Source organism: Taurulus bubalis (assembly GCF_910589615.1).
Source record: "Taurulus bubalis genome assembly, chromosome: 9".
Lineage (NCBI taxonomy): Eukaryota > Metazoa > Chordata > Actinopteri > Perciformes > Cottidae > Taurulus > Taurulus bubalis.
The window spans coordinates 10,001,443-10,073,531 of NC_136597.1; the positions used below are offsets into that span (position 1 = coordinate 10,001,443).

A 72,089-nucleotide genomic window follows, 5' to 3' on the forward strand; every position below is an offset into this window, starting at 1 on the left:
GAAACAGGTGTTAGCACTTATCACAGCTGATTAGACCTGTTTCCTGTTGGGGATGCTGCGAAAGCGTGTTGAGAGTTTGAAGTCTGAAGTCACCAAAACTCCATTTGCTTCAATCATAAACAGTGTTACTTGAAAACTGTAATTAATTACTCATTAATCGCTTCTTCATCTTTGGGGTTTGGAACGTTGGTCGGAAACAAACAAGCGATTCTGGGGGAGCTGTCCCTTTAACATATTAATCCCCCAAAAAGGTATTGATACATCAATCCTCTGGGATGATAATAAGTATTAGTTGTAGCTGTAATTATTGCATTTTTTTAAACATTTAAATAACCAGTTTGTGATGATCAGGAAATGTCTCCTGGCGGATTTAAATGCATTCCTCTTGTAATGATTGTGTATGGCAAGACCGCAGGAGCCCATTATTCCTTGCTTTACGGCCCTGCTTGTGTGAAGTCAGTGGCATCAGTGTTTTGTTACAGTGAAACTGGAAAAGTAACTTTAGGGATGTTTCCAAAAAAAACGTTTGCCTTGGCAGCCCGTCTCTGCGAGGCATTAATGAAGAGACACCCCTTTGGAGGCATTCCCCCACCCTGCGTGGCCCAGCTATGGCAAGAATGTGGGGTGACTCTCACTTCTGCATGACCGGGCAGCCCTCTGTCTCCCCTGCGTCCACTGCTCAGGCTGCTGGAGGCTGCGAGACATGATGGTGAGAGGAGTGGCACACTTCAGCCAAAACTTCCCGGAGTGACGCGCCCGGACGCCGCTCCTCCCCGTTCACACCGAGAAGAGAAAGTTCCCCCCTTCTGACTTCTCATCATTCAGATGTAGCGAGAGTTTGACGCAGTGTCTTTTCAAGCGAGGAAGAAAGTTTGGTCATGAAATCACTCAACTGCTAGTAAAGTAGCTTTCGGTCTTTTTGTGTGTGTTCTCAACGCGTTGCATCATGAAGCCTGTGCTGCTCTGCAGCGTCTCTCTGTGGACTCTTCTGGTCCTCAGCGCCGGACTGGAGGTAAGACAGCATTCAGACATCTATATTTTAAGCAGAATTGAATCCGGCAGTGAGCAAATCATGGCAACGGGACGCTTTGTTTGGACGATGAAGGTCAGTTGGATCACGCAGGTGTGCCTGCACCTGTTGCACAGGTCGCTGCTGCGCTGCGCTTTATTCAGTCAGGAGCCGGTGCGGCACAGCTTAGGACTTATGAGCAAAGTTTATGTACAAAATATTCCAACAGATACTAAATCATTTCATCTGAAGAATGTTTGACGGCAGACGAGAATGCCATGGCTCACTAAACGAAGAATAATGGTCCTTTGAGGGTTTTAATTGCATTCAAATTTATGTCCCCAAGTAATTAATAGGCCGACCATCAGTTGGAGAGGTTCAACAATGGTGGGCTTTGTGCTGGAAGACGCAAGTCTGACGATGTTGGATCCATTTGTGAGAAATTAAAACTATTTTTTCTTTTGTAAGGATTAAGTTCTCAAATGAGTTTCTTTATATTTGGAATATCTTTGTTGGCCAGTTATTTATTCTGTGCATTCCTGCATATTCCTGCAAGGTAGTTGCATCCATACAGTGTGAAGTGTGTTGAGATGTGCCCCCCTGATCAAAGCTTATGTTATTAGGCTGAGACGTCCAGCACAGACCCACCTGTCCTTGTCCCGCTGGTCTTTCTGGACAGAGCGGTTGAGAATGGTATGTGAGGAGAGGTCAGGAAAGGAATGAGGTGCAGTGAGCTGAGTGTCCCTGGCACTCCTGCAGCCACAACTCACACCATCATACCAAACCACAACCTGATGGAATCTAATACAGCACACTGAGACGTGTGTTGTGACATCTGGTCATTGGGATGACAGTATTGATAACTATAGACAAGTTATAACAAAAGGTAATTTTAATAAACAGAATTTAGGACTGGTGCTGCCAAATAGCTGATTACAATATTTCAAACCACAAATAACGAAGCACTTGTTTTTGCTGGCGCCAAAGTGCATTACAGCATGACACTCTTTTTAGGGATGCTCACATCCAATTTTTTGTTTCCTAATGCAATCACTTTTATACCTTTAAAACATGTTGACCTCTATAGTGAACACAGGACAGATTTTGATATTGACAATAAGCTGTTTTTAATGTGTCACATCACAGCCAATACCCAATTCACTAAATAAGAACAGTATCAGCACGAAAATCAATGTGGGGACTCGGATTGGTGAAAGTTATTTTATAAATAGTCTGGATAGATTTTCTTGTGGCATTAACAATGGAGACTGTCCTTACAAGAAAAAAGATTTAAAAAAAAAACACTTTTTGCTGGAGAAATGCAAGCGGCCTTCAATGGTCATGACTCTCTCTCTAAAGCAGAAGTGGTGTGATGTGTTTTTGCCGCAAGACAAACATTACTGTCATGACTGTCTCGGGCACGGAGACCACACTTTGAGTAACTCAATATTTGCCACACCTAAAGGGACAGTTCACACCAAAATCAAAAATGCATATTTTTCCCTCTTAACTGTAGTGCCATTTATCAATGTAATTAATTGACATATCTTGTTGTGAACTGGGTCACGATTTCTGCAAAGAGACATTGCTGTCGAGTTTTTTATAAACATTTTTTTGCCAGTTTGCAACAACAAGGGAAGGCCCATCAGTCCCATCACATTGGAAAGAAGGCGTGATGCAGCTGATATCTCTATAACTAGGTAACTCACACCAAAACCATCTAGAATTGTATAGATCTACAGGAAAGAGGAAATAATATGTATTTTTGATTTTGGAGCGAATTGTCCCTTTAACCAGAGCTGCATCACAGAGGCAAATTAAATTCTTCATTCATTAATGTAGTAAAATCTGACACAAATAATAATTAACTTTCTGTCAGCAGATATGGGGGTCAATGTCAAATTTAGTAGAAAAAGCTATTAAGAATCCCTGATTCAGGATTTATTTTTGTCTAATTGATTCTTAAATTTAGTAATTACTTGTCTTATGGTGAAACCCTCACCTGCCATGATAACTGGTTTAAATGAGGAAGTGAATGTGCAATGGCTCATCGACGTAATCAACTTCAAGGATGAGTTGGGCAGACATGAACACAGGTTACACGGTACACAGGCAAATGTGAACCAGCCACCGCCACAGTTGGTTTTAATACTTTAAAGAGTGAGGCGGGGCTACAGACTCTGGTGTTGGTTTATATAAGATAACTTTAACCGCACCCTTCAGTATTAAAGATCATTTTCAATGTGTTATAACACATTGAAAATGATCTTTATCAGTATGACAACACACTTTCAGGGGTGATTGATCAATGTTGTAAGAAGAAAAATGTAACCTAAATTTATCTATAACCTTGTTTATTTAGCCTTGGTAATTAGTTAAACGTTCAGATGGTTCTCAAAGGCGAGTGTTTGTTTTAAAGGCACACGTGAGAATGGGACATTGTACAGTTTCTTGATTCTTTAAATTATGACCAAGATAAAGGTTTTTTTCACTGCAGATCTCTTTAAAATTACACAATTCACATCGAAATGTTGAATTTTCATGGATGTTCCTAGCTGTGTGTGATCTTGAGAGGTGTGATGGTAATGCACTGGGTGTTTTAAATACTCATACACATTTGGTATAAATACAAGGCCAGTGTGCACCTTTTCCATTAAGAAGATGATAATGTTTCAGAAGAATCTCTTGACTGGAGCTTGTGAATTTGCACTGCATCCAATCCACCCAAAATACAAGAGAGACGCATATAGATCATATTCAGTTTTACTAAAAGCATTTAAGCTGCATACTTTGTAATTTGCAAATATATATAAAACTACCAGGATACAGTTTTATTTCACTAACACAACACATATCCCACTGAAGCCATAACAAACCCATTCATGTTACATCACTGAAGAGGTAATGGCCTGGTTGAGGGAAGAGGGCATGCAAAATGGCGAACTGAAAACTGAACAGTAAATCATTTGCCCGCTAGAAAGGATGGCACCGCAGTATTGAGTTGAAGTGATTTATAATTTTCTTACTGAACACAAAACAAACACCCCTAATAGTTCTATGACATTTTATATCATATCAAAACGCTCCATTACAATTTACAGAGGTAAAAAAGGTGAGAAGGTTATGTTGATAGAGAAAACCTGCCACATGTTGTTTTATCTACATGTCTAGGGATCATACAAAGAAGGCCAATTCCTTTTTAGATGCTTTAGAAACAAGGGGTCTTAGAAATCTTCATTTGAATATCTAACAGCCAAATCAAATAGTACAGGATATTCTTTATAATGCATGTAATATGTAACTTGTTCATTTACAGGGCTTGTAGAAAGGCAATAAAGTAGGCCATGAATATGAGATATGAGTTTACAGATATTTACAATCCCTCCTCGGCATAGTGGAGGTTAGTTTATGGCTTTCTGCTGGTTACACCTACAGTCTACGTATGTTAAAGAGATGCTTCACAGGCGGGCAATTTAAACTTGATTCAACATATTACTAACGCGACCTCTTCTGCCGGCCAAACGTAAATAACACTGCCCCATATTTCATGTCCCCACGTTATACACAAAACATACACACATAACGTTACAGACATTGCCCCTTGAAGAGGCTGTGTAAAAATGGTTTATACTGGCTTGTACGTCGACTTAATCACCATATTGGACCAGTGTTTAGAGTGATAGACAATATTCAACATCACACGTGGAAAGGCTGGCCTGTGTTAAACAAATACAATTTCGGTCTTAAGTCACGCCCTCCCGCCACACATCGTATTTCTCACGCTGAAAAAAAACTAAGGCTATTTAATGTGCCGCAGCGCGCAAACATGACCTGGTCGTGCTGCCCTCACCATGGAGGAATCAAGCACGTCTCTCCCGAATCCCCTGCCAATCAAAAAAAAGAAATGGGCTACACGAATAGCCAATCAGAAAAAACTTATCTGTTGTATCTGGGTGAAATGTAATCCAGCAACCAATGAAAATAAAGCTAATAATAATATAGGGGGGAGGGGGACTGGTCTGTGGGCATGCGGCATGGGCGGGGGCGCGGCCGGGGGGGTTTGGATATGTCACTCTTACCTGTCTTAAAAACTTGAGAGCCCTGACAATTCAAGTAGCTAAACGGCAGAGCTGCCGGGTCCACGAGAGCGCTGGCGTATTGCAGCTACTGCATGTCGCCGTAATAGAAGGGTTGCGTAGCATTGACTGTGTGTGTAATGCTTTGTGTAATGTAGCTAACAAAGCTAACGTTGGTAGCTAGTTGAACACATTGAATTCCTCTTTCGTTTCAAATAGGTCCATGCACATTACTGATAGCACTCGTTGCCTAGTAATAACACACTTATCTAATTAGGGAAACTTCAGGTCGACAAATAGTTCGAAAATCTCCAACTTTGGCCCAATGTTTCCCATCATGCACTGGGCCATGCAGTCGGTGGGAAGCTACCAACTACTGATTGGGCCTTGAAAGACAATTGCACGGCTCTGAAATGCAGGTCCGTCAAATACCTGTATGATAAAAAATTATTACAACAAAATGTAATCTATGTTCCCAGCTCTCTGATTAAATATATACAGTATTAATACAATTGTTAAGTATTAGTCTCAGGTTTAATCTAAAAACATGTTGTGTGGTTGATAATAATAAAGCTTATTTATACAACAAATATCAAAACAAGGAGTAATGTATTTCACAGGCTGACATAAAAAGAACAAAGGATAGCATACAATGCAGGTACACGTAAATGTATATTTATAAACACATATGAATGAATCCGAACATGGACTGACAGGGAGTAACTGTTTATCCACATCAGTTTCTGGATTGTTCATAGCATTAGAGCAGGGATTCCCAAAGGTGCGCGAGCTGCCTCTAGGGGGTGCGCGAAAGGAAAAATGTAATGGTGGTCTAATGGTGTAATAATTAATATTATAATATGGGAAGATCAAATGAAGCATTCTGATTGGTTGAGAGTAAGTCACGAGGTGTAGTTTATTCAGCCATAAAGTACTGTACAGCCTGTTTACATTTAGAGCGTTCCATATCAGTGCGCACTTAAAATAACAGGTAGATTTAAATTGCGCGACCGTTAGTTGTCATTTCAAGCTTGACAGTTACCAAACATGTTCGTGTAAACTTTGATATTGTAACGTCCGCAGTAACGACTCAGACGTTGGTTTCCTTAACTTGCAGGTGTATTGCTTGAGTGTTCATATTATTGCAACGGGGCTCTTTGCTAACAGTAACGTTAGCTCAAACGGAACAGCTAACAAGCTCACGTAGCATCACTCACACTAGCATAACGAACGACAACACACACGTCACTTCCTCCCTAAAATGAGATGAGGAGTTTGACCACAAAATCATGATAATTTCTAGTGAGAGATAATTACGTCGGTCATTTCCCGACACGAGGCAAGTTCTCTAAACATCATGGAGGAGAAAAATGACGGAGATAAGACGGACAGAAGCAGCGAGAGCACTTCTTTACATCACATCGGTGGCTGCGTGTCGTCCTCCACCCTGCTTCCGACCGACCTGGTCAGTAAATCTGACCAGGCAGTCCGTGTTATAGTCCCGTATGTGCGTCCCGGAACTATTTTCTCTGTCGCTGAAATGCAATACACAACGTATGGTGGCTACAACTATTTTGTGCTGAAAGGGAGCTTACTATTACTATTTATAAAGTCGCAGGTACCCGTATTATAAAAGCAATAAGGTACTCGAGGCAGTACTGTGTCTACAATAATGTACAGTTAAAGAGTTTGCCGGCCCTCCGCTGCGCGTCGGGCCTAACAACTCCCAGGCCTAACAACTGGATGAGTTGCCGATGACAACTTAATAATACATCACATGTAATGCCAGAGTAATGTCAGGGACAACAACATGTCTTTGCTCTCAAAAACAATACATGCATTTGGGTCACATTAGTATTATTCTCGGTAGTCTAGAATGTATCAGATGTTAAATTCAGTTTCGTCAGATTAAAGCAAGAAGTTCAATTTGGAAACAATCTGGCTAAAAGCACAAAGGAAGTTACAGTAGAAAAAGGGGAACTACTTTGTTTCCCTGAAAGGAATTATTTTGCATAGTGACATTTTTCATACAGAATATGTTAATAATCTTCTGAAGTAGACGTCACAGTTTATATATTAACCTCCTATCTGAAGTTTTATTTTGTCTGGATCTTGGTTTCAATTTTAGTTCCCCTTTAGCAAAATATCTTTATATTTTAAATTAGTATCTTTATGAAGCCTGGTTACAGAATAATGCTTGTCAGTCTCTTTCAAACAAATACAGGGAACTCCATCAACCAATAGGATCTCTGAAGAGGTTTAATTAGCCAAATAATTGAAAACACCAGTGCAGATTGATGATTTGATTAAATTAGTCCATTCAATTATATATTATAATTTGTATTTTGAATTATATATTTTTATAAGTGTTTCTTATTGAATAACATATAACACAACATTTAACAAAACTGGCACATTAACATCTTAATGTGTGATTCAGCTTTCAGTTCTGACTCCTTTAATGATTCTGTCCTTCCTCTCAGGCCCTTCCCGTTTGTCTTTTCCTTGTATTTAGGAGCTTGTTAGAACATTTGTCTGGCCATTTGAAAATCGATTTGAAATTGGATAAAAAATAAACCAAAAAAATACAGCATAGTTTGTTCGGTGCAGTCTAGAGAGAGTGCTTGCCGAGCCGCAGCTCGACACATCCGTGACCCAGGAAATGTACAACACTTTGCATGATTATGGAGCCTTTCTTTGTTCCCATACTGTACATGTTTGTCTCTATTTCTCTGTCTGTGGCCTCCTGACAGCACGCAGGAATGAAAGAATGGTGACGTTGCTATCAGTGAGAGACATCTTGAAAAAAGGAAATGTGACGTTTCTTACAAGAACTGTGCCGTCTGTGAGGCCTGATGAACACTCTCTGGCTAGCTGCTATGCTAATGCCTTGCGCTAAAATGTGGATGACGTGTGATGACTTCATGATGTCAACACAAGTATCCCTCTTCTCACTGTATCCTTAGAAAGCTTGCATCCCATTATTGATCGAAAAGGCAAAAGTCACAAGTCAGTCCTGCTTTGTGGAATGCTGCACCCGCCCACTCCCAACATCCCTCTAACCGCATCAGGACAGTCCAGTTTCAAATTAACAGCCCCAAACATGTTTCTGACTACCAGGGTTGCGGCTGGAAGCTTAGTGTGTACAAGATGATTTACAAAGAGTCACAGTTCCCCAGTCCATGTAAATGAGACACAGGCTCCTCTCTCGGGCTCAAAAGCCTTATTGTCAACAGATAGCTATCATTCTATCAGTGGCCTCTGAGCGAGTCACGGTCAGACGAGGCTGTTGTGGGGGTGGAAAAGTATTATATTTCTCTAGTTTGACTTGTCTCTCTATCACTCGGTCATACTGCCTCTCCAGATGGAGTGTGAGAATGCTTCAAGTACTTTTTATTAAAGCCCCATTAGTACAAATCGATCATATTAAAGATCTGTCATTTCCAGCTTTATTGCGACAAACGCAAAATGCACGTGTAACCACCACTTTGGTTGGATCCATTGCCATGAGATGTTGTACAGACATTCATGGTCCCCGCAGGATGTATTGTAATAATGAAACAACCCCCTAATGTTTCATATTGTGACACCAGCAGCTCGTCATTTTTATTTTATTGTAAAATTCCTCAACAACTATTTGACCAAATGCCCTGAAATAAGACACAGATATTCATGTTCCCCTCAGGTGTAAAGCAGTCATGCTGTCAAAGGTCAGTTTCCTTCACAAATTAAATGCAGTAATTACACCCTTGAATACAGCACAAAGAAGCCAGTCACTAAAAATACAAAAACCCACAGTATGCTTTCTCTGCTCTCCTTTCACTGCAGACGAGAACACATCACACCCCACGCTTCACTTTAACACGTTTCCAACATCACTCTGATCACACTTCTATGATCAGTGTGATGGGCCAGCCCTCCATGTCCAGAGCCTGTGGGTGTGGGTACGTCTGCATTTATGCACATCTTACTCCTGTTGCATGGCCAGCAGCATTAGGAGGAAGCGCTGAAGGCTAGTGCATTGTACTCAGATGGGTATCTGCAGCCAGCAGTTCTGCGCTCTGCACAGTGCTGGGAACAGTAAATACCACGTCACTCATTTCCATAGCCTCAGATGTGGCCTCTGTGATAGCAGCAGCAGGACTGCAGTGTGGGAGGCTGATACTGTACCTGGAGACAAACACACTCATAGCTAAAGCAGTCATGCGCAGGGAGTTTTTTGGAGGCAGTAGATATTTTTAGACATGGCTTTTGCATTATTTCTTTTTTATGATTCATGTTCATATAGTATACAACAGGAGGACGCTCATATCGTATTAGTCTTTTGGAGCTTTGTGCCATTTGTATTCTCACAGAAATGCTATTAATCTCAAATGCAATAGGTTGGATACAGAAAAAAAGTAAAACAGGAGATACCTAAAGGGATCATCTGCATGTAGAAAATAATAAATCAACAGTAGATCTATACATTAGGTATATACAACAACAACAACAACAAGTTATGTTCCTAGTAAATTTATTTTCTCATTAACTTACGTCTATAAATAGTAGTTGCTGTAGTCTGTCAGTACTGGAAGAAAACTAAACAAAAAAAAATGAATAAATAAAAAAATACCTCTGTAAGTCAGGGTTGCAACTCACATTATGGATAATAAGTCTGATCTCGAGTCCTCAGGTTTTCCCATGAAGTCTGTTTTAATATATACATTTATATATTGTTGTATCTACAGTGGGCAGTGATTGTTAGTAATAGTACATTTTAAAAGGCTGCAGTGAAGGTTCATTATAAAAGTTTGTTTCCTAAATATCCAGAAAGAAAAGAAAATTCAGAGATGGATGCAGTATTTTAAGTAGAGATGCACTGCTTATTTTAATAAACAACAATTCAGTGCATTTAGATCTATGTATTACTTGTTTTATTTTGTTAGTAAAGTTAAGAGAGCAATGTTTAAGTCAAGCCTGATGTTGCATAACACGTAGTATAATACAGCGTATTAATAAAACATGGGTATTGGATCAATACTCAGTATTGGTTGATACCCAAAGCCCAGGTATTGATATTGGTATTGATGAAGTCGGATCGTGACATTTTTTTGCATAGACTAGTCTCAGTAGTCTATATTTATGAAAGTACTGATCACGAGAAGTGAAGGTTTTTGTAATTGTTGTGAACTGACCAATTGAGAGAGAAACTGCAGCACATTTTCTTGTAGCCATGTAGCACAGGAAAGCACGAAGGTCATGGGTTCATCTGACGTTGACTGAATCAGTAAAACACTTTAATACATTACAGTGCCTCTGCCTGAATGAAATTCAAATTGTAAAACAAGAACATTATTCAGGGTAATTGCAAGTTGCAAAAAAAAACATTTTGATAATGGAAAACCGAATTATATATTGCACAGGAAGGAACAGTATAGTTTGTCAAGTGATGTTTTGGCAACAACAATGCTTCATTGTAAGTAAGACAAGTTGTGATGTATTAACCAATGTTGTGAGACAATGCTTGTCCTCCTTTGTGTGACCTGAATGAGATGGAGGCATAACGTACAGCATAATGCTTCACTTAAAAGTCCTTTATGTTGTTTAAATGTGTTATCAAGGGTCTCTGGGTGGGCTCAGGAAGTGACAGGAAGTTATGTTAAACCCAAAGAACAGAGTCAGTAAGCTACTGAAGCAATGCACTTTAATAGAGAACAAGCTGCCAATTTATTAGAGGTTGAAAAAGTGAGAATCTTTCCAGAAAAACCTCAACACATCATACTTGATGTTTGCGTCCAATGAACTTCTGCATTTTGAAGTGAAAAGCTGAATACACAGTCAAAGCTTATTTGTGTTTGAAATATTTTGCAAAGTCACTCTGTGATCTCAAATTACATTGTCTGACTCAAAATATGTTAAACGCTATGAGAAATGTTGGTTGTGAATATGCAATATGATTGATTGAATAGTATAGAGGGTGAATTGTTTCGTGGCCTTGCACACACACACACAGGTTTTTTCAATCACTCCCATGATTAGACGTCAGGTTGGAGTTGGGAGCTGTCAATCAAGCACATTGTGTACACGCCCAGTCTTGGGAAGAGGTCTAATCAGGTACCTTAAGTGAAAACACCTGTATGGATGTCCAATGAGGCTCGTTCGAGATGAGCCAGTCCAGATCGGTTAGATTTGTGATCAACGAAGAACTCACGAGATCGAGGCGGACGCAGTTTTTAGAGCCAGGCGCCGCAGACTGAATGACCCAGGGCTTGATGGGAAAAGTCTGGTAGTTACCAGCTCAAAGAGCCTCTTAGATTTGAAAACAAACACCACGTTTTGTAGAAAATCCAATTTTCTGTGTAATTGTAATACTTAACGCTAGATTGTTGGCTGTTAGGCTATTGGTGTTTAACAGGCAAACATAAAAAGAACAAAATATAGCATACAATACGAGATACATGCACATTTCCACATAAGTATTTACAAACACAATAAGAAATCCAAAAAAGGTCTGGAAACTACAAGTATTTACAAGCTTTATTTAACTAATTGTTTACAATTCAAGTATATTCCCAGGTGTTGTATCTTTTATTCAACAATCATGGGGGAAGAAAACACCGTCTGTCACGGCCAGGCTATCTGATGATGAAAAAAACAAAACATCTCTCTTACCGTTATCTGCAACAACAAAATTAAGTCGAGGACAAAAGATGTCGTCACACAAACGCTGCAAGAGGAGAAAAGAAAAAAATAAATAATATTGTGATAAGTCACTGGCACTGACATGCATGGGACAGATGAAAAACCCTCCTAGAAAAAAACAGAAAAGGTCTATTAGAAACAGCAATACAACAACAATACGCATCTGTCCATTTCTTCCTTGTGGCCCTTATTTTGTGTTGCTAATCATCAAGACATATGCACCCTTTTTTCACATAACATGATTTTACAGAAGCTACAGCTGCAGAGGAATCCACTCTCTCCACTCAGCAAGTCAACAAAGGCACCACCAGCAACTCCTCCACCACATTGTGCAACTTTGCGTAATTCAAGGAGCAGAAATGGTGCATTGTGCATTTTCTTTTTTCGTCCCAGACGTTTTTGTTCCAAATTATCAGATTATGAGGAGCTAAGGTTAAACAGGCTTATCCCTGAGCAAACAGCCTTTAAGGTGATTTCTTGATTGTTTTTGGGTCTGAGTGTTATTATGGAGGAAGGAACTGGGGCGTTATCAGCAGTAAAGGGAGACTGTGAGGAATGAAAGGGAATCAGAGAGTGGCAGGCTGGCTGCCTTGAGGGTTGATGTAATGTTTATACTGTGGTCAGTACAGCCATTTCCTCCTCCTCCCCATACAGACAGGCCCAGTCAAAGGGCACAGATACAGTACACAGGGCAAAAGGGTCGATGGCTGAGTCCCAGCCAAGTGTGTTTCACGATGAACATTAAGTAAAGCTCCTCAAGTGAGAGTCTAATGGAGTCTAAATGTGTCTCAAGGAGTCTAAAGGAGATCTTCGAAGAACAAATCGTGTATCTTGATATTTCCCACCAAATACCTCAATATTTATATTGTAGGTTTAACTATTGATGCTTTTAGAAAATATTTACACAATGAGATCTTTGATAAATAATCATAAGTAATGACGAAGTGGATGAAGGCAAATAATCACAGAAATTTCACGAAATTGCATCACCCTTTAAAACCAGGAAAGACAAAACGTATGCCATATTAAGATTTTACAATATGTAAAATCTAAAATGATATCTCAAATCACAATATCGGTTAATATTAATGTATTTCCCAGCGCGACAAAATTATTTCATCCTTTTTCTTTTAGTGGCTTCCATATCATGATAAGCTGATATTACTAGTTTTGCACACAGGCTATATCTAACACATAATAAAGGGTTTGAGATGAGAGACTAGAGCTTACAGTAGGGAGGGAGGATGTTCAGCTGCATGGAGATGAGTCCCAGTAGATGCATACAAATATGACGTCCATTATCTGAACTTCGGTATTTCGAGGGCAGAACTTCCCAAATGGGTCTTTGAGTTTGCGTTATTTCTGCTCTCTTGACTCATTGCCAAGGCATAATGGCTTGAGACGTTGTTTTGTTTATTTAGTCAGGAGGAAAATAAGTGATACTTAGGAAGAGCGCCAAGGGCAATAAAACATTTGGGAATCAAAGCTCAGAGAAATCACATCCCCAGAGGTCAGATTAACATGCATATTTGAATAAAAACATGAGATTGTCATACTTGGCTTTCACACACTGGTATGTGACCTTTACCATATTATGTGGAGCTTGAGGAGGTTTAGTTTGTCAGACAACAAGCAGTCTTGTATCCATTCCAGCAACAGCTGCTCTTAAGTTAAAACTTTGGCTTGTTGTGTATTTACCAAGTTTATGTATCCCACTACATTAAAGTGCTTTTCACCACACAAACTAGTTTTTAAATAGAGCTTACGATATATACACACCTACCAAACACCAAATGTATCTGTTGTCGAGGTGAAGAGTTCATCCTTGACCTCGGAAGCAACAGTTGATAGTATATGGGATTGAGTTACCAAAAGAAAAAACAGCAAGTCAGCAAGTTCCACTTGTCAACAACGAGATAGTAACTTTAATCAACCAATAAAAGAGATTTTACCAAAACGTAATAAAACACCCATGTTAAAAAAAAAATCATAATAACAATATAATTTGAAAATGTCTGACTTCTGTGCCTTTTTTTCATGTCATAGCAGGAAAAAAAAAAAAGTTTAACAAATAGCGTATCTGTAGTCATCATACGCTTCCTGTTACACCTGAATGGAATGCAGCCGTCACTAACATCGTGTAAGTTAAAATATCTGGCCTGAAAAAGGCCTGTTATTGCTTTATTAAGTGAATATGTTAGCAAACATTAAACATCCAGACAAGATGGAGACATATTACAATTAATTTGGAGTCATTCCTGACCACCTGTCCAATAATTTACTTTCTCTTTGCGTTGTTTTGGTCTCTACCAAGCCCTTAGAAAAGCATCGGGGTCATTAGCTGACATGTTTGACCTCCTAAATGCTGTCGCTAGCATTACATCCCACTAGCTAACATGGATTGTCCACTTTATATGCAGTTTGTTGCTGGACATTTAGTACATACACACACAGTGTGTTTATAAAAGCTTTAAACAAAGACCTCCGCTTGCTTTCATTGGAAATAGGCTTGAAGAGTGAGGAGAATGAGCCAAAGATGAAATCTGCAGGCCGTACCACCCACACTAAGCTTATGACCAGGACCAAAATAACAATCTATGGTTCATTAATGCAAGTGACCTCCGTCATTGCAGACACTCAACTATACCCTTTCATGTGTATCTTAAATTAAAAGTGTTGTGTTTTTTAAGTTGAATTATTTTAGCTGCAGCAATGAACTTTCTTTAACCTGTTTTAAAAGAGAGGAAAGACAAAAGAGAGTCATTAAGTTATCAGTCTTATTCTTTGTGTCAATATGAATCTGAGTGACTGAATACTGTTCTCCACAGCGGCGCTTATTTTAGCTCACACTATTTAAAAGTGTTGCAACTCTCCAAGTTGGCACAAGGTGACTCAACTGTAAATTTGGCAGATTTGTATAATTTTAGGTCACATTCCCCTCTAGTCACTCAATAACTTCATCCACGTTACTGCGAGGATGATGGAGTTTTGCGTTAGAATTGAACGAGTAGAAGAAGACAGATAAATTAATAAAAATGGCACAAAGAAGCAAACATACATAGTGTACTGTGTGTGCAAAAGCAATGCTCCCACTCAAACAACAGTTGGCACAAGGTCGTAACAGTAGGGTAGTAACAATAGTAACAGTAAATATTAGGAAAAAATTAAAGATTTGAAAGCACTTGTAAAGCACTTTTAACTTTGATAAGAGAAGTGCTAATGAATAAAGCTGTATTATATTATTATTTCATTTCTTAAACCTATTTTCTCATTAAATGCTGGATCTTGTTCTGAATTCAACACGGAATACAGTAATTTAATCTAAATCTCTTATATTGAACGTTTAGCTTTCGACCGTTTTGACTACCAGGTTATAGATATAAACACATTATAAGAATTTATTGTGAGTAAGAAATAACAATAAATAAAAACATAAATAAATACATTTGATGTGAGTTTAACTAATGTGGATATCTTTGAACTGTCTTTCTCAACACAAGCATCAATGTGGGGAATCTCTTATATCATAAAAAAACATCTTCTACGGTCGGAAAGTGTAAATGTGTCACTAAATTGCAGATAGCGAGAAACTGCCCCCATTTTCACTCTCTAACAGGGCGTTGGTGTGACGCCCATCACACTGACACCCTGCACACACCGCAGAAGTAGAGTCCGATATATTGACTTCCTCATACAGGCTCTTCCTCTTCTTAATATACGAAAGCCACCCAGTGTCACAGGACTTTTTCTCACTAACTGATCATTTTAAGTAATGGTTGGTTGGTTGTTTGCGTGTTCAAGAGGGCTTTCTAGAATCAAATACTGACTTTTGTAAAAAACACACACACACACACACTTGCATTTCATTCACATGTTTGTACTTTCACTGATGATGATGTGTCTCAACACACAGAGGATATTCAGTGATACTGACGTTCTCAGACATCGGCAGCCTTCAAGTAGATCCTCAAAGAGTACCGAAGCCTTGAACTCCTCTGCGTGGCATCACCGTACTTCAGAAAGAAGAATAGAGTCCCAGAGGAGTGAGAGGAAGGGAAGGGTCACTGTTGTGAATAGAAAAGGAAAAGTTAAGGAGAGGACGCCGGTCTCCAGGGACGGCTGGGTGAGAGGGGCCACGTTTTTAAACAGAATGAACCTTTTCGTTTTTGGTTTCCTGGTCTGAACTTTTTTGAGCTGCTAGACCTATTTTAATTCTATATCAAATTCACAATTATAATTTGCTTTCACTTGCATGATTGTAATTAAGTACAATATTGCCAAAGCATGTTGTATAAGATTTACAATGTAAGTTTAATTCTGATTATAAGGGGAAATATAATACAGCTGCTTACTATAGCTTATCAGATACACCGAACTAAAACTAAAGCTGTCTAACACAACGGCCTTGTACTTAATCGTACCTTCAGCATAGTTGTAGAGCACAAGTGAACATTCCATTAGTCAATATTATAGTGTTTAATGTAATATTTTAAAGAGTACAACCTGATTAGATCCCGTGTGATGCAGGGCTGCTGTTAAGTATACTCCGTCATTATCAGGAGTTAATGATTGACCCTGGCGTTTATCTTTCTGCTGGAGAGAACGATGCAGGTTTGAGCAATGATGCATGTGTTTAATGTTTAGCTGTGTGGTTAACTGAAAGGCAACATGTCAGGTAGCGACTCTGTGCTGGTTAAGTTTTGGCTAATAAGTAATGTGGAATCAGATATGTGTGTTTAGTCCTGATTTCAGGACAGATAACCACGGTAGAAATACAGAGTTGGAGTTGTGTGTACATGACGTTTTATGTCCAGGTATGTGATTGCATGATATTATTATTTTCTGTCGACATGTATTTGTAGTTGGTTTGGAGCATGAGACATTAGTTTTCCAGAAGAAGGAAGTACAGCAGTTTATCATTATCTGAGGCCACAGAATGATTACCGATGGTCGTGTATTACCAGGATCTAATGTCTTGCGTGTACAAGTTACAAGACTTTATCCTGCAATGATGAGCTTTTGTGTGGGGTTTTCTGCATCATTGGAGAAAAAAAGATGTCTTGATGAATAAACCAAAGCTCTTTTGTTCTCTTCAGAGTGATATGAACTTCATGTTAATTATTATTTATTAGAAGTTTAGATTTTCTAATTAATATTTTCACATGGTGGTTATTTTCCAAGCTGATTCCTGTATGTTTAGTTAAATTTGGGCCCACAAAATGAATCAATAATGTATTGCTAGATATCTATGTCTATATGATACTTTAGCTTGGGGATTTTAAGCATATTTGACCTTTCACAAATAATTTACCATTTGGTAATCAATGCTATGTCCTCAGAATATATTGAGGTTTGATACTCAGCTCTGAATCCACTGTAATTGAATTCCTGGGATTGTGGAAAGGGTTTTGAAACCTTCATTTTGGGTTCATATTCACCACATGGTGTTTCACTGCAGAGGCCATCTTATAAAAGACTGGGGTTTAAGAAACTGAGGACAAATCACCTGTTTAGCAGTACTGTCTGTGGTTGCTAAATGTATTGATATCCTGGGACATTGAGCAGGTGGTTGGGTTGCTAGGTGACGCGTAGAGGCTGTTTCAAATGCTATGCTGACCTCTGCTGGTGCAAAATCATTTAATTTTGTTTTCTCTGTCCTTAACTCCACAGATCTCTCAAGCAGAATGTGTCAGTAAGTACACATGAACTGTGTCTTTATTTTGTTGTCCCATATTTCTCTCTTTAAAGTAAAAAAACAAAAACATTAGTTCTTACATGAAGATGCATTGGGTATATAATAGAGGCTTGTTAATTAAAATCATTCCTGTCACTATGTCTTCTTCTTCTTCTTCTTCTTCTTCTTCTTCTTCTTCTTCTTCTTCTTCTTCTTCTTCTTCTTCTTCTTCTTCTTCATATCTCTTAGGGAGTGATTGTGAAGGCAATGAAACAGAAACCTTCACAACAACAACCACAACCGTCACATTTGGATACATAGCAAACTGCATCATCTCCATTGGGGACAAGGTCTTTGAAAATGGTTCGATCACTGGTTTGATTCCCGGATCAAGGTATCAAATCTTCTTTAAGTGTTTGAACTGCTGCAAAGAGGCCACCACGAGTAAGTCTGCTTTTTTGTTGTTGCTAAATAACTCATATTCCAGACTTCAAACCATGTCTACAAAAATTCCTTTTTATAATATATCAGATATAAAGATGATATTACTGTGCTACAGTAATGATAACTGAAAAACAAATTCCTTTTCCCACAAACTTCTCTCTCGCTCACAGAGCCACTTGCAGTCAGGAACCTCAATAGCACTAAAATCACGACATCCTCTATATCTCTGAAGTGGAATAAACCAGAGGGAAACAGCTCTTTCTATAGAGTACAGTGGACTGATGGAGACATTAATCAGACGACTGAAACATCTATGACGATCACTGGCCTGACTCCTGGGGTCAAGTTCAGCATAAGTGTCACCGCAGTGGCAGATGATGAGCTTACTGAAGGAGAGAGAGCCTCTGTCTTTTTGTACACAAGTAAGTACACGTTTAGTTTTGGCTAACGTTGTAAGAAGGCTGTTAAAACTCCTAATGCCAAACTCCATTTCAGAGGTGAGTTGACATTGTGGTTTTACTTTGTTGTGGAACTGTTGTGGACTTTGTGATGTATCAAAGTATTTTGCTGCCAATAGTTTTGTCTCATTAGGAATGAAATGTTGATTATTTAACCCTCCTCTTTGCTTTAGGACCTGGTGAAATTGGGGAACCCAGTGTGTCCACAAACACTTCCTCCATCTCTCTGAACTGGACCCCACCTCCGGGTGAGGTGTTCAAGTACAGGTTGGAGTGGCATAACGGTGGAGCGCTGATGACCGTTCACACCACCAGCACCTTTGCAGTGCTATCCGACCTAATCCCTGGCTCTAGATACACAATCTCAGTCACTGCTATCGCCGGAGACAATGAGACGAAAGGAAACCCTCACACAATCACCTCAGTCACAAGTAACGAAATGTTGATTATTTTGCATTCAACCTTTTTCATGTTCGTGGCTTTTTGGATGTGTAACTGTGCTCTTTTGTCATGAATCTCACTCAAGTGTAGGTGTTGTACTTGCCAAAGTCCATAGTGTTTGTAGTTGACTCTACATGTTTCTTTTTCTCCCTCATCTTGTACTTATCCTGCGCTCACAGAGCCTGAAGTAGTCAGCAATATCAGTTCCACTAAAATCACGACATCCTCTATATCTCTGAAGTGGAATAAACCAGAGGGAAACAGCTCTTTCTATAGAGTACAGTGGACTGATGGAAATTTAACTGGCAGTGACAATGTGACTCACACCAATATAACCATTACTAAACTGACTGCTGGTGTCCAATATGAAATAACTGTTACTGCAGTGACAGATGACGGCAGAACTGATGGGCAGAGTACCACTGTTTCTCATTACACAAGTAAGTCAGCATTTAAATGTGCTTCATAAAATAAGGTCATGAGAGTGTGCTGAAGACACCTGTTGGAGAAGACTGTCTGCAGGGATCACAAGCAGGATGAAACTCTGAGGTTTCTAGAAGAAAGGTTTAGTTGTAGAATGACGAGTCCTCTCAACAGAGGAGTCATTGACTGCTGGTTTGTGCGTCACAGTGATGCTGTTGTTGTACTGGACCATGGTGATGACAAGAGAGCTCACCTGTGAAGCAACGGTCTGGATTGTTTTGGTCCTGTTCACTTTTCACTATCAGGTTTGGACAGAAACTCTGTTGAGACAAGATTGAGGTCATGGATGCAGCAGTTGAAAGATGTTTCTCCACAATGGGGCTCGCCTCCTTTTCTGGGCTAGAGGCTCAGTGATCCAGAGAAGTCTTTATGTCAAACATCTGGACTCTGTTGTATCAAAGGTCAGATGAGGTGTTTTGGTCACATGGTAAAGATGATGCTGGCTGTCGGCGTTTTGAAGTGTGACAACACAAAGATGCTCGATGAACTTCCAGCTGCTTGGAAGCAGATTGAGAATGTTCCTGGTGCAACATGGGTCTCGTTGCACTGTTACTATTGTGACTTAAACTCAAAGAAAAGTTTATGGAGGAAATTATTTAAAAAACTCTTTATTTCATCATATAACACCTTTTAACTCACAGAGCCTGCTGTAGTCGGAAACCTCACTGTCGATCGAATCACAACTTCCTCCATATCTCTGAAGTGGACTAAACCAGAGGGAAACAGCTCTTTCTATAGAGTACAGTGGACTCATGGAACAACTAACAGGAGTGTCAGTGTCACTGAAACTAAAGTAAACGTCACTGATCTGACTGCTGGAGTGCTTTACAATGTGGCTGTCATAGCAGTGGCTGGAGATAACAAAACAGAAAGTGAAGTGTCTGAGATTGTTCACCATACAAGTAAGATGATGAATCACACTTTTGCTAATGGCAGTGTTTGTAGTCTGTTTGGTGTCTCATCCTTACTTCCTACACTATACACTATGGAGGGGGGGACAACAATTACATCACCAGAAAGAGGCTGATAAAACTAAAAATCACGTTTGATATAATACTTTTTACCCGTGTTTGGTGAGTTTTGTTGAACACGTCCCAGTTACACCAAGTGATACATGTTTTACTCATAGAGAATGGTCCCCTCCTCTCCTCCTCTTTGCTTTAGGACCTGGTGAAATTGGGGAACCCAGTGTGTCCACAAACACTTCCTCCATCTCTCTGAACTGGACCCCACCTCCGGGTGAGGTGTTCAAGTACAGGTTGGAGTGGCATAACGGTGGAGCGCTGATGACCGTTCACACCACCAGCACCTTTGCCGTGCTATCAGGCCTAATCCCTGGCTCTAGATACACAATCTCAGTCACTGCTATCGCCGGAGACAATGAGACGAAAGGAAACCCTCACACATTCACCTCAGTCACAAGTAACGAAATGTTGATTATTTTGCATTCAACCTTTTTCATGTTCGTGGCTTTTTGGATGTGTAACTGTGCTCTTTTGTCATGAATCTCACTCAAGTGTAGGTGTTGTACTTGCCAAAGTCCGTAGTGTTTGTAGTTGACTCTACATGTTTCTTTTTCTCCCTCATCTTGTACTTATCCCGCGCTCACAGAGCCTGAAGTAGTCAGCAATATCAGTTCCACTAAAATCACGACATCCTCTATATCTCTGAAGTGGAATAAACCAGAGGGAAACAGCTCTTTCTATAGAGTACAGTGGACTGATGGAAATTTAACTGGCAGTGACAATGTGACTCACACCAATATAACCATTACTAACCTGACTGCTGGTGTCCAGTATGAAATAACTGTTACTGCAGTGACAGATGACGGCAGAACTGATGGGCAGAGTACCACTGTTTCTCATTACACAAGTAAGTCAGCATTTAAATGTGCTTCATAAAATAAGGTCATGAGAGTGTGCTGAAGACACCTGTTGGAGAAGACTGTCTGCAGGGATCACAAGCAGGATGAAACTCTGAGGTTTCTAGAAGAAAGGTTTAGTTGTAGAATGACGAGTCCTCTCAACGGAGGAGTCATTGACTGCTGGTTTGTGCGTCACAGTGATGCTGTTGTTGTACTGGACCATGGTGATGACAAGAGAGCTCACCTGTGAAGCAACGGTCTGGATTGTTTTGGTCCTGTTCACTTTTCACTATCAGGTTTGGACAGAAACTCTGTTGAGACAACATTGAGGTCATGGATGCAGCGGTTGAAAGATGTTTTTCCACTATTCAATTCAATTCAGTTTATTTTGTATAATCCAAAATCACAAATTACAAATGTACCATCAAGAGAAACTGTACCATTAGATAATTGATTTCTGAGGCATTCTGGGCCAAGTAAAATAATAATCATAACTTCAGTTTTGTCTGAGTTTAACATCAGGAAGTTGCAGGTCATCCAGCTTTTTATGTCTTTAAGACATGCTTGATGTTTAGCGACCTGGTTGGTTTCATGTGGCTTGATCGACAGATATAATTGAGTATCATCGGCATAACAATGGGGCTCGCCTCATTTTCGGGGCTAGAGGCTGAGTGACCCAGAGAAGTCTTTATGTCAAACATCTGGACTCTGTTGTATCAAAGGTCAGATGAGGTGTTTTGGTCACATGGTAAAGATGATGCTGGCTGTCGCCGTTTTGAAGTGTGACAACACAAAGATGCTCGATTAACTTCCAGCAGCTTGGCAGCAGATTGAGAATGTTTCTGGTGCAAAGTTTTGTTAAATACGTCCCAATTACACCAAGTGATACATGTTTTACTCATAGAGAATGGTCCCCTCCTCTCCTCCTCTTTGCTTTAGGACCTGGTGAAATTGGGGAACCCAGTGTGTCCACAAACACTTCCTCCATCTCTCTGAACTGGACCCCACCTCCGGGTGAGGTGTTCAAGTACAGGTTGGAGTGGCATAACGGTGGAGCGCTGATGACCGTTCACACCACCAGCACCTTTGCCGTGCTATCAGGCCTAATCCCTGGCTCTAGATACACAATCTCAGTCACTGCTATCGCCGGAGACAATGAGACGAAAGGAAACCCTCACACATTCACCTCAGTCACAAGTAACGAAATGTTGATTATTTTGCATTCAACCTTTTTCATGTTCGTGGCTTTTTGGATGTGTAACTGTGCTCTTTTGTCATGAATCTCACTCAAGTGTAGGTGTTGTACTTGCCAAAGTCCGTAGTGTTTGTAGTTGACTCTACATGTTTCTTTTTCTCCCTCATCTTGTACTTATCCAGCGCTCACAGAGCCTGAAGTAGTCAGCAATATCAGTTCCACTAAAATCACGACATCCTCTATATCTCTGAAGTGGAATAAACCAGAGGGAAACAGCTCTTTCTATAGAGTACAGTGGACTGATGGAAATTTAACTGGCAGTGACAATGTGACTCACACCAATATAACCATTACTAAACTGACTGCTGGTGTCCAGTATGAAATAACTGTTACTGCAGTCACAGATGACGGCAGAACTGATGGGCAGAGTACCACTGTTTCTCATTACACAAGTAAGTCAGCATTTAAATGTGCTTCATAAAATAAGGTCATGAGAGTGTGCTGAAGACACCTGTTGGAGAAGACTGTCTGCAGGGATCACAAGCAGGATGAAACTCTGAGGTTTCTAGAAGAAAGGTTTAGTTGTAGAATGACGAGTCCTCTCAACGGAGGAGTCATTGACTGCTGGTTTGTGCGTCACAGTGATGCTGTTGTTGTACTGGACCATGGTGATGACAAGAGAGCTCACCTGTGAAGCAACGGTCTGGATTGTTTTGGTCCTGTTCACTTTTCACTATCAGGTTTGGACAGAAACTCTGTTGAGACAACATTGAGGTCATGGATGCAGCAGTTGAAAGATGTTTCTCCACAATGGGGCTCGCCTCCTTTTCTGGGCTAGAGGCTCAGTGATCCAGAGAAGTCTTTATGTCAAACATCTGGACTCTGTTGTATCAAAGGTCAGATGAGGTGTTTTGGTCACATGGTAAAGATGATGCTGGCTGTCGGCGTTTTGAAGTGTGACAACACAAAGATGCTCGATGAACTTCCAGCTGCTTGGAAGCAGATTGAGAATGTTCCTGGTGCAACATGGGTCTAGTTGCACTGTTACTATTGTGACTTAAACTCAAAGAAAAGTTTATGGAGGAAATTATTTAAAAAACTCTTTATTTCCTCATATAACACCTTTTAACTCACAGAGCCTGCTGTAGTCGGAAACCTCACTGTCGATCGAATCACAACTTCCTCCATATCTCTGAAGTGGACTAAACCAGAGGGAAACAGCTCTTTCTATAGAGTACAGTGGACTCATGGAACAACTAACAGGAGTGTCAGTGTCACTGAAACTAAAGTAAACGTCACTGATCTGACTGCTGGAGTGCTTTACAATGTGGCTGTCATAGCAGTGGCTGGAGATAACAAAACAGAAAGTGAAGTGTCTGAGATTGTTCACCATACAAGTAAGATGATGAATCACACTTTTGCTAATGGCAGTGTTTGTAGTCTGTTTGGTGTCTCATCCTTACTTCCTACACTATACACTATGGAGGGGGGGACAACAATTACATCACCAGAAAGAGGCTGATAAAACTAAAAATCACGTTTGATATAATACTTTTTACCCGTGTTTGGTGAGTTTTGTTGAACACGTCCCAGTTACACCAAGTGATACATGTTTTACTCATAGAGAATGGTCCCCTCCTCTCCTCCTCTTTGCTTTAGGACCTGGTGAAATTGGGGAACTCAGTGTGTCCACAAACACTTCCTCCATCTCTCTGAACTGGACCCCACCTCCGGGTGAGGTGTTCAAGTACAGGTTGGAGTGGCATAACGGTGGAGCGCTGATGACCGTTCACACCACCAGCACCTTTGCCGTGCTATCAGGCCTAATCCCTGGCTCTAGATACACAATCTCAGTCACTGCTATCGCCGGAGACAATGAGACGAAAGGAAACCCTCACACATTCACCTCAGTCACAAGTAACGAAATGTTGATTATTTTGCATTCAACCTTTTTCATGTTCGTGGCTTTTTGGATGTGTAACTGTGCTCTTTTGTTATGAATCTCACTCAAGTGTAGGTGTTGTACTTGCCAAAGTCCGTAGTGTTTGTAGTTGACTCTACATGTTTCTTTTTCTCCCTCATCTTGTACTTATCCCGCGCTCACAGAGCCTGAAGTAGTCAGCAATATCAGTTCCACTAAAATCACGACATCCTCTATATCTCTGAAGTGGAATAAACCAGAGGGAAACAGCTCTTTCTATAGAGTACAGTGGACTGATGGAAATTTAACTGGCAGTGACAATGTGACTCACACCAATATAACCATTACTAAACTGACTGCTGGTGTCCAGTATGAAATAACTGTTACTGCAGTGACAGATGACGGCAGAACTGATGGGCAGAGTACCACTGTTTCTCATTACACAAGTAAGTCAGCATTTAAATGTGCTTCATAAAATAAGGTCATGAGAGTGTGCTGAAGACACCTGTTGGAGAAGACTGTCTGCAGGGATCACAAGCAGGATGAAACTCTGAGGTTTCTAGAAGAAAAGTTTAGTTGTAGAATGACGAGTCCTCTCAACGGAGGAGTCATTGACTGCTGGTTTGTGCGTCACAGTGATGCTGTTGTTGTACTGGACCATGGTGATGACAAGAGAGCTCACCTGTGAAGCAACGGTCTGGATTGTTTTGGTCCTGTTCACTTTTCACTATCAGGTTTGGACAGAAACTCTGTTGAGACAACATTGAGGTCATGGATGCAGCAGTTGAAAGATGTTTCTCCACAATGGGGCTCGCCTCATTTTCTGGGCTAGAGGCTCAGTGATCCAGAGAAGTCTTTATGTCAAACATCTGGACTCTGTTGTATCAAAGGTCAGATGAGGTGTTTTGGTCACATGGTAAAGATGATGCTGGCTGTCGCCGTTTTGAAGTGTGACAACACAAAGATGCTCGATGAACTTCCAGCTGCTTGGAAGCAGATTGAGAATGTTCCTGGTGCAACATGGGTCTCGTTGCACTGTTACTATTGTGACTTAAACTCAAAGAAAAGTTTATGGAGGAAATTATTTAAAAAACTCTTTATTTCCTCATATAACACCTTTTAACTCACAGAGCCTGCTGTAGTCGAAAACCTCACTGTCGATGGAATCACAACTTCCTCCATATCTCTGAAGTGGACTAAACCAGAGGGAAACAGCTCTTTCTATAGAGTACAGTGGACTCATGGAACAACTAACAGGAGTGTCAGTGTCACTGAAACTAAAGTAAACGTCACTGATCTGACTGCTGGAGTGCTTTACAATGTGGCTGTCATAGCAGTGGCTGGAGATAACAAAACAGAAAGTGAAGTGTCTGAGATTGTTCACCATACAAGTAAGATGATGAATCACACTTTTGCTAATGGCAGTGTTTGTAGTCTGTTTGGTGTCTCATCCTTACTTCCTACACTATACACTATGGAGGGGGGGACAACAATTACATCACCAGAAAGAGGCTGATAAAACTAAAAATCACGTTTGATATAATACTTTTTACCCGTGTTTGGTGAGTTTTGTTGAACACGTCCCAGTTACACCAAGTGATACATGTTTTACTCATAGAGAATGGTCCCCTCCTCTCCTCCTCTTTGCTTTAGGACCTGGTGAAATTGGGGAACCCAGTGTGTCCACAAACACTTCCTCCATCTCTCTGAACTGGACCCCACCTCCGGGTGAGGTGTTCAAGTACAGGTTGGAGTGGCATAACGGTGGAGCGCTGATGACCGTTCACACCACCAGCACCTTTGCAGTGCTATCCAACCTAATCCCTGGCTCTAGATACACAATCTCAGTCACTGCTATCGCCGGAGACAATGAGACGAAAGGAAACCCTCACACAATCACCTCAGTCACAAGTAACGAAATGTTGATTATTTTGCATTCAACCTTTTTCATGTTCGTGGCTTTTTGGATGTGTAACTGTGCTCTTTTGTCATGAATCTCACTCAAGTGTAGGTGTTGTACTTGCCAAAGTCCGTAGTGTTTGTAGTTGACTCTACATGTTTCTTTTTCTCCCTCATCTTGTACTTATCCTGCGCTCACAGAGCCTGAAGTAGTCAGCAATATCAGTTCCACTAAAATCACGACATCCTCTATATCTCTGAAGTGGAATAAACCAGAGGGAAACAGCTCTTTCTATAGAGTACAGTGGACTGATGGAAATTTAACTGGCAGTGACAATGTGACTCACACCAATATAACCATTACTAAACTGACTGCTGGTGTCCAGTATGAAATAACTGTTACTGCAGTGACAGATGACGGCAGAACTGATGGGCAGAGTACCACTGTTTCTCATTACACAAGTAAGTCAGCATTTAAATGTGCTTCATAAAATAAGGTCATGAGAGTGTGCTGAAGACACCTGTTGGAGAAGACTGTCTGCAGGGATCACAAGCAGGATGAAACTCTGAGGTTTCTAGAAGAAAGGTTTAGTTGTAGAATGACGAGTCCTCTCAACGGAGGAGTCATTGACTGCTGGTTTGTGCGTCACAGTGATGCTGTTGTTGTACTGGACCATGGTGATGACAAGAGAGCTCACCTGTGAAGCAACGGTCTGGATTGTTTTGGTCCTGTTCACTTTTCACTATCAGGTTTGGACAGAAACTCTGTTGAGACAACATTGAGGTCATGGATGCAGCAGTTGAAAGATGTTTCTCCACAATGGGGCTCGCCTCCTTTTCTGGGCTAGAGGCTCAGTGATCCAGAGAAGTCTTTATGTCAAACATCTGGACTCTGTTGAATCAAAGGTCAGATGAGGTGTTTTGGTCACATGGTAAAGATGATGCTGGCTGTCGCCGTTTTGAAGTGTGACAACACAAAGATGCTCGATGAACTTCCAGCTGCTTGGAAGCAGATTGAGAATGTTCCTGGTGCAACATGGGTCTCGTTGCACTGTTACTATTGTGACTTAAACTCAAAGAAAAGTTTATGGAGGAAATTATTTAAAAAACTCTTTATTTCCTCATATAACACCTTTTAACTCACAGAGCCTGCTGTAGTCGAAAACCTCACTGTCGATGGAATCACAACTTCCTCCATATCTCTGAAGTGGACTAAACCAGAGGGAAACAGCTCTTTCTATAGAGTACAGTGGACTCATGGAACAACTAACAGGAGTGTCAGTGTCACTGAAACTAAAGTAAACGTCACTGATCTGACTGCTGGAGTGCTTTACAATGTGGCTGTCATAGCAGTGGCTGGAGATAACAAAACAGAAAGTGAAGTGTCTGAGATTGTTCACCATACAAGTAAGATGATGAATCACACTTTTGCTAATGGCAGTGTTTGTAGTCTGTTTGGTGTCTCATCCTTACTTCCTACACTATACACTATGGAGGGGGGGACAACAATTACATCACCAGAAAGAGGCTGATAAAACTAAAAATCACGTTTGATATAATACTTTTTACCCGTGTTTGGTGAGTTTTGTTGAACACGTCACAGTTACACCAAGTGATACATGTTTTACTCATAGAGAATGGTCCCCTCCTCTCCTCCTCTTTGCTTTAGGACCTGGTGAAATTGGGGAACTCAGTGTGTCCACAAACACTTCCTCCATCTCTCTGAACTGGACCCCACCTCCGGGTGAGGTGTTCAAGTACAGGTTGGAGTGGCATAACGGTGGAGCGCTGATGACCGTTCACACCACCAGCACCTTTGCCGTGCTATCAGGCCTAATCCCTGGCTCTAGATACACAATCTCAGTCACTGCTATCGCCGGAGACAATGAGACGAAAGGAAACCCTCACACATTCACCTCAGTCACAAGTAACAAAATGTTGATTATTTTGCATTCGACCTTTTTCATGTTCGTGGCTTTTTGGATGTGTAACTGTGCTCTTTTGTCATGAATCTCACTCAAGTGTAGGTGTTGTACTTGCCAAAGTCCGTAGTGTTTGTAGTTGACTCTACATGTTTCTTTTTCTCCCTCATCTTGTACTTATCCTGCGCTCACAGAGCCTGAAGTAGTCAGCAATATCAGTTCCACTAAAATCACGACATCCTCTATATCTCTGAAGTGGAATAAACCAGAGGGAAACAGCTCTTTCTATAGAGTACAGTGGACTGATGGAAATTTAACTGGCAGTGACAATGTGACTCACACCAATATAACCATTACTAACCTGACTGCTGGTGTCCAGTATGAAATAACTGTTACTGCAGTGACAGATGACGGCAGAACTGATGGGCAGAGTACCACTGTTTCTCATTACACAAGTAAGTCAGCATTTAAATGTGCTTCATAAAATAAGGTCATGAGAGTGTGCTGAAGACACCTGTTGGAGAAGACTGTCTGCAGGGATCACAAGCAGGATGAAACTCTGAGGTTTCTAGAAGAAAAGTTTAGTTGTAGAATGACGAGTCCTCTCAACGGAGGAGTCATTGACTGCTGGTTTGTGCGTCACAGTGATGCTGTTGTTGTACTGGACCATGGTGATGACAAGAGAGCTCACCTGTGAAGCAACGGTCTGGATTGTTTTGGTCCTGTTCACTTTTCACTATCAGGTTTGGACAGAAACTCTGTTAAGACAACATTGAGGTCATGGATGCAGCGGTTGAAAGATGTTTCTCCACAATGGGGCTTGCCTCATTTTCTGGGCTAGAGGCTCAGTGATCCAGAGAAGTCTTTATGTCAAACATCTGGACTCTGTTGTATCAAAGGTCAGATGAGGTGTTTTGGTCACATGGTAAAGATGATGCTGGCTGTCGCCGTTTTGAAGTGTGACAACACAAAGATGCTCGATGAACTTCCAGCTGCTTGGAAGCAGATTGAGAATGTTCCTGGTGCAACATGGGTCTCGTTGCACTGTTACTATTGTGACTTAAACTCAAAGAAAAGTTTATGGAGGAAATTATTTAAAAAACTCTTTATTTCCTCATATAACACCTTTTAACTCACAGAGCCTGCTGTAGTCGAAAACCTCACTGTCGATGGAATCACAACTTCCTCCATATCTCTGAAGTGGACTAAACCAGAGGGAAACAGCTCTTTCTATAGAGTACAGTGGACTCATGGAACAACTAACAGGAGTGTCAGTGTCACTGAAACTAAAGTAAACGTCACTGATCTGACTGCTGGAGTGCTTTACAATGTGGCTGTCATAGCAGTGGCTGGAGATAACAAAACAGAAAGTGAAGTGTCTGAGATTGTTCACCATACAAGTAAGATGATGAATCACACTTTTGCTAATGGCAGTGTTTGTAGTCTGTTTGGTGTCTCATCCTTACTTCCTACACTATACACTATGGAGGGGGGGACAACAATTACATCACCAGAAAGAGGCTGATAAAACTAAAAATCACGTTTGATATAATACTTTTTACCCGTGTTTGGTGAGTTTTGTTGAACACGTCCCAGTTACACCAAGTGATACATGTTTTACTCATAGAGAATGGTCCCCTCCTCTCCTCCTCTTTGCTTTAGGACCTGGTGAAATTGGGGAACCCAGTGTGTCCACAAACACTTCCTCCATCTCTCTGAACTGGACCCCACCTCCGGGTGAGGTGTTCAAGTACAGGTTGGAGTGGCATAACGGTGGAGCGCTGATGACCGTTCACACCACCAGCACCTTTGCAGTGCTATCCAACCTAATCCCTGGCTCTAGATACACAATCTCAGTCACTGCTATCGCCGGAGACAATGAGACGAAAGGAAACCCTCACACAATCACCTCAGTCACAAGTAACGAAATGTTGATTATTTTGCATTCAACCTTTTTCATGTTCGTGGCTTTTTGGATGTGTAACTGTGCTCTTTTGTCATGAATCTCACTCAAGTGTAGGTGTTGTACTTGCCAAAGTCCGTAGTGTTTGTAGTTGACTCTACATGTTTCTTTTTCTCCCTCATCTTGTACTTATCCTGCGCTCACAGAGCCTGAAGTAGTCAGCAATATCAGTTCCACTAAAATCACGACATCCTCTATATCTCTGAAGTGGAATAAACCAGAGGGAAACAGCTCTTTCTATAGAGTACAGTGGACTGATGGAAATTTAACTGGCAGTGACAATGTGACTCACACCAATATAACCATTACTAAACTGACTGCTGGTGTCCAGTATGAAATAACTGTTACTGCAGTGACAGATGACGGCAGAACTGATGGGCAGAGTACCACTGTTTCTCATTACACAAGTAAGTCAGCATTTAAATGTGCTTCATAAAATAAGGTCATGAGAGTGTGCTGAAGACACCTGTTGGAGAAGACTGTCTGCAGGGATCACAAGCAGGATGAAACTCTGAGGTTTCTAGAAGAAAGGTTTAGTTGTAGAATGACGAGTCCTCTCAACGGAGGAGTCATTGACTGCTGGTTTGTGCGTCACAGTGATGCTGTTGTTGTACTGGACCATGGTGATGACAAGAGAGCTCACCTGTGAAGCAACGGTCTGGATTGTTTTGGTCCTGTTCACTTTTCACTATCAGGTTTGGACAGAAACTCTGTTGAGACAACATTGAGGTCATGGATGCAGCAGTTGAAAGATGTTTCTCCACAATGGGGCTCGCCTCCTTTTCTGGGCTAGAGGCTCAGTGATCCAGAGAAGTCTTTATGTCAAACATCTGGACTCTGTTGAATCAAAGGTCAGATGAGGTGTTTTGGTCACATGGTAAAGATGATGCTGGCTGTCGCCGTTTTGAAGTGTGACAACACAAAGATGCTCGATGAACTTCCAGCTGCTTGGAAGCAGATTGAGAATGTTCCTGGTGCAACATGGGTCTCGTTGCACTGTTACTATTGTGACTTAAACTCAAAGAAAAGTTTATGGAGGAAATTATTTAAAAAACTCTTTATTTCATCATATAACACCTTTTAACTCACAGAGCCTGCTGTAGTCGAAAACCTCACTGTCGATGGAATCACAACTTCCTCCATATCTCTGAAGTGGACTAAACCAGAGGGAAACAGCTCTTTCTATAGAGTACAGTGGACTCATGGAACAACTAACAGGAGTGTCAGTGTCACTGAAACTAAAGTAAACGTCACTGATCTGACTGCTGGAGTGCTTTACAATGTGGCTGTCATAGCAGTGGCTGGAGATAACAAAACAGAAAGTGAAGTGTCTGAGATTGTTCACCATACAAGTAAGATGATGAATCACACTTTTGCTAATGGCAGTGTTTGTAGTCTGTTTGGTGTCTCATCCTTACTTCCTACACTATACACTATGGAGGGGGGGACAACAATTACATCACCAGAAAGAGGCTGATAAAACTAAAAATCACGTTTGATATAATACTTTTTACCCGTGTTTGGTGAGTTTTGTTGAACACGTCCCAGTTACACCAAGTGATACATGTTTTACTCATAGAGAATGGTCCCCTCCTCTCCTCCTCTTTGCTTTAGGACCTGGTGAAATTGGGGAACCCAGTGTGTCCACAAACACTTCCTCCATCTCTCTGAACTGGACCCCACCTCCGGGTGAGGTGTTCAAGTACAGGTTGGAGTGGCATAACGGTGGAGCGCTGATGACCGTTCACACCACCAGCACCTTTGCAGTGCTATCCAACCTAATCCCTGGCTCTAGATACACAATCTCAGTCACTGCTATCGCCGGAGACAATGAGACGAAAGGAAACCCTCACACAATCACCTCAGTCACAAGTAACGAAATGTTGATTATTTTGCATTCAACCTTTTTCATGTTCGTGGCTTTTTGGATGTGTAACTGTGCTCTTTTGTCATGAATCTCACTCAAGTGTAGGTGTTGTACTTGCCAAAGTCCGTAGTGTTTGTAGTTGACTCTACATGTTTCTTTTTCTCCCTCATCTTGTACTTATCCTGCGCTCACAGAGCCTGAAGTAGTCAGCAATATCAGTTCCACTAAAATCACGACATCCTCTATATCTCTGAAGTGGAATAAACCAGAGGGAAACAGCTCTTTCTATAGAGTACAGTGGACTGATGGAAATTTAACTGGCAGTGACAATGTGACTCACACCAATATAACCATTACTAAACTGACTGCTGGTGTCCAGTATGAAATAACTGTTACTGCAGTGACAGATGACGGCAGAACTGATGGGCAGAGTACCACTGTTTCTCATTACACAAGTAAGTCAGCATTTAAATGTGCTTCATAAAATAAGGTCATGAGAGTGTGCTGAAGACACCTGTTGGAGAAGACTGTCTGCAGGGATCACAAGCAGGATGAAACTCTGAGGTTTCTAGAAGAAAGGTTTAGTTGTAGAATGACGAGTCCTCTCAACGGAGGAGTCATTGACTGCTGGTTTGTGCGTCACAGTGATGCTGTTGTTGTACTGGACCATGGTGATGACAAGAGAGCTCACCTGTGAAGCAACGGTCTGGATTGTTTTGGTCCTGTTCACTTTTCACTATCAGGTTTGGACAGAAACTCTGTTGAGACAACATTGAGGTCATGGATGCAGCAGTTGAAAGATGTTTCTCCACAATGGGGCTCGCCTCCTTTTCTGGGCTAGAGGCTCAGTGATCCAGAGAAGTCTTTATGTCAAACATCTGGACTCTGTTGAATCAAAGGTCAGATGAGGTGTTTTGGTCACATGGTAAAGATGATGCTGGCTGTCGCCGTTTTGAAGTGTGACAACACAAAGATGCTCGATGAACTTCCAGCTGCTTGGAAGCAGATTGAGAATGTTCCTGGTGCAACATGGGTCTCGTTGCACTGTTACTATTGTGACTTAAACTCAAAGAAAAGTTTATGGAGGAAATTATTTAAAAAACTCTTTATTTCATCATATAACACCTTTTAACTCACAGAGCCTGCTGTAGTCGAAAACCTCACTGTCGATGGAATCACAACTTCCTCCATATCTCTGAAGTGGACTAAACCAGAGGGAAACAGCTCTTTCTATAGAGTACAGTGGACTCATGGAACAACTAACAGGAGTGTCAGTGTCACTGAAACTAAAGTAAACGTCACTGATCTGACTGCTGGAGTGCTTTACAATGTGGCTGTCATAGCAGTGGCTGGAGATAACAAAACAGAAAGTGAAGTGTCTGAGATTGTTCACCATACAAGTAAGATGATGAATCACACTTTTGCTAATGGCAGTGTTTGTAGTCTGTTTGGTGTCTCATCCTTACTTCCTACACTATACACTATGGAGGGGGGGACAACAATTACATCACCAGAAAGAGGCTGATAAAACTAAAAATCACGTTTGATATAATACTTTTTACCCGTGTTTGGTGAGTTTTGTTGAACACGTCCCAGTTACACCAAGTGATACATGTTTTACTCATAGAAAATGGTCCCCTCCTCTCCTCCTCTTTGCTTTAGGACCTGGTGAAATTGGGGAACTCAGTGTGTCCACAAACACTTCCTCCATCTCTCTGAACTGGACCCCACCTCCGGGTGAGGTGTTCAAGTGCAGGTTGGAGTGGCATAACGGTGGAGCGCTGATGACCGTTCACACCACCAGCACCTTTGCCGTGCTATCAGGCCTAATCCCTGGCTCTAGATACACAATCTCAGTCACTGCTATCGCCGGAGACAATGAGACGGAAGGAAACCCTCACACATTCACCTCAGTCACAAGTAATGAAATGTTGATTATTTTGCATTCGACCTTTTTCATGTTCGTGGCTTTTTGGATGTGTAACTGTGCTCTTTTGTCATGAATCTCACTCAAGTGTAGGTGTTGTACTTGCCAAAGTCCGTAGTGTTTGTAGTTGACTCTACATGTTTCTTTTTCTCCCTCATCTTGTACTTATCCTGCGCTCACAGAGCCTGAAGTAGTCAGCAATATCAGTTCCACTAAAATCACGACATCCTCTATATCTCTGAAGTGGAATAAACCAGAGGGAAACAGCTCTTTCTATAGAGTACAGTGGACTGATGGAAATTTAACTGGCAGTGACAATGTGACTCACACCAATATAACCATTACTAACCTGACTGCTGGTGTCCAGTATGAAATAACTGTTACTGCAGTCACAGATGACGGCAGAACTGATGGGCAGAGTACCACTGTTTCTCATTACACAAGTAAGTCAGCATTTAAATGTGCTTCATAAAATAAGGTCATGAGAGTGTGCTGAAGACACCTGTTGGAGAAGACTGTCTGCAGGGATCACAAGCAGGATGAAACTCTGAGGTTTCTAGAAGAAAAGTTTAGTTGTAGAATGACGAGTCCTCTCAACGGAGGAGTCATTGACTGCTGGTTTGTGCGTCACAGTGATGCTGTTGTTGTACTGGACCATGGTGATGACAAGAGAGCTCACCTGTGAAGCAACGGTCTGGATTGTTTTGGTCCTGTTCACTTTTCACTATCAGGTTTGGACAGAAACTCTGTTGAGACAACATTGAGGTCATGGATGCAGCAGTTGAAAGATGTTTCTCCACAATGGGGCTTGCCTCATTTTCTGGGCTAGAGGCTCAGTGATCCAGAGAAGTCTTTATGTCAAACATCTGGACTCTGTTGTATCAAAGGTCAGATGAGGTGTTTTGGTCACATGGTAAAGATGATGCTGGCTGTCGCCGTTTTGAAGTGTGACAACACAAAGATGCTCGATGAACTTCCAGCTGCTTGGAAGCAGATTGAGAATGTTCCTGGTGCAACATGGGTCTCGTTGCACTGTTACTATTGTGACTTAAACTCAAAGAAAAGTTTATGGAGGAAATTATTTAAAAAACTCTTTATTTCCTCATATAACACCTTTTAACTCACAGAGCCTGCTGTAGTCGGAAACCTCACTGTCGATGGAATCACAACTTCCTCCATATCTCTGAAGTGGACTAAACCAGAGGGAAACAGCTCTTTCTATAGAGTACAGTGGACTCATGGAACAACTAACAGGAGTGTCAGTGTCACTGAAACTAAAGTAAACGTCACTGATCTGACTGCTGGAGTGCTTTACAATGTGGCTGTCATAGCAGTGGCTGGAGATAACAAAACAGAAAGTGAAGTGTCTGAGATTGTTCACCATACAAGTAAGATGATGAATCACACTTTTGCTAATGGCAGTGTTTGTAGTCTGTTTGGTGTCTCATCCTTACTTCCTACACTATACACTATGGAGGGGGGGACAACAATTACATCACCAGAAAGAGGCTGATAAAACTAAAAATCACGTTTGATATAATACTTTTTACCCGTGTTTGGTGAGTTTTGTTGAACACGTCACAGTTACACCAAGTGATACATGTTTTACTCATAGAGAATGGTCCCCTCCTCTCCTCCTCTTTGCTTTAGGACCTGGTGAAATTGGGGAACCCAGTGTGTCCACAAACACTTCCTCCATCTCTCTGAACTGGACCCCACCTCCGGGTGAGGTGTTCAAGTACAGGTTGGAGTGGCATAACGGTGGAGCGCTGATGACCGTTCACACCACCAGCACCTTTGCCGTGCTATCAGGCCTAATCCCTGGCTCTAGATACACAATCTCAGTCACTGCTATCGCCGGAGACAATGAGATGAAAGGAAACCCTCACACATTCACCTCAGTCACAAGTAACAAAATGTTGATTATTTTGCATTCAACCTTTTTCATGTTCGTGGCTTTTTGGATGTGTAACTGTGCTCTTTTGTTATGAATCTCACTCAAGTGTAGGTGTTGTACTTGCCAAAGTCCGTAGTGTTTGTAGTTGACTCTACATGTTTCTTTTTCTCCCTCATCTTGTACTTATCCTGCGCTCACAGAGCCTGAAGTAGTCAGCAATATCAGTTCCACTAAAATCACGACATCCTCTATATCTCTGAAGTGGAATAAACCAGAGGGAAACAGCTCTTTCTATAGAGTACAGTGGACTGATGGAAATTTAACTGGCAGTGACAATGTGACTCACACCAATATAACCATTACTAAACTGACTGCTGGTGTCCAGTATGAAATAACTGTTACTGCAGTGACAGATGACGGCAGAACTGATGGGCAGAGTACCACTGTTTCTCATTACACAAGTAAGTCAGCATTTAAATGTGCTTCATAAAATAAGGTCATGAGAGTGTGCTGAAGACACCTGTTGGAGAAGACTGTCTGCAGGGATCACAAGCAGGATGAAACTCTGAGGTTTCTAGAAGAAAGGTTTAGTTGTAGAATGACGAGTCCTCTCAACAGAGGAGTCATTGACTGCTGGTTTGTGCGTCACAGTGATGCTGTTGTTGTACTGGACCATGGTGATGACAAGAGAGCTCACCTGTGAAGCAACGGTCTGGATTGTTTTGGTCCTGTTCACTTTTCACTATCAGGTTTGGACAGAAACTCTGTTGAGACAACATTGAGGTCATGGATGCAGCAGTTGAAAGATGTTTCTCCACAATGGGGCTCGCCTCATTTTCTGGGCTAGAGGCTCAGTGATCCAGAGAAGTCTTTATGTCAAACATCTGGACTCTGTTGAATCAAAGGTCAGATGAGGTGTTTTGGTCACATGGTAAAGATGATGCTGGCTGTCGGCGTTTTGAAGTGTGACAACACAAAGATGCTCGATGAACTTCCAGCTGCTTGGAAGCAGATTGAGAATGTTCCTGGTGCAACATGGGTCTCGTTGCACTGTTACTATTGTGACTTAAACTCAAAGAAAAGTTTATGGAGGAAATTATTTAAAAAACTCTTTATTTCCTCATATAACACCTTTTAACTCACAGAGCCTGCTGTAGTCGGAAACCTCACTGTTGATGGAATCACAACTTCCTCCATATCTCTGAAGTGGACTAAACCAGAGGGAAACAGCTCTTTCTATAGAGTACAGTGGACTCATGGAACAACTAACAGGAGTGTCAGTGTCACTGAAACTAAAGTAAACGTCACTGATCTGACTGCTGGAGTGCTTTACAATGTGGCTGTCATAGCAGTGGCTGGAGATAACAAAACAGAAAGTGAAGTGTCTGAGATTGTTCACCATACAAGTAAGATGATGAATCACACTTTTGCTAATGGCAGTGTTTGTAGTCTGTTTGGTGTCTCATCCTTACTTCCTACACTATACACTATGGAGGGGGGGACAACAATTACATCACCAGAAAGAGGCTGATAAAACTAAAAATCACGTTTGATACAATACTTTTTACCCATGTTTGGTGAGTTTTGTTGAACACGTCCCAGTTACACCAAGTGATACATGTTTTACTCATAGAGAATGGTCCCCTCCTCTCCTCCTCTTTGCTTTAGGACCTGGTGAAATTGGGGAACTCAGTGTGTCCACAAACACTTCCTCCATCTCTCTGAACTGGACCCCACCTCCGGGTGAGGTGTTCAAGTACAGGTTGGAGTGGCATAACGGTGGAGCGCTGATGACCGTTCACACCACCAGCACCTTTGCCGTGCTATCAGGCCTAATCCCTGGCTCTAGATACACAATCTCAGTCACTGCTATCGCCGGAGACAATGAGACGAAAGGAAACCCTCACACATTCACCTCAGTCACAAGTAAGTCAGGAGGTTTCCTAGTTCTACATTCCCATTGGTAAAGGTAGTGTAAGAAAATGCTGGAAAGCTGTAATCAACACGTTGTATTGTATGTATTCCCCTCATCTTGTGTTTTTATTTCATTCACAGAACCGTCTGTGGTCAGGAATCTCTCCATCAGTGATGTCACAACATCGTCCATGTTTCTGAACTGGACTGAACCTGATGGCAATGCTACCTCTTACACAGTTCAGTGGACCTTAAGAAATGACACCTTTAGTAACAACACCACTGAAACATCTTTTACCATCAACGATTTGGACCCTGGAGTCCAGTATAACATTACAGTGACTGCTGTAGCTGTATATTCCTCAAACAAAGGAGAAGGAATCTTAACAAGCTCTTTCACAAGTAGGTCAATTTTTAGATAATCTCTTTTTAATGAAGATTTAGGCAAGTGTGTACTTGAGATTCAACCCCCATTTGGTTTGTAACACACCATAATGAAGTTGTAAACAGAAATAAGGACACTTTTACGTGTTTATTAATATACCGTTAACTGTCCAGTATTTGTCAACAATTAAAACATATTCTGTAATGACTATATTATGAAGATTATATTATTATAACTTGTTTTTACAATTTTGTCATTATCATGTGTGATACACCAGCTTTCACTTGGGTGCTCACAAAAGGAGTTATAGTTGTTGACTTACACATTAATAAATAAGTTACATCTGCTTACAACTTTATTATTAAAGGTCATATGTTTATCTATTGTTTACTTTATCTATAAATGTTAAATAAGTGTTGCTGGGACATTTAACCCATCATTGCATTAGGTTTGTTTATAAAAGGCAGCCAAAACAAGAAGTTGTCAATCAATGTTGATGCACGTGGAGCTGCAACCATTAGTTGGTTAATTGATGAATTATTTGATCAACAGAAACTTAATTTGAAATTATTTTGATAATCAACTAATTGTTTTAAGTCATTCTGCAAACATTTGTAGTAAATTACGTTTTTTTAAATAAATGTATAATGCCAATGTTATTATGTGTATGTTCATGCCATTTAAAACACCATATTGTTAGAAATGTTTTCACAATGCAAAGACAAGGAACCAAACCCACCTTTGACTTCTTTCTTGTACAGGGCCTGAACAGCCTGAGGACATTATGGTTACAGCACAAGAAACCAATTACCTGAAAATCAGATGGAATTTGCCCAGTGGGAGGGCTGATCACTACGTGGTGAACATCTCAGATGATGGATATAGGGATTTGTATAGCAACACAACAGCAGTCACCACAGCCCTCTTCACTGATTTAAATCCTGGGAGACTATTTTTCATCACTGTGACCGCTGTAGCTGGGAGCTTCACTAATACGTCTAATCAGTCCTCATTTGCCACTGGTAAGTTTAATTTTACTTAACTTACTAGTTTTAGTTTAAGTTTAAGTTTATTTCCTGTTATTGATTAATGCTTTTGTTTTTATATCTGATATTAGTTAGTTTTTTAAAATGGTTTAAACCATTAAAACCAATCAGACATTTAAAAACAACAGAAACACAAGTAATGAGTGTGTGTCCACCTGGTATTCCTTTTAGAGCCCACACCTCCTGGTTCCATCATCATCAGTCAGAAGACAGACTCGCTTCATCTGAAGTGGGCGACTCCTGCTTTGATGGAGGGAGCTCCACACATCAGCTACATTATCACCTACCAGCCAGAGGGTGGCGAAGTACAAAATAGAAACACCTCGGTCAATTCCACAGAGCTGTCCCCTCTTTTGCCTGGAACTTCCTACAATATAACTGTAAAAACAGTTGGACCCCAAAATTTGAGGAGCAAAGCCGTTCATGCTTCTGCTTTCACCCGTAAGCACAACAGGGAGAAACTAAAGGACGTAACAGTGTCAGGAGTGATACAATTCATGTTGTAGTTCTTGCAATATTTGTATAACAGCCCTTTGTATTATCTTGCCAGCGCCTGAGAATATTATTGTATGACATATATTATAAATATATCAATAGTGACATAAATCCATTCTCATTTAATTATGTTTTAATTTGCATTACCCCTGATGGTCTTTTTTTGTAGTGCCCAACCCTGTGCTGAACCTTTCTGCCAGCCCCAAGTCCCCCACCTCAATACAAGTGCAATGGTCCGCCTCGCCGAAGGCCAAGTTGTATTATAAATACTTGGTTCGGACCTACAGTGCAGGAATACTGGTTAACACAATAAGCGTCAGCAATAACAGCACTGATGTAACCAAACTGGAGCCAGGAACTAGATACAACATCAGTGTCACGACGATAGCAGCGGAGGGAAGTGAATCCTCAGTGAAACAGACGTTCAGTTACACAAGTAAGGCCTCACATTTAAACATGAAATAATGGACAAAGCATCAATGGATTCTGTGCTATCAACAACATTGTATATACTCAAAACAATTAAGGATACCACAAACATGTACAATACCCTTTTTATATTGTGGTCTTTGGTCTTACACAACCCTTGTTTTTGCTACAGTGCCCAAACCAGTGTCCCACCTCAGTGTGGACGACGTGAAGACAACCTCCATCCGGCTGACGTGGCAAAGACAAGCTGATTATAAACCTTCCTACTCCTACCTGGTGATAGCTCTCCACGACGCCATGGTGGTTCAGAATAAATCAACTGAGATGGAAAATTACACTTTCTTCCATCTGACCCCTGGAAAATTATACACTTTTCAAGTGTTTGTCGTTGTAGAAGGGGTCAAGTCCGCTGTGAAAAGCACAGAAAGTTACACAAGTACGTCTTCAAAGCTTCTGAAATGTGTTTATGTTATATATATATAAAGGCTGAGTCAATGTCCATTGACCAATGCTGCAAGCTTATTTCCATATATTAGTTGAATGTGCAATCATTGGTCTAAAGTTAGTCAACTAAAGGTGTTTTCACGGACCAGACAGACAGAATATCTTTATTGTTGTATGGTGGTACTACTCTTTTCTTTAGCCATGGTATAGCCGCCTCTTTCAAACAGCACTCACTAGAGTGCCCATTTGTTTACCTTACTTTGCAGTTGTGCCACAGATAATAAAAGTGGAAAAAACACAGGTGTGAAAATATATATCAGGATTTCAACAACGGGAAGTGATTCTTTCTAATGTAATTTTGTTCAGTATACACTCAAATTTGTACAACTATACATCTAACTGTGTGACAATTATTCTGTTAACCTTGTGTTTTTCTTCAAGTTAATGAATGTGTTCAGCCAAGATTTTCTAAATGTACATTACATCAAATTAAAATCTGTTGTTTCAGAGCCTGAAGCAGTTTCTGACATCATGGCCATAGGAAGCACAACTACCATGACAGTTAGCTGGACATCAGTAGTGGGACAGGTGGTCTCCTACACTGTACTGCTGTACAGAGACAATCGCTTGGTGAGAAACAGCACAGACCTGAGCAACACGACTCTGAGCAAACAGTTTGTGGACCTGACACCAGGAGTGTGTTACTGTGTGGCAGTGGTCACCAAAAGTGGATATTTTGAGAGCACAAGCTCAAATGTCAAAAACGCAACTTGTAAGTTACATTGACATCGTGACTTATAAACCTACAATGTACTGTATATGCGCTGTATGTATTTTGACCTATATTTATTTTAGAAATGCCTGGGTATTGTAATCGAGCAACAGCAATCCTTCTCCTGTTCAGTTCCCAACCCTCCTGGCTCCATCATGGTGGAGTCTCAGACTGAGAAGTCTATCAACTTCATCTGGGCCTCTCCAGAGAACATGGACCATAATCAGTACAACTTCAGTGTGTCCAGCTTTCACGGTCACTCTGTGACCGGAAACAACTCGTTCCTGCTGGATAACCTCCAGTCTGGAAGCCTCTACAATATCTCTGTTGTTACTGTTGGCGTGTTGAGCTATGAGAGCACTGCCGTGGCGACAGAAAACTATACCAGTGAGTGTGATTAACAAGCATTTGATCATACCAGGGTTATTACTTGTATTATTTATTTTTTTACTGAAGTTTGCCTTTACCTTATTTATTTATCTTTTTATAAATATAAATACATTATTATTTTTGTGATATGGTGACAGTTACAGGTTCCAAAAATATATTTTGTATATGTTTGCAAGCGGAAGTATTTGCCAAAAAATATTAACAGTTTCTAACTAAAAATGCAAAATCTAAAATGTTGATACAATTCTTTATTATTTTTTCTTTTGATTATAACCTCCTGTAATCTTATTTTTATTTACAGTAATCTTTGTACACAAACAATCTGACAGATTCTGACATTAATAGTGAATATTTAACTGCTTTATGAGCCAGATGGGTTTTATCATATCAAGAACATTCAGAAGCAACCAGTGACATATTGAGTACATAATAACAAATTACTGACTTCCAAAGGCCTCCAAATGCTTATTTTTTTCGAGGGCTAACCGCTCTCTTGGACTATTTTGCGCAAATCTTAGACGTGAAACATATACCTGTTCTGCATATTTAATGTTTCCCTCTTTCTGATTTTACAGGACCATATTCTGTCAGAATGCTGAGACAGACCAAAATCACCACAAATGCAGTGACCTTGGAGTGGGAACAGCCCCAGAACAAATCTTACTACTCATATCTTGTGGAGACCACAAATGGCTCATCTTCTCCAGTCTCAAACACACACAAAGAAATCACTGGACTTCTCTCTGGAAGCAACTACAGCTTCACTGTCACCACACAGACACCAGATGGCACTCAGGCAGCTCCTGTGACAGTGTCCTACTTTACACGTACGTAGATATCCTAAGCAAGATACTGTCTCTACAACTTAAACAATACCAAAAATATCCCCAAAGTAAATAACAATTAAAGATAACACATTTAGTTCGTAATATTACTTCAGGTTTTAGCTGTATCTGTAAGAGGGCTGCATATTTGATAGATGATTGCTGGATGTTGATCCAAACACTTGCTGCTCTGTGTGCAGGTCCTTACAGTATTGGACAGTTGGAATCTGAAACCTTAAACACAACTGCTGTACGTCTGAATTGGACGAAACCACTGGAGTACAAGCCTGAATACACATATTGGGTTCAGACTACAGGCTGTGCCTACCAAAACAAAACTATTGAAGGAGAAGCGGCAGACATTTCTGAGCTCACCCCTGGGACCAACTGCAGCTTCTGTGTCTTTGTCCGGGCAGCGGATGGCATCGAGGGGAAAGCGAGCTGCACCTCTCAGTACACTAGTAAGACTATTAACTGTCATTTCTGTTTCTATTTTTAAAAGTGTCATTGTGGTTGATCAGCTTTAATCCATCCTCCTCTGCACATTAACAGAGCCTGAGGCAGTACAATCAAATATCTCCAGCCTGGGCTCCAATAGTTCAATCAAGGTGTCGTGGAACCAACCTCCTGGGAAAGTGGAGCGGTATAAGGTTTATCTTAACGGCACGTCCACCAGGGAGGTCTCGCTAAACTCTACCAGTACCGACTTTTGCTTTCACAACTTGTCCGCTGGAAGGCTCTACACTGCCGTGGTAAAAACATGTAGTGGACCCTTCAATGCGTCATCTGGTTTGATTGCTAATGCAACTTGTAAGTATGATCAATTTGCTCGATTTCCAGTAATTCACATCTAATCTGTCAAATAACAACTTGTTGCATATACTTTTGGATTTCCTATTCTCCAGTCATCCATTGTTTTTTATTCAATTCACTTGACTTTAAAGGTTGTGTGACATTTAGGATCCACAACAGTGAGATACTGTTTTTATTCATTAGATTCACTGTGTCGTCACGTGGCACTGAAGCTGATGGTGCTTTCAAGGACATAATAAACGTTGCTTCTCTAGCATCACACAGGTTACACAGGACAATAATACAAGAACAAATGTATATTTGTTCAGCTGTTATTGGCAAAATAAATAATATGACTATAAGTTAATATATGGTAATAATGTGACTGTTTCACAAATGAATAAGGTCGATCCTCAGCAACCATCAGCCAACTGTGTCAGAGCTTCAATCATTGGACGTAGATAGAAAACAAAGTTTCTCCCAAAAGTTAACGGAATATTTAGTGTTATGGTTCCCTAATCTCAAGCTTATTATCCATTTCTGCAGGATGATATTTTTACGGTAGTTAAGTGGAAATGGTATATGTTATGGTATGTTTTGGAAAATCTTTTGTAAACGTAATAGAAAACATGCAACGTTTTTAGCATGGCCCTTTATTTTGGTTACTATGGTGTTGAAGTTCAATTCCACCCCTCCAGACCCGAACCCTCCCGGGCCGATCGACGAGCGGACGAAGACAACCAGCTCCATTGACATCCGGTGGAAGGAAGCACTTCTGATGACGGGTGCAACGTTCCACTACCAGTTGACCGACCCATCATCCCAGGGAGAAGAAAACATCGTGACCACCAACACCAGTCATTCTTTTACCTCCCTGCTTTCTGGGACTTCCTATAACATCTCCGTAGTAACAGTGGGTGTGATGGGTTTTAAGAGCGACCCACAGACCTACATGTTCACTACAAGTAAGCGTTTTATTTATGTAACCAACATGCAAGCGCTGTCATGTTTCACCTTTACTGTCTGGTAACATTTACATCCCTCACATTTCTTTTAAACAATCAGGACCGTTGAGTGTGAAGTTTCTTTCGACTTCTACAGAAGAGGAGAGCATCACTGTCAAGTGGGATAAACCTGATGAATACAAGGAAGGCTATCATTACAATCTGACCTGGCAAAGCACAGATGGGCCCATTAGAAAAATATCAACAAACAAAACAGTGTATGATATATATAAGCTGGATCCTGGCAAACCATATAACATAAGTGTCACCACAGAGACCTCTGATGAAACCGAAGGTGCTCCAAGAAGGATTTCCAACTGCACAAGTATGGCCAAAACAGCTTGATGATTTAGTATAGACATGTTGCAATCTGATATTTTCAAATAATATTGTTCTGTAACTGAGCACGCATGAACATTTAGGAACAATGCTGTTGTTCCCTGTTGGAATTTTCCTGAAAATCATTTCTGTTTGATGCTGCAGATGCAAGCCCGGCGAAAAACTTGGATTGTAAAGGTCCAAACACACCAAACGCTCAAGTCATCCTGACCTGTAACATACCCAATGGCCAATACTCTGGCTTCAAGGTCACTGTAAAGGATGGCAAGATCAATATAACACACACCTGTAATCATACCGTGACCAACCTCCTTCACAACACTGAATACAATCTGACTGTGGAGACTCAGAGTTGTGGACAACCCAGCACCCCTAAGTATCTTCGCTGCAGGACAGGCATCACAAGTAGGACATTATGTTTCATGATCATTAGATTTACAAAACCTTTCTATGTAAATAATATGTATTTCAGTAAAAATGTTCTTCCCCCCCACAAAGATCCACCCATTCCAGGGAACAATGAGTCTCTTGTGGAGGTGATCAAGAGAGAATACAACAAGTTCACCATTCAGATCGACACCAGCCTGCTGGACGACATCAACGGGCCAATCACACATATCGGGGTGCTGGTGACAGATGATCTCCCTGGTAGGTTTCTTCTTCTATTTTTAATGTCAGTGAGTGTTGTAATTATAACGTAAACGATTAGTGCTGAGGTGACGATATGCTGTTCATTTGATTCATACGATAAAGACATTAGACTCATAACAAGAACCTTCCTGTTCTTCCAGGTAACAATTCTGACTCAAAGAAGTATGTTGGGAAAACTCATAAACAGTGGCAGGAAGAGCTTACTCAAGTATACATGGCAACCGTTGTAGAGAACCCCATCCAATCACGCAGTGGAGTGAGCCATCTGAACATAGAAATAGGAGACCAATCCAAATGGGAGGGCTACACTAATGGTGCTTTGGAGGCCAATGGGAAATACCAGTAAGAACACAAACAATATTGGAAATGAATTGGTGTGCAGAAGCAAATAACATGATCTAGTAACTTCTCGATGATAGAATTTTAAGATCTTCAGAGAGTAGGAAAAAATATTTAACGTGTAATAAATGTGTAAATCTCTAAACTGATATGTTCACTCCTGCAGCTTTGCTATTGTGTTGTTCACCAGTCTGGCTCTGCAAAACAACTTAGTGAATGGTCAACAGTCACTGATGAGTATAACCGACTTCTCTGGCGCTGTTCCACTCCCCCAAAACCCAGGTACCACATTCAGACCCTAAGGTTTTGCTATTTAATGCTCCCATAATGAGAGGAAACCCTAACTGGCTTCTGTCTCTGTCCTTCTGTCGCAATCTTTGTCAACATTTTAGCTGTCATTGGCATTGCTATTGGAGGAACTTTGGGAATTTTTTGCATTCTCATCATCATCCTCATTGGCTTCATTATCTACTGGAAAAGGTTTGTCATCGATAGAAAATGACTGCTGAGGCTGTGTCACGACTCAAATCTAAACTCTTTATTCATGGACTTTAGGTTATCCAACAAAGAATCGCCAGACATCCAGATTCATTCCATGAGGTTAGGTTTTAACTTGTACCATGTTATTATAAGTTTAAAGTAAATGGACGACAATTGTTTCTATAAAAGTTGGTCAACATTGCTTTTTCCTCTTTCTTTCTCCAGAGCTAAAGTGTAAGTATAATCATAAAGTATGATCAGATCTATCAAGTCTTACACATTTTGACACAAACAAAAACTCATGACAATGTTCGGACCTCTGGTGTCCATTTGAGCAGAAGTGTGGCTGTGCGGGTGGAGGAGTACGAGGCTTACTACAAGAAGCAGAAAGCAGACTCAAACTGTGGCTTTGCTGAAGAGTTTGAGGTAAAACATCAGCCTAATATTCAAAGGCTCCTGGTATATAATTTGGCCTTTTTATAGCAGGCAGTGGTTGCTTAAAAAAATATGTAATCGTCATGAGGAGCTAAATCAAAACAATGTCCAATGTATTAAAATATTGATTTAATCATCTAATGTGATAACTACACATTTTAGTGATTGTGCATCTTTACTAATATTAAATTGCTTTTTTTTGGTACTTCACATGCACCCGATTGTGCGCATAAAGTGAGTTGTCCAATCATCCATCACACGTTTTTCCTTTCTTCTAAAAAGGACCTGAAGGTTGTTGGTACGGCTCAGATGAAAACAAGCGCTCAGACATTGGAGAACAAACCCAAGAACCGCTACAACAATGTGCTTCCATGTGAGTGACTTTAACCAATCCACCTGCTGCTCTCAACTGTAACTCTCCACGCTTTAAACTACATCATTGCATATCACATTGTATCTACCATCATTATCCTGTTTTTCACTGGATCCCATTTCATCAAAATGATCACACATCAGTGCGGCCATACCTTCTTTTTTCATTTCACTTACCCTCTTTTCTCACCTCCTAGATGACTCTTCTAGGGTGAAACTCTCTATTATCCATGGGAGTCCATATGACGACTACATCAATGCTAACTACATGCCGGTGCGTACTGACACTCATTAAAACAGCTCTCTGCCTTCAGTCATTGCTTCAGTATCAATAAACTCCCTTCTAACGAAATAACTCATTCTTTTGCTTAACGCCTTAATGATATTTAAATTAATCCACCTCCTTCCAAGGTGTTTTTTTTTAAACCCTTAAGAACCTCCTAGAAAACTGAACCGGATGAATGTTTATGTTCTGTGTCTGGGTTGACCTTTTATTCGACAGGGTTACAACTGCAGGAAGGAGTATATCGCCGCTCAGGGTCCTTTGCTCACCTCAGTCAGCGATTTCTGGAGGATGATCTGGGAGAAGAACATCCAGACTCTGGTCATGCTGACGCGCTGTAACGAACAGGGACGGGTGAGTAGCAGCAGTGTTCGTCATCATGTTCCATGAACGCATCATTCATGTTAAAACAAGTGTGTACCAGTGAAGATGTTGTGTATTGTTGTTGCATTACATTATCATTTATGTATTAATGTAAAGCAGTAACATTCATTCATACACGTAAAAAGTTAAACCAGGTTAATAAGAAAGAAAATGATATCAAACGTATGATACATTTCCACATCTCACGCTGTGTATTACATTGTGTCTGGGTTGAAGCAAAGAATAGCCGCGTCACTGCATTAAATGTGTCTTTTAAAATACAACCTAAAACAAGCTGTACAGCTGATTGACAGAAATACCAAAGTACTACTGGTGTTTTCAAATGTTATATAGATTTCTATATTCTGAATATGAATTATGAGTACTTTGAGTCTGTTACAATGAAACAATTGTCTTTCTTTAACAGGTGAAATGTGAGAAGTACTGGGATTATGGCACCAAGTACTTTGAAAACATTACTGTGACAACAACCTCTGAAATACAACTTGAAGACTGGACCATCAGGGACTTTGACATTAAAAATGTAAGTGGTGAGATGCTACATATGCCAAAGAAAAAGTATTCTTAGGAGGGTAATTGTTAGTACTTATGTACACACTTAGTTTGGAATACTTGTCCGACAGCCAAACCAACTCTATGAGTTAACTAACAACACCCTACTGAACCCTTGTTAAAATTACAATGAGTGTGATGAAAAGAAACATTATATTAATAGGTGAATCCTTGCAACCAATAAATTGCAATGTAAAAAAGCAGTCTTACTTGTCAATAGTGAAAATGTCTTTCTCTGAATGATAGCCTGTCTGTAATTTAACGAAATCAGATACATTTTCAAGAGTCCGCACACGTTGATTTCTCAGTCGTAACTATTTTGAGTTTGTGTGCATGTTTGTCCTTCAGGTAAAAACAGCAGAAACCCGTTCAGTGCGTCACTTCCACTTCACAGCGTGGCCCGATCACGGAGTCCCACAAACCACAGAGCTCCTCATCAGCTTCAGACACCTGGTCAGAGAGCACATGGACCAATACTCCAGACACTCTCCGACAGTGGTCCACTGCAGGTCCGACACACACACACACACACACACACACACACACACACACACACACACACACACACACACACACACACACACACACAAGCACACACCTTTGCCTTCAATTGTATCTGACAGAATTGACAATAAGATTGATCTGCTATGCTGTCTGTCTCTCATCCCTTCCTTGTCTGCGTGTCTACGTTGTCCACACTCAGTGCCGGTGTTGGACGCACAGGAACCTTCATTGCCATCGACCGTTTGATCTTCCAGATTGAAAGGGAAAATGTTGTGGACTTGTACGGCATCGTCCACGACCTGCGCATGCACCGGCCCCTTATGGTGCAGACAGAGGTGGGACACAGTCACAGAGGTTTTTTGTTACAATCGTCACACTGCAAGTGTTCTGTGAAGAGTTCATGAAGCATGCTTCACCTCAGTGAACTTCTATATTTGTATCCCTGCAGGACCAGTATGTGTTCTTGAACCAGTGTGCCATGGACATCATCAGATCAAGAACTGGAACCAATGTGGATCTAATCTACCAAAACAGTGCTGCACTCTCTATTTACGAGAACATAGGTTTCCCCAAAAGCGGGTATCACAATGCATAGCCCCGAGAAAACACTCGGGTCTTCTGCTTCTCTCTTTACTCTTTGCAAAAAAATTAGCAGACATTTGCAAAAGGAACACTTTTAACTGATTGCGCTATATTTATTTTTTTATCCCTGTCACGCTTTCGTTAAGAATCTTGTAGCTTTCTGGATTCAAACCCATATTTTGTGGTATTTATTAGTTGAAAATGTTGAATGTTTGATAATGGAGGGAGCTGTATATGGAGATACAACAGGGGACATAATCACTGACCAATAATATTTGGATTATATGTAAATGTTGGTCAAATATAAGATACATTTCTCTCTCTCTCTCTCTCTTATAACTGCAAGTGTTTGTATTGCTTAGTTTTTATTTCAGCTTGTTTACTACTGTATATGAATTACTGCTGATTACATTTTCTGCTCAGGTAATATGTTGGATGCTGTATAAATATTATTACAGACACCTTTGATGAAGAAAAATGTGTAATTGTGAACCTTACGGTATGAATATGTGCCCTTTCAAATCCTGTATGCTTTAGTGCCAGTGGGTGGCACGCATTATTTTTGTCTTTAACTGAAAAAGACAAACAGGGACTGTTTTGTAGTTTTCTTGTGACAGAAACCTTTAGTTTCCGATATGAATTGAAATGTGCAATGTCTTTGAAAGACAGAGTTTTGTTTGTTTGTTGTAGAGAGTTTTGTATGTATATGCACTGTAGTGAATAATGCACTGGATGCATTTGTCTTTCTTTACACTGTCCACTTTTTTAACCATACAGATATTTTCGTATCGTTGATTACATTCTGGCCAGTGCTTTGTGAAACTGTTTTGCTAACCCTTTGCTATTCGCCAAACATTTGATTGTTTCAATTGTACTTTGATTATTTTCTTTTCTTTTGATTAAAGAGATGGATAGCAAAAAATGAAAGCTCAGGAACTTAAAACAATGAAAGCTGTTGTTTTTGTTTTGTTGATGTCCTTCTCTACATTGTACATTCCTCAAAGAAACAACATTGCTATGTCACTTCCTGCCACATATCTGGTCTAGCTGTGACATTGAAATCGCCAGAGAAGCTTTATTTTCAGCTTCTGAAGGGCCACATTTTCCATGAGGCAGGTACGCTTTTTTTTTTATTAAGATATTTGATGTGTGGTTAGCCTGTAGATATTTTAGAATCCATGTCCATTGAAAGCACTTAATGAAAACAAGCAATAGCAAATAGTCACAAAGTTGTATGCTGTTTTTGAAATGCCTCATGGGATGCTTGCTGGTACAATGCAAATAAATGTAAAGCCAGGATTTAATGATTGTCATCCTTCAATCTGTGAAACTAAGTGGGATTAAATATGTTGCTACATCTGAACCCACCATTGTGTACGGCTGTGCAGTGTGTTGTTTTTCGGTGTGTGAGGGAGTGCAGCACAAGCCTCTCATTTACTAGAACTAGCTGTTTACTCTCACCGAATGCAACCTTCTGAATCTAATGTGGATTTTTTTGTAAATTTGTAATTTTATTTCTTTTCTTGCTTTTAATTTGTAGTAAAACATGCGCTCTCAGGAAATTCTTAGCATCTTCAGTTAATCTTACAGGTTTAAAGTCATGTGTTCTTCCATGGATTTCCTCTGTTGGTGTTGAGTTTGTTCATAGGTATACATATTATATTATGAATATTAATTTAAAGCATCACGTTGGAACTCGAGCCAACAAACACAGTGGGTTTCTTATAAAGATTAAAGTGTTTAGCTCTGGGGGAAGTGCAGGGTGGGCCTGCTTCTGCTATACGCTGCCGGTCAGGAGCCGCTCAGAGCAGTGTGTGTATGTCAACTTACATAGTTCAGTGTGAGGAATATTAAACACATTAACTCTGTATTCTGTGTCTCTGTGCATAGTTGCAGGCAGTTTTCCTATAATTACATAATCATAATTACATTTTATGACAGTTTTCTGCTCAAATGAATCCCTCGGTCCCAAATATGTGTCAGGTTTTCTGCAGCTAATTACCCATAGTTGTAATCAGCTGGTACCGTTACATTTTACAGCCATTCTATACTGTAACTATTAAACTTAATAAGACCAATGTACCGTACCTATACATTTAGCAAATAATGCAAACTTTTTTTAACCCTTGATAAAATCAATTAATAACGCTTTTAAATGTAGTCCAATCTGATGCTGATGTCACTCAGAATATTGTATTCACTGTGTTGTGTACTATATTACAAGATACTATCATTACAACCAAACCCCTGCACAATCTTTGTGACAGCTACACAAGACACTGCACGGCTGATACCTTAGTTAGGAAAATAGTTTCTGAATTATTTCAGCCAAATGGAAAGACGGAAATATGCAAAGAAGCAAATAATATAATATGCTGCATGCTGCAGAGGAGGAGGAAGCGGGCACACCTCTGCATTATTCAGAGCAACTTTGAGGTTGTAAGGGTGCTAAGTGCACCCTCAAAGGATGAATAAGTAATGTGTTTCTGTTTCCTACTACATGAGGTAAAAGCTTTATACACAGAGACTTCAACATTTTCTAATTTTACAGCTCACATCAGGCCTACACTCGGGGAGGAGGGGAGTGCAGTATGGAGGGATTGTTTAGGGCGATCCTTTCTACACAGACACTCCTGGCATAGTGGTAATACAAGATTTTGTCAGCGTGTCAGCTCAATGAGCCTGATATTTCTAATATTTTCCTCACTCATCATCCTTATTTCCTGTCTCTCAGATCCACAAGTTGGATCTAAAAATAGATGTGGCATTTGAAAGCCTCTTTCTAGTTTACTATGCTGTGTGCTGCATTAAAAAGTATACAGAGAGCTGGAGCTGCTGTCAGAAATCCAACCTGCAAATAGAAAATCAAAATAGGACAAAAAAGAACAGGGTGATCCAAATTTAATGATGTGCTCAAAAGCGTATGAGCCAGTAAATCCACCATAATGGATTACACCAGGATATTTCCACTTTGATTGAGACGATAATATTTCTTTATTTTTTGCTGTCTTTAAAAACATAAAAAACAGCCACAAATGAGGAAGTGTGCCCATTTAAGAAGGACACACAACCACATCGCTATGCAGGTTTCTTGCATCGACCTTCTTCAAGTGTGACATTTACACTGTAGCAGCATTAAGACCGTCAGACTTGACACTGCACCTTGCAATGCTCAGACATTTCTCTGTGGAGCAGAGTAGAGCTGATAATATATGCACTGTGGTTCTTTTAGGCAGTGGTGGGAAGGGAAACTACTCAACTGTACTTATATACAACTTTGTGGTACTTATACTTATTTAAACATATAATTTTTCTCCAGCTTTAAACTTTCACATCACTACTTTTCAGACGTTGTCCTCTTATTCCAAAACGTGTATCAGGTATAGTTGGTATTTCTTTACACATTCTCCATAGGATCAAACACATGATGCATTGTTATATAGTAAACTAAGCAACTGTGTACAATACATATGCACTACAACAGCTAAATCTGCAACAGTAAAGTGTTAAGTTATGTTGATGCATCAGTAATAATATATATATATATATATATATATATATATATATATATATATATATATATATATATATATATATATATATATTTTAACATGCTTACTTTACTGACTTTCCATGTTTGTTGGGTTCTTTTTGATGATTTGGAAAATAAATGCTTATTATTACTTTATCTTGTCTGGTCTAACATGTGTTGTTGCATCCTTTGAGTGGGGCTATAACAATACGTATGACTTTTACTTTCTAATGGAGTACTTTCACGTCATGCTACATGTAATATAGATATACATCTTTATATGTTGCACCACTGTGAACTACACTGCCCAGTGCTTTCCTTCAGATGTATCTGTCCAGTTTGAGGGTTTAACGTGTTGACTTGACGTGAACTCGACAAGTTGTAATATCAACAATTGGGCTGAAATACTTCACACGTGATCGTGATAACGTTTGCCCTCGTGGGTCACACAGAATGACCTCATCCAGCAGGGTGCAGTGCGCGGCCGCCGCCACAGGGGTCGCCCCGGCTCCCCCCCGGAGCAGCAGGCGGGCAGCAGCAGCCAGATGAACCGCAGCAGCAGGATCCAGTCGGCTCCACGCTCTCCATGTTGAAACTTCTCCTCCAGCCGACTGCCACCGTCCGCCACAGCCCGCCTGCTGGTCCCCTCAGTCCAGCTCTCCCACACAGCCCCGTGCTATGACGCTGGATTGGGAAGGAAGCTCGGACACAACCGTATCGGCGGCACTCTGGTCGACACAGTAAGTGTAACGTTACATTTAGAGGCTCGCTGGCTCCACAACGCCGACGCGTCGAGAGAGAAACACTGAACTTGCTATTTTTAGCGGACGGGGCTTGCATTTCTCCAACTAACGTAACGCTGCGTTGTGTGTGTGTGTGTGTGTGTGTGTGTGTGTGTGTGCTAACTTACGCTAGCTAGCGGGGCTCACATAGCACAAGCTGGTAGATATGGGAGGATTTGCCTCTCTTTTTTTCGGGAATTCAAGTGTCATACCATCGCAATATTTGGAGGAATTCTCTCAGTGGCGATAGTAACGTTATCTGCGTCTGTGCGGCACGTCTCACGACCTAGCTGCGCGAAGTAGACCCTCACCGCGCCACGCTGGCTGGCGGACCGACCCGCGGCTGCTGCGTCCTGGCTGTCACTTGTTTGCATGGCAACCGTGAAACGTAGCCGCCGTCTCGGGTGTCAGAGGCACGTAGCCGCCGACCCGGTGGTCGGTGTTCACCGTGCCGGTGTCGCCTGCTTGGAGTGTCACGGTGAACTGGACCGATTATAAAAACAACAATGCATCACGTTAATTGTTGTCCCCGTACAACAACAGCGTGTGTCTGTGGCGGAGGGCATGGTCGTAGTATTTAACGCGCCCGTTACTTAAAGGCATCGCGATGCTTGGCCCCGTTGCATCGTCGAAATGGCGTGCAGGGACGCGACGTGACGACGTGATGCAGTGGAGGATGCTAAGAAAAGCGTTGCGAGGCTGGGAGACATTTAAATGTCAAATACCGGTATATTCAGACAGGCCAAGGGATCTCCATCACGGTGAAACTCCAGTTTCCGGTGTTTCCAAAGCTGTAATCTTTGACATGTTCTTTATGACTGTCAACAACCTTTTCTGCAGAGACCTTTCTCAATTAATATTGAGAGCTATATGCATTTTTTTATTGGAGTAGATTATATAACACTAAGCAAAAACAGCCTTAATGTTATGCATTACTAGAAATGAAGTGTTGTGATTAGGACTAGACTGATAAATTTGCCACTATTGTCTTATTGCAGACATATTGATACCAGCGAATGTGCCACAAGATAATTAACAAGAAATTACGGTACAGAAATACCTGAATATATTGAAGGGAAATCGTGTCATTACATCGCTTGCCTACCAGACAGTATTGAGGAATTCATTTTTCAACTTCAAAATGTTCCGCTCGGTACATATCGAAGTCACTACAAAAAAATAAACAAAGCTAATTTAAGGGATCAAAATGTTTTTTCATTGTATGTGTTGATGGAAAAAGCAACAACTATGAATTCATTTATCATTGTCAGATTTTTTAAACTCACAAATATTACCATCAGTGTCGGCCATACATCCAGTCTGGGTCGGACTATACTTGTAGTATTTGATGTCTTGGCGAGATGATGACTAAATGCCGAGATTTAACAATGCCACTTGGCCTCATCCATCTCTGTCTATTCCCGGTGCAGATAGAGATAGAAGAGCTCATCATCTTTAATTGTGTGGTATTATGTGGAGTTGGGCTTTGCTGAAGATGAGAATATCACAGAAGTGCACTTGAGTTAATAGTTTTGAAGGTTACTGGAATGTGCCACTCAAAATGAAAGAAATGCTCACAAGAAGGCTATCCAAGCACAAGAGGAAATGATTACCTGCGTGCTGGAAGTGACATGTTGGTGTGACGTTTGGGAAATTGCAGCTGTCTGAGAAACGACAGTTTAACAGTATGCCTCTTGTCCCCCACTTTCTATTGTTTGCAAAGCTCTGTCAAGCTTGTTGTGTCAGGGTTTCTGCGCTCTGTCTGTACTGTCAATTGACTCCAATTTGAGTTGGTCATATAGAACGATGAAGGCCTGATATGCAGTATTAGGGTTCTCTGTCAGACTCGCACCGGACAAACATTGATCTCATATTGAATGACCGTAATATGCCAGACTGCATAGTGGTGTCAATAGCAGGGATGGAAACATATTTGGCATTTGAAGGTCATTGGAATAGAAATAGGGCATGAGATCAATACCAACAGTCTGCTTCTATTTGCATACCTAGTTTTGATCAAGTCTATGTTGCTTTAAATACTCCATGTCTAATGTTCTTCATTAGATTGAGCCTTAATCCTCCATGACCAAGCAAATCAATGTTTATTGCATTTTTTCCTGAGTTTTTCCAACAGGCTAGATTTCATAGTGATGGGGGGAAGGAGGGGGTTGGTTTGGTACAGATCTCGCAACACCCAAAGTCTGGTCACACCATGTGACAGTCTACCTTGTGTAATCAGGTGGAGATATTTAATGGTGTTGGTCCCTAAGCCTATCAACTAGAGCTGTGACTTTGCTCTGCCGTGAATGACAAATTGGGAGAGAGTAGCATTGAATGACGAAAAGAGAAAAGGGCAGTGAGAATGTGAAGAGCTGTAACTGTGGGAGGTTAGTGCTATTTTTTTTTAAATCATTGCTTTTTCTAGCTGGAAAACACAGCAACTGATGTCCCAACTTCCACCATGTTGCACTGTGAAAAATACTCAATAAGTACCATGCCCAAATACATACTGTTGACAGACTCTATAGGAGAAGCCACCCACTGCTTGGGCTTTAAGATGCTAAGTGTAGTGTCACTGGTTTGTGTCCAGCTGGAGGCCTTGGTCACATGTCTTCTCTCCTCTCCCCCATTATTTCCACATTAATATCCACTTTAAGAATGCATACATAAAATGTATTGCCAAATCTGTCTTTGGAATCACAGTTTTGCAGTGCCAGGACTGTTCATTGGTTTAAATTACTATAGTTATTGGAATAATTGTATAATTCTTTTTTATCTTTTTTATTTCATTTGATCATATGCCAGTATAGAGAGACAGGAAATGCAGACATGTGAAACGGGTTCCTAAATGTCCGAATCAGTCTGGAACGTAATGTTTTAATATTTCATGTTACTCCCCTTAAACCAGTCAACCACCAAAACGCCCAACCAAATGGAGTATTACCTATTTATTAAACAAGTTGGAGAATCACTGCTTTCTTTTTAGCTCAGATTTTGTGTCAGAGCTGTAGTGAAATGTATTAATTAATGATTCAGATATTTGTTTTACTGACAAAATGTATTCACAGAGGTTGTTGACATTAAGCTGACTGTTCCGAGTAATTTAATCATGCAAATTCTTCTGCTTCCACAATATTCAACCTTGTGCTCTGCGTCTCCCCTTTTAGATGCAGTGCCGTGGCCACTGATAATATTTCATTTCATATGGCATTGATAAGGAAAGCTTTTTGTAAAATCTCCAAACTCAAAATATCAGTACAAGGAGGAAATAATGTACCAAAGCGATTTCTAAGCAGGCAATATTGTCAAAACGATAGTGTCCCCTCACACTATTAAAAAGCAGTCTTAAAAAAAAAGGAGATACTGAGGCCTATAAACTAGTAGTTTATTCCGACTGCTGCTAACAATATAAGTGTTCTACTGCAGGCTTTGATAAATGGCTTCATGCAGCTCCACTTCCCCTGAGATATAAATGCTTTCCCCGATGCCTACTGGGGGAATCTAGGTTAATACTGCTCCATATTGAATCTGTCTCTGCCTCCAGAGAGCAAAGGCACTTTTAGCATCCTCTATTGTGCCAAGATTCCATTCTCCTCCTATGGTCGTGCAGAGTGGTTTTGTCCAAAGTTACTTAACAGCTGTAAGTTGGGCTTCATGTCTAAAAGCAGGCCCCTTTCTGACAGAATGTCACTTTTTTTTTCCAGAGAAACCTCATCTGTGTGATTGCATTACATAAAACAATAGTATGCTACAGTAGCAAGTAATATACACTACATTGTGTAGACACAATTGAGGCATTATTTGTGGATATCACACTGTAAAAGTGACATTATGGCATTGTTGACTTCATTGCACCTGTCTGTGGATGCAAATCACCAATTTTTACTGCTATAATATGAGCTGTTTTTATGACACAAGCATCGTAACACCCTGTATTGTCTGTGGACAGTAGTCGTTTGTGTTGGTACCAGATTCATCTGGGGAAGCAGCGCTCCTTGTTCTTACAAGAGTGTGACAAATATAAACAGTTTCAGACATCTGAAACCATATTTATGACTCTTATGTAGGGCTGCAACAACGAATCGATAAAAATTGATTATCAAAAGTGTTGGCAACGAATTTCATTATCGATTCGTTGGGTCGCGTGATTATTACGCCGGGCAATAAGTCGCGGAGAAGAAAAAAGAGCGGAGCAACTGGCCGGCCAGCGTTTCTGAGATTGGAGTGAGACACGAGAAAAGCTGAGGTTGTGATGTTCTCAAAAATAGAAGATCTTTGACAAGTCGAGTCTTGGCCAATCAGCGTCTTCATGTTCCTCAAACTTGTTTTTAATGGAAGCTAGTCAGCTTGCTATCGCGTTAGCTAACGTGTTTGGGTTGTGTATTGTCGTTAAAGTTACGTTATGTTTATGTTCCGTTACAGTTCAGTCTTGCTTGTAAAAAACGTAAAACGTGATGAAACATGCCGTCACCCCCCGGTCTGGTTCAGTTCACGCTGTCACTCGTTAACGTTAAACCGGCACACCGACGGATCTGGCTGCCGTTTTTTTTTTTTTTTTTACTCAAAGTAGAATGAAGCAAATCACGTAGTTGGGCTTAGCCAACAACGTGACGTCGTGGTCATTAGAGACCCAGAGTGAAAGAGTTTAAGGAAGAGGACGCTCTATATGGAGCAGTACAGCTTCCCTCTGTCCCAGTACTTCATACATATTGATAAAGCAGGGTATGTAAATGCAGCCTCTGGAGGGATCAATTACAGTAAAAAGGGCTCACATTTGGCAGATGTAAAGCATAGATGTGTATGTTTTTAGTGTTAGTCCATTTTGTTGTTTTAATTAACAGCTCAGGGATGTTCAAGGAGCAACCTGTTTGTGCACTTTCTGAAGATGTTTTGCACTGTCACTTCTGTTTTTGAATAAAGGGTTGGAAATGAACGCTTTTTTGATTAAAAGAAAATTGTATTATCCGATTAATCGAAAAAATAATCAACCGATTAATCGATTATTAAAATAATCGTTAGTTGCAGCCCTACTCTTATGCAAATATTTTTTCTATGGAAACTGGATTTTTCCATTTTGAGATTTCCATGCAGAGAGCTCGTAATGATATTTGCACAGTTAGGATACTTGATAACGAATAATCTTTGTCTCTTCAATTTTCCAATCGCTGTTTTGCGTCTCTATTCTGCAAATGCTGTTCCTCACAGTTCCTCATTCTTTGCCTCTTGCTTACCATATCCAACAGGCGCACACAATTTTAGGGTTTGTGACTAAACTCCTAACCCCTTGATGTGTGTTCCTAGGCCGCTGGGTAGCTGGTGAGTGTGTTTATAGAGAAGGTTTAACACCATAGATCTACCGCTCTTCTTTTTACACAGGCAGTGGCGGTTGGAGTGTTCTCACGGTAGCTAGCGCCTCTGCAATCAATATCCACCTCTCACTCATCTCTTGCTTAACATATGGAGCTACTGCTTGTGTAAATGCTGCCGGCTTTCCTCTGGACCCAAAAGATTTGCACGCTGTATTAAGTTGCAGAACTCCACACAGGTGCACAATTAGGTTTAATTTAAAGGAGCTGTGTTTAACTTTAGTAGTGCCCACCCTGCAGCTCACCACCCTGTTGGAGCCGTAAACCGCCCACTCGGTAGGCAATTTAAATGCTCTTAATCTTGGATCTTGCACCTTTTTAGTATTTACGTTTGTGTATGGTACATGCTTGCATGTTTTGTGTACATGGAGTAGATTCAATGTTGTGTTAATAGATGATATGAGAGTATTGAAACTGAGGGCTCATTTATATCGTTTGTTCAGTTTTCATAATTACCTACTGTACAAGTAGGCAAAGGCACATGGCCTTGTCACAATCTACATTTGTTTTATTCGCCTTCGTGGCAGGCCTTGCACAGGAACCTCGTCCAGTCCTTGAAAATGATTGGCACAGGGGGCCACCCTGTGTCAAGTGCTGATAATCTGCAGTTTCAAGGGATAAGCTTCAGTGTCTGTGTTGAGTTGACAGCTGGGATGTTGTAGGTTTTTGACTTACTTTTATTATATTGAGTGTTTTATTATGAAAGAGTGGATGCTGAGAGGCCTGATTACATCATGGGCTTAAATGTCAGCCTGTTAAAGCCCTCTTTGGATGGTCATTTTGGTGCTCTGTGTAGACTTTGTCAGATTGGCTCTAATGTTTTGCATCTGCCTGCCGATGTTTTCCTCTCAGGGCAGTCGAGCGGCTCCAGACAAATCTGTAACTATCAATGTAACGTCACAAGTTTCCCTTAGAAGATGAATACCCAAGTGTCAGCATTGTATTCATGAGGCTGTGTCGCTCGTGTAGGTTCTGTTTTCCTAATGGAGTAGTCAGGTGAGGGGAGAAAGTGACACTGGGTAAAGGATACTTGTGACACTTAGTTGTAGCTGCTTTTGCCAAGAAAGCAAGAATGACCTCAACCTTTTAAGAAAGACCTCAGGTTTCTGAGGACGATCTTCTGACTTCAGTCTTAAACTTCAACACTCACCCCTCTGTATATGAAGGGTGGTCAGATACATCTCTCAAATGGTCCTGCAGCATTTATTTCTTTGTGTGCTCCAGTGTTTGTGACTCCTATCTTTGTGCAGTTCAAACCTGCATCCTCTCTTTTGTGCTCAGATAAACACGTCCTGGTCTGATCCCTGTACACACGGAGAGGAAATTCATATCGATCTCCTCAACTTAACTAAAAAAGTGTATTTTTCGAAAAACTTTAGAGAAGTTCTTTAATGCCAGCTTGTTATGTTTTTATTTATGCAGCATGCCTCCAGTCAGTTGCTGTTTTTTACATTTAAGTTTCTTTTAGTGAGCAATCAGTGTAGCCGTCCAATTATTAAGATAATAATTTCCACACACAGCTACCACCTGTTGGCCGTTGACTTTTTTTTTCCTCCACTTAATTATAAAAGAGAAAAGGCAATTGAATGGAGAGAACTGAAAATAAAATGTATTTGGTACTTAAAGTTTAGTAGAACCACATCATACCTATGTCTCCTTGCAGACTAACTCTCACCAGGCTGCTTTTCAATTCTGCTTCAGGTCAGAAGCATTCAATGAACAACCTGGCGATCACAGCCACATTTAAAAACTTGGCCGGCCGCCCACAGCCACAGTTCACTTATGAAGATGAATTGCTATTCAAGGTTAATATCTTGGTAATTATTATACAGAATGTTAGGCTCTACATCAAGTACAACACTAATGTCACTTATTGCGTGTGTTTACAGCAAGATACATTTTAATTGTTGTGCTTTAAGGCTCAGACCATACTTTAATTAGTGTAGAGCAGTGCTTTATCACTAATAAACAAATATTTCCAAAGCAAGCCATTTTACCAGTGGGACACAATACTGACACGTTTACATGTACGAGAAGCGAGTGTATCTTTAGCTGCAGGGAGAACTCATCCAGTTAAATGTAAAAGGCACTACAAATACTCTTTGTTTACTTTGCATTACAACTTGTTTCTTACTCCAGTACAATTTGCTCCACTAACTTTATCTTTCATAATTGAGTCTATTCTGTTGTTTCTAAGCATTGGGACATAGGACAGAGTTAAACCTAAAGGCAAAGGCAACGAGCCCCAGGTCAAAAGTGTGCGTGAAGAGCAATAATTAGTATGTCAGACATTTGAGTGCACTTATTAATTGCCCTTAGACCTAGTGTCTTTCCTTTAAAGCTTAATCTGCTGTCCCGTTGAGCAGTGAGTGTTAACGCTGTGTATTAGGTTTTGGATTTTTCTGCGTTCGTGCAGGAGGGAATGATTTAAGTGTATGGTCTGTGTGCCCTGGATTCACTGGGGAAAACAATCCAAAATGTTTACTCCCGGTACCGATACCTGGGCTTTGATTGCCGGCCAATACGAGCCGATCCGTTTCTTTAGAAAAAATATAAAAAGCTGTATGCCTTGCTGTGTGGAAGTGACTGGGGTCATTCTTTTATGTGTAAGGCAACATCGGGCTTGACTTAAACATTGCTTTCCTAACTTTATTCAAATAAATTGTAACAGATATAGATATACATTTACTGAATGTATATTCATAGTTAAAATAATATATTTTACACAAGATTGGTTCAAGTGTAAAAACGTTTTCATCCAGCAACAAATTTGTCAAAATTTTTAACAGAAAAAATGTAATTTTACAAATGAGATTGCCTCAAAGGAGTTAACCATTCTGTACACCACTATTCAAACACTGATGGATGGATGTGAAAGTGCAAGGACTGTGTATCGCATTACTTTGGGGGTTATCTTGAATAGATCAATGCAATCAAACGTCAGCCAGTTGTTGTCACTTATCAGTTTGCCTCAGTGTCAAGCCTCTACTATATTCCCAGTTGGAGCATATACTTCTTGCATCATCGTAATATTCACACCCTTCCCTATTGTTTCCCTTAATCACGCCAGAGACACAACTATAAATCAGTGGGCAGGATCTGGCCTGGTCCCATCCTATGAGTCAGTCCTGGCTCTCTGCTGGGAAAGTTGGCCAGCTCTCAGCGTTCTGATATAAATGTTACTTAGTTGCATGCTTGCAAAGCGTCATGAACAGCGCTGGTTATGCAATGTGGCATTGTTAAAGCCATCTATAAAGTGATAGTATTGCATATCAGCTGTCACAGGGCAGAGACGTTTATGGGCATTTCCAAAATCCATTTCAGACAGATATATCCAGGAAAATCCATATTTTATTTTGTGAGCAATTGGTGTGTTGTTTGAGAGTGTAGTGGAGGTAGAAAGGAATACAGGTCATGTCGTGAATGCAACCTCACCCCAAATAAACTTGCACTTCTAAATGTTATGTAGTTTGTTTCACTGCACTGTGAATTGGCCCCAAGAAGAGACTCAAACCTCTCGTCTGAATGAGAAAATGTAGGACAGCTAGGAGTGTGTATTAGAAAGCCACATTCTGGGTCACAGTGTCTTCAGACACGTTTTCCTCTTTGTACACGTTATCGTTCTCGTGCCATATGTTGTGCACGTCTTACAAATCCTTCTTTTGTGTGGGACCAAATTAATGCATAAATAGAAATGAGTGCTTCTTTTTGTTATTTTGAGGGTGGCATGGCCCTTTTAGCCGATCTTGGATCGTCACTTCCTCTTCTCCATGTCTTTCTGTTCTCCTCTACTTGCTGTCTGTGTTTGGCATCTCCTCTGCACTGCCTCACCCTTTGTCTTTGCCCCTCCGGCACTGTCAGCTCAGGGATTCTCTCTCAGTTCACTTCTTATTTAGGTTAGACGTACTCAAGTGCTTCCTCCTTTGCTCAGTGATACGATTTAAAGGCACAGATTCCCTCTCAGCTGCCCATTACATTATACTTTTTGGTTTGCCGGTGGAGCATTAAGTGGGGTGTTACTGGCAGAGATCCATGACTAGGTCTTTTTATGCCTCGCAGATGCATTTTAAATGTGATATCTCAGGAACAGCTGGAGGACATTTCTTCAATTGTCCACCTGGACTGAATGATAAACTGATTAAATGTTTTAGGTCAACGGTCCAGGTCACTGTGACATGACATTTGGCCACAATTCAAGAATTCTTATGCTAAATGTGGCAAGTTCAGACAAATGTCTAGTGGGATGAAATGTTGTGAAGTATGAAGTGTTGTTTTGGACATGGATGTACACTGCAACATGACTGGAGGCATGCAACCGCAAAGCAGTAATTCCAGTTGTTAACTATTTAAATTATGTTTGAGTTTCTGCAGGTTTCACACATTTACTGAACACCTTTGTAAAGCCAGGGAATGGGTGAGACTGTACTATAAGTTATCCCATCAGTGAAATGGTAATATTAATGTTATAGTATCCAGGAGGTTAAAATCTAGTTTACGTTTCATAGACACAGACTTCTAATGTGCAAATGTTTATCTCTGTAATATAGAGGTACATATTGAATATTCCTACAATGTGACAACATAATGTATTGTGTGTGTTTCTCTGCAGCACAGCTGGTGCCATACTGAATTGGTTGAGTGTTTGCAATATTGCATTTGTGGATGTGACTTTGCATTTGTTTGTAATAATATGTATATGTGTTTGTTTGTGCGTGTGTGTTTGCTTCTGTCTGAATTAATGTGTGTTGCTTTGGTTTTTGGATTTGTGGCTTATCACACATGCCAGCTGTTTGAGAATGCATTGTTCTTTGCATGGGCAGAATTAAGAGGCATATCAAGGGAAAACAAAAGTAAGACCATAATGGGGTATTGAAAACAGCATTTTAGCTGTAAACAATGAACAATGTACTGTAGGTCAAGTGCACCCAATTAGAATGCGAGTCCAAATTTTGATTTAAGAGAAGTGGATTCAAAATGTAACTTATACTATGAGTCTACCTGGAGTCACATCCAACTCGGGTGTGTGTTTCATAGCGTAAGAGTAGTAGTCCCCCATGGATGTGAAAGTGTGCAAGTGTCTCTGTTTGTTTGAGCTGTAACTGCCACGGTGTTCCTGTTGACTCAGTAAACACACTTACTGAACAGAATCCGGTTTCTTTCCATGAAAAAGGATAGAGTGTGCTATCAGTTTCACTCTTACTTTGAATGACCTTTTTATTGTTGAAGTGGATGAAAGATAGTCCGTTAGAGCCGCTCTTAAGCGTCCTATCTGCGTAATCTGGAGACTTACTGGCTCTGTAACCGACTGAGAGTGGTGTATGTTCAGGTGGAAAACAGACTGTGCATTTGGCCCAGAGAGACGCTAGCGGCTCTCTTGGGAGTGAGGCTGGGTGAGGTGGGGCTCCACCCTCCTTAACACAGTGGTGTGATCAGGAGGAGCAAGGGACACACAGACACCGGGATTGAGGCAGTTTTGTCTGTTTGTGCTGTGCGAGTTAAAGTGAAACCTTACTCTTACTTTTGTGTCTCTGAAGGTGAGACAGGCGGCTCCAACAAAGGCTTCTGGATGCGGTGTCTCCTGCGGCTCAGGTGAAAGGTAAGCTGAGCGCTCCCCTGCAAGGCCACTCTTTAATGACTTAATAATGCATACACTTAGTTGAATTGGCTATCTCTTTTTAGCTTCAGTTAATCACATGGTTTGCATGTGCCATTCACATGTTACGGATCAATGTTAAGGTTTAATTCTCTGAACTTGCTTTCTCTCGGGGGGTCATTCTACTTTCAAAATGTGATACAAATGCAAGTACATTTCTAGCCAGTGTTTCCAGTAGGGATAACTCACTTTTTAAGCAGAAAAGAGAATTAGGGCATGTCTCTTAAGGTGTGAGAAGTATATGTACTTTCTGTTTATGCCAGTTTGTATTACATTTTTAAGTATACTTGGTCTCTCCAGCTATTTGATCATAATGTCAGTTATTGCTCAGAAACTTCCATTAGTGCAGTTTTGGTGACTTGTGCATTTCCATGTGAGCAGTTTGGTGTCCGTGTTGCACAGTCGGAGTGCAGTGTTGAAAAAGGAGAAACTGTTCGACAGAACTGAGATCAGCAGCTTACAGGGTGTGTCCGATTAATTTGGTTTAGAAGGGAGTAAATGTTTGGGGTTGCACAAGGACAGTTGGCTACATAATGGTACTTCAGATACGCAAAGCCCTTAAACAGGCAGTTTGCCTGGAGTACATGTTGATCTTTCATACAGTGGCAGAGGAAGTTTAATGACTAGTTACTATTTTTTTCCTGCACACACTGTGTATTTTGGTCTCCTGGAAGGATACGTGTACAAGTGTTTTCCACGTTGTTGAGTTGTATATCCAGTCCTGGAAACAGTCAGCGCTACAGCACATCTGTCCATTGGAGAGAAGACTGAAACCAGGCGTTGATATTACACTTACTCAGACAAATTCACCCCTCTGACTGTTCAAGAAAGTTCCTTTTGGTGTGGAATCACACCGATAAAAGTGACCCCATTGTGGTCTATGCCTTTGGTGTCCTCTGAAGCTGTGTTTGCTTTGCTACTCCGTCCAGCCCTAAGCTGGTAGAAGACTGTACAGTGGTAGCCATGAAAATGCACCACTTGTCCGCTCATATCAGTCAGGAAGCGTTTGGATTTAGTCTTGCCCAAGCTGTTTATTTAGGCATGTGTCCGCAGCATAGAGACGTGTGTGATTTAACTGGAAATTACACATTAACCAGGCAAAATGACTCAACCTGTACCCAGCAGCCCACAATCGGGATACTATTGTCTCACTATTGTCTGCTTTAAAAGCCACACATTCAGACTATCTGATGTACTGTGATGGTCAGATAGTGGTTATAAATACTTTATAGTTAGTGTTTCTGTCTACTGACTAGTCACATAATTCCCTTATCTGTTCTGCGCTCCATTAATAAAGCTTAGGATTGTGCACACAATGTAGTGTCCATTTACTGGGCACAGAATTAAAAAGAAATAATGTGGGTCAGCAGATGGAGGGTGTTTTACAGTTTCTCTACATTTCCAATCTATCACATCAGCAGTGAATCCCTTCAGTTAAGCCACACCAACAGTACTGTGGTCACAATTTAGTTTACACAGGTGGAAAGCACAGAAACCAGAACATTGTCATATTCAATGTCTCTATCAACTCTACTTTAAACTGCTAGATGCACACTGAAATACCAAAATGTCCCCTTAATGTCTGTCTCACACGTCACTGTCGTACATGTTGAGATAATAATGACCACGCAGCCTTATTGAACGTTCATTTCCTTTTAACGACTGATTCACTTGGTCTGTGACTTGCTGTGGAGAGGAATAACAACATGAATACAAATATATGGAAGTTGTTGTTAATAGCAGAACTGCTCTCCTTTCCATATTTCCATATCATTTGATCAACAAGTTACTTGGTGTAGCATAGTTTAAAAAGTTGATTTTGTGTGCAGTGACAGGAACAGGATGGCATAATGACATTTACTGTATGGGTAATATTCAAAATGTTCATAGGGCTACATATTGTTTCTTAATGTTAGCCTGGAGCAGGTTCATAATGGACTAGTCATGCATTCAGGTTATTGTCTTTGATAATAAATCTAACGGTCAAATCAGTCCAAACTGGTTGTCAGGCAGAACATAAATAAATGGAGTGCTATTAATGCTAAATAACGTCTTCATTGGATATTGTAGAACTCAGTTCACAGAAAGATCACCCAGCAGTCTCTTTTGATCTGCCAAGCAAAGTGTAGTTTACTGAGATCAACACTAAGGGAGCCAGAGTAAGATGTATGTTTATTTATTGTGTTCCTGTTTGGTTGCAGAGTGGCTTTATCCATCTTTGTGTTGGATCTGAGACTCTTCCTGTGTATCCGTTACGCATGTAAACCAATCTGGACTTCCTATTCTTTCTAAAACAGTATGATGACGGCAAAAGTAAAAATGTAGATCGCCATCTTATTAGGGCTGCAGTTGAAGTCGATGTAGTGGAGTTCTCAGACCTTGGCAAATAATGTAATTTGTACTGATCCTTAAAAAGGCAATTGACAAGCCGGCTGGGGTCTTTCGGTGTGGAGATGGCATGTTGTCCTCGAGCCTGTGTCGGTTTACTGGCAACTGCAAAAGTGAGCGTGAATGTTTGTGTCCCTCCATGTGTCAGTCCTCTGATTTTATTTTAAGGCTTATTTTCAAAGGATAACCGAGTATAGCTAATGGACGGATGATCCTGAAATGCAAAGCAAACTATTACCATTTGTCAAGATCCATCCTCCTTTCTATCTACTTCAACGAATTGTGCATATGATAAGCTCTCAGGCGAGGATAAGCCTTTCTATCTGTCAGGGAAACGCCTGGTAGCTGCTCAAAGCTTCTGTACAAGTGTCTGTCAGTGTGGGATTGATGCAGGGACAGAAAGAGGGCAGGCGCTAAACAAGAAAGTGGGAGAATGGACATGCTGTGGAAAGTGTTGATCCATTGACCCAAATCTTAAATAGCATCGTCTAATCAGGCACAGTCTTGCAGTTCAACTGTCACAGCATCAGACGGACACAGCCAGAGCCTCCATAGCATCGCTTGCGCAATTTCATAATGATATTAAAATTAAACCCTATGCTAGTCCTTGAGTTTTGCAAAAAAGAAAGTTGTATATGTCCTCAGGAATGAGTGGTCTGTGTGTGGGAAGCATGGAAGTAACTTTTTAATTTAGTCAAAACTATGCAGATAATTTAATAAACCTGCTCTCGAACACGTTTGAGTCTTTGATTGCTTTTGCTCAGACTCATATTGTAGCAAGTGATGATATATAATGTTATTTTCAGAATATTATAGGTTATTCAGGAACACCAAAATGTAGCATGCATGTGATAAGGAACAGTTTATGAAGAAAAAAAGCTTTTATACATGGATTCTAATCTTAAAGGGCTAAGTCAGTCAGTGATTCAGCAGTGCTGTTTATTTTTTATCATTTGCATATAATTACTTTTTACTGCGAGTAAAAACTTTCTTCACCTGCAAGAGAAAGAAAAGAACCCCGGTGCATAGCTATGACAAAGTGGCCATTCTCTGGGTATTTACATAATCCGGGTTGTTCTTGTGTTAAGGAACTACACATTTTAAACGATTCAAGCTGTTTTTACATTTGTATTAACCCTCTGAGGCAGTTTCGGAGCATTTTTCTCTCCGTAGCCTTGATTTTCATTGTCATATAAAAGTTGTCTATGGACCCAAGTAGAGAGAACACAACAAGTATTTTGTGCAGTGTAACACAGTTACAATGCCAAATGTCACGAACAAAGGAAAAAATGCAAGTGGAATCTATATATGCAACATTTGTCCAAGTTGCCACAAGTGTTTCTAATGTTTCAAAAAAAAGGGAGGCTCCACGTGCTTTATTTATTAAGCTCTTCTATTTTTACAATCTCTTGCAGCCTCTCCTCTATGCGCCGTGTTCAGCAGCCTGCAGTTCAGTCAAAGTTTCACGGGATCTTGTCTTGAATCTGTTGGTTTCAGCCAAATTAATCTTGGCATCCTAGATGCGCTGAGGAACGCACAGGATCTGTTTCGAGTAAACTGTTTATTTGGGGCGAAATTGTAAAAGACATGTTGAATAAAATGTTTTTGATGAAATGTTACAATTTTAAGCTTAGTTTCGGTTGAGTTTTCTGACTGAAGAGTTTGTCACGTGGCGAACACTTCCGTGCACATGATGCGTTTCAAGCATGAAAATCCGTCGATTATGAAAGATTTGACAGCTTCTGTCGATTTAAAAAAAGTGTCGATTGTTGAAAGAAAACATGCTTTTCTATCCCGCTGGCGGGTGTTGGGGTTAATTGAGCTCATGGGCTGTCTTGTGACACGACTACCAAGTGACTCCTTGGACAAAAGGCAGAACTTGCACTCGTAGCAGATTGACTCAAGTCTTGCTGTGGCAGTATTCATTCATTTATCTTGGGTGTGAGAACTCCCAGCAGTCTAATACACAAAGTCAGACAACTTTAAAAAAATGTTGGTAAGACTTTTATCCCAGATAAGAGAGGCTTGAAGTTTGGTGAGAAGTGGTATGACGATATCTGGTTTCCTCTCTCACCGCTTCTCGCTGGGAACAATCGTTAGCTGAGGTGGGAGCTCAGAGATCTCACCTGTTTTCTGAAGATGGTTGCAGGTAATGCAGTCACAAGTCTAGATTGATTTAAAATGTCTGCTTGTCTGCTGCTGCATTAACATGGGTGTACGAATAGAGGCCCTGATGTCTGAAAGATGGCCTCTGATAAGCGTTGTGAACCTGGATTGGAAGATGATCCACAAACATGGACATTGTGAAAAAGATCATGTTTATTAGAAATGCACCGATTCACATTTATTTCAGTTCCTATCCGATACCTGAATTTGGATATGTGCGGATATTGATATCACTACAATATCTGAGCTCTTTTTGCATAGAATGTGCAATGCATTACAATTTTGATAAAATGTAAATGTATACAAAGCAATTTATTTGAAGTGTAGGTTTAGCAGACTTCACAGAGCACACAGGACCGCCATGACTGGAGGAGCGCTTCGACCCTTCAATTAGTAGTTTGACTATTTTCTAACTAAATGTTTCATGATGAGACCGTGAGTGCTATTTTTACACCCCGTGTGGTCAGTGCGCAAACGCCTCAGTCTACACTCAGTCGCTCTGCTCCTGAACCCTGTGTGTGGGCTGATGTAGACACACCTCAAAGTCATGTTTGTGGGCCTTCTCTCCCTAAACGGCGGTGCTTTGAGGTTGATGTCTCTGTGCATTAGGCACCGCCTCGCTGGCGGTGCCCGGCTGCAAGCCAGCAATGCAGCTTCAGAGGCCTCCGCTCTGCCCTCGGGCCTTGGCTCCCCTTGTGTTACTGTCCGACAGAAGCAACGGCAGCGAGGGCTGCAGCTTGGGAAGTTCAGGAAGGACTCAACCAGACATTTCCACGACATAGCGCTGTGTCATTAAGTGTCATTTAGTTTAATTATATACATTCTTTTCTATGAAATAGTTTTTTTGTGTTTTATGCATGTTTGTAATCCCGTAAAAAACAAATATCTGATTACCTAACGAAGGAATAACTGAATTAGCGCGTGCCGTCACAGCCGTCTGCTAGGTGTCACCTCAGCTAATTAGAGTCATTGAAGTAAACCTCGCAGTCATGTTTCTGGTGTTGGTGCCTTTTTGGAGATTTTTTTTTCATACAAGTATCTGAAAAATAATATGGTTTGCTGTGCGTTAATTAATTAAAGTAATTTATCCGACACCTTTTCGTCCATTATTCCTTGCTTAAAGGCCTTCCATCTGTCCAATCGGGACATGCAGCCTCCTGGTCTCTGCTGGCGGACATCTTCCTTCCAGCCACTCACACCTCCTGCCTCTCTAGCACAAAGGGAGAAGAGCCCCGACCCTCACCACTCTCACTCCCCTGAGTACCACACTGAGCTCAATTTAATTTGCATATCCTTATTTATAATTGAAGGTGCCACAAGATGTATAAAATTGGCTGATACATTGGTTGCTTTGAAAGTGGAAATGTGGCATTTAGAGCTGGAGCTCTTTTGGCATCTGAGCACAGTCATGTGTTTGTTACCGAGTCACATATTCTACTTTAATTTTTATGTCACGATGAAAGGTTTTCTCGTGCCGGCTCGTCTTTCAATGTCACAATGGAAACTGATTGATCTGTGCGGCCGATTAATTGGTGCGGACAGAGGCAACATTTACATGACGAGGTCCGCTTTTGCTGAAAATATGTGCATGTGATTAATTCCTGATAATAATCTAAACAATTGTTTAATAACCCATGAAATGGTAGTGGTACAAGGCCAGGGGGGTGAGAGGGTCACGATACAAGTCGGACAGGGAGGGGTGTTATACAAACTCACTTACGAATTTGGCATTCTCTCTTCCAAATAATGCAGCCAGGTAACGATCCATTTATGAAATGTAGTCACACACGTTGGATCCTCCTGACCCCGGTGATATACGCCAACATTAATGGTTTGCAAGAGTGGCATTTTACAATGTGACAAACGCGCACCAGAAGTAATCCAATCATAAAGTCCAGAACAGCGTATCGGCCATTGCAAATAAATAGAAAATTGTCCAACCATGTTATCTACTAAATCCAACGTCAGGATGTTATCTTACTAATGATTACATGTGGAGAGTCAATGTAAAAGTAACCAACAGAAGTGAAACACTCTTGCTGATGTGGCCGTGAGAGACGACTCGCATTCACTTCTCTTTTATACATTGACATTTTTTCTGTCTTCTGATTTTAGTCTGATATTAGTACTTTGACTTCCAGTTTGTACAATTGTAATAGTAAAAAATGTATGAGCGAAATGATTGTTTCAATGGTTGTTTTTACGGGGGAGGGGCATTAGGTTTTTCGTTCTCTGCACTATTATTAGATCGACCTTTAACAATCCACTTTAGGTCGACCTCTAATGGAAACTGAGGGTGGCCTTGTGAATACAAAGTAAATGTTGACCTCTGCCTCTCCTTTGCTTCAGATTGGTAGTCAGTGCCTTGCTGAAGGGCCCTTTGTTAGAAAATTAATTGGACCTTTCCCAATCAGATTTTACCAGCCAGGCTGGAGATTCAGTTCATCAGCTTTGATGTTACCAGCCCACTTTCTTTAGCTAATCATGCTACTTCATTTTCAATATTCCTTTTCCTCATACTGTCTTCACAACCCACTTCTTCTCTGTCCTATCTCACTAAAACAGAAGGATGGAAGGTAGAAGGTCTACAAAAGCTGGAAGATAACTGGGTTACTATTATGGACCTATCTAAATATCTCGGTCACTGGGGTCACTATTTATAGGAAAGAAGAAAAAAGAGCCCTTTGGGTATTGCCACCATTTTCTTTGACCCTCTCCTAAGCCCCAAGACTTTTGCCCCTGTACCTCTGCCCTCCCCGTTGCTTTCACACCCAGCCTCCCCTGATTCTCCCTGACCCGCTGGCCACACTTAAAAATAACCTGTGCAAAGGGCAGACTGAATAATTGTCACATGCATGTGCCAGTGCAGATCAAAGTCATGGCTGCAGCCTCTCAAAGTACGCCACTGAGGTACTCATGTGTACGTGCATATGTGTGTTTGTGTCTGCATGTGGATGCATTTGTATGTCCACAGAGTTCCCATGCTTGGCACCACTGTAGTCATCAGCTCAGCTTGGCTCGGCCTGCCGAAGAGGAGTTCTCACACAGCCACCACTGGCCTG

At 40.8% G+C, this 72,089-nt stretch overlaps 1 protein-coding gene across 1 annotated transcript; it reads left to right on the top strand.

Annotated features, from left to right (window-relative positions):
- Window positions 1–18,200: 18,200 nt before the first annotated feature.
- On the top strand, window positions 18,201–49,153 carry LOC306741819 (receptor-type tyrosine-protein phosphatase eta-like; the record flags this gene model as incomplete). Its single annotated transcript, XM_079224136.1, has 36 exons — window positions 18,201–18,309; window positions 18,519–18,776; window positions 20,434–20,691; window positions 22,073–22,330; window positions 23,988–24,245; window positions 25,903–26,160; window positions 27,818–28,075; window positions 28,265–28,525; window positions 29,733–29,990; window positions 31,648–31,905; window positions 33,563–33,820; window positions 35,478–35,735; window positions 37,393–37,650; window positions 39,241–39,510; window positions 39,734–40,000; window positions 40,166–40,429; window positions 41,342–41,596; window positions 42,307–42,426; window positions 42,840–42,884; window positions 42,976–43,233; window positions 43,914–44,180; window positions 44,281–44,394; window positions 44,703–44,963; window positions 45,057–45,206; window positions 45,350–45,551; window positions 45,715–45,830; window positions 45,941–46,028; window positions 46,104–46,163; window positions 46,367–46,454; window positions 46,746–46,836; window positions 47,033–47,109; window positions 47,338–47,472; window positions 47,909–48,025; window positions 48,403–48,563; window positions 48,758–48,893; window positions 49,007–49,153. 36 exons carry the CDS (start codon window positions 18,201–18,203, stop codon window positions 49,151–49,153), a joined length of 6,897 nt encoding a protein of 2,298 aa, XP_079080262.1.
- Window positions 49,154–72,089: the final 22,936 nt, after the last annotated feature.